We start from the raw sequence: 61,072 nt of genomic DNA on the forward strand, positions 1-61,072 counted from the left end.
ACATGTTCTCCTCATGTTTAATGTTGTTGGCTAATTTCATGGCTGTTTGCAACACAAAAATAAATGTTTCAGCCTACAAGGTGAATTTGTTATTATACAGTTAGTTGCCTAAACGATAGAAGACATTCCTCCAAATACCTCTTTTTAATGATTTTGTTGCCGTTTCGTGATTTCCGCTAAGAATTTTTTTTCTTCAGGCTAATAGAACTTTAACGTTCCAGGTGTTGCGTAGCAACCCATTACTTGCTGACTTCAAGTTAAGCGGGATTTACGATGACTTACCTCTACGTTAAATGACCGAACTTCTTGCGGAATGATATGAAAGATGTGAATTAGATGCACAAAACCCGTTGCCAATGAGAGCGGTCATTAACTTTTCACAGTGGTGAATATCAAGAAATTACAGACCTGCTAAAGTTGGGGTGCCCCATTCAAATCAACGGAACTTTTTGGAACATTCTGAAGAGCCGTATAATAAGTAAGAAATAAAGGCCTGCCCCTAATACAAGCCTGCCCCAAATACAGGCCGGTGCGCTGTGCAGCCTAAGTAAATAAAAGCCCCGGCCACAATTTGAGGATTTACGGTATGTGTGATTATTCTCATGAAGATGCGTGAGGATGGACAGAAAGAGTGTCCACAATACATTTGGAAAAAATTTCAAATTTCGTTATGTTTCAGACAATCAATGAATTAATGGGTTCAATTAATTTGTTATCTCATCAATCTACACACAAAACATCCCTACAGGATGACGCTGCCACCACTGTGTTTAACTGTGGGGATTAATGGGTATTAACAAGGTGTTTAACTGTGGGGATTAATGGGTATTAACGAGGTGTTTAACTGGGGATTAATGGGTATTAACGAGGTGTTTCACTGGGGATTAATGGGTATTAACGAGATGTTTAACTGTGGGGATTAATGGGTATTAACGAGGTGTTTGATTGATGGGATTAATGGGGATTAAAGAGGTGTTTAACTGTGGGGATTAATGGGTATTAATGAGGTGTTTAGCTGATGGGATTAATGGGTATTTACGAGGTGTTTGCCTGAGGGAATTATTGGAGCAGCATGTTTGTGTTTGTATTTATATATATCCCCCTCTCAGGTGGGGGCTGGTTGGACCCTGAGCTGGTGTGTGTGTGTGTGTGTGTGTGTGTGTGTGTGTGTGTGTGTGTGTGTATGTGTGTGTATTATATATATATAATAATATATGCCCCTCTCAGGTGGGGGCTGGTCAGACCCTGGGCTGGTGTGTGTGTGTGTGTGTGTGTGTGTGTGTGTATGTGTGTGTATTATATATATATAATAACATATCCCCCTCTCAGGTGGGGGCTGGTTGGACCCTGAGCTGGTGTGTGTGTGTGTGTGTGTGTGTGTGTGTGTGTGTGTGTGTGTCTGTGTGTGTGTGTGTGTGTGTGTGTGTGTATTATATAGCCTATATATAATAATATATGCCCCTCTCAGGTGGGGGCTGGTCAGACCCTGAGCTGGTGTGTGTGTGTGTGTGTGTGTGTGTGTGTGTGTGTGTGTGTGTGTGTGTGTGTGTATGTGTGTGTATTATATATATATATAATAATATATCCCCCTCTCAGGTGGGGGCTGGTCAGACCCTGGGTTGGCTGACTTTGAGCTGCTGGTGATGATGAGCGCCACGGTGGAGCCCACCTCGGCCACCTGTCAGGTGCGCACCTCATACCTGCCCGACGAGATCCTCTGGGGCTACGAGTTCCCGCCCGTCGTCTCGCTCTCCCCCTCAGGGAAGTACGTCGCCGACCTTGCATACTTCGACAAGGTCAACAAGACCAAGACCCCACCCCTCTTCAAGCAGACGCCGCCAACACCTAATTGCCATGGTTACTCCAGTGGCGGGGAGGGCGGGACAGAGGGGATGGACCCCGAGAAGATCCGATTGGAGCAGAGCTACCGGGAGGAGGAGGGGGCGGGGGCTGTGGCGGGGGCGGGGGCGGGGACGGGGACAGGGGCGGGGGCAGGGGCAGGGGCAGGGGCAGGGACGGGGGCAGGGGCAGGGGAGGAGCGAGCAGGGAGGGCGAGAGAGACCAGCCCACTCAGTGTCCGCATCAGCAACGTCTGAACACACACACACACACACACACACACTCACACACACACACACACACACACACACACACACACACACACACACACACACACACACACACACATCAGCCCACTCAGTGTCCGCATCAGCAACGGCGGAGCACACACACACACACACTTGTGTAAATGTGTGTGTGTGAGTATATGTGTGTGTGTGAGTATGAGTGTGTGTGTCTGTATGTGTGTGTGTGTGTTTGTGTGTGAGTGAGTGAGTGAGTGAGTGAGTGAGTGAGTAGAAATACACACACAGACACACACGCATACACTCACTTTCACAATTGCATACACATATACACACTGATGCCAACATGCACAAACGCACACATTTGGGGATGGTTTGACAGACATGCATTATGTTTGTAGAACTGTAGAAACGAGATTCAGTTAACTATAAGAAGGAGAGAATGAGAAACACACTGAGAAAGACAGAGAGAGAGATAAATAGAGAGAGATAAATAGAGAGAGATATAGTGGGGAGTAAGAGAGAGAGAGAGAGAGAGAGGGAGGAAGAGGAAGAGAGAGAGTTAGTTGGGAGAAAGAGAGAGAGAGAGAGAGAGAGAGAGAGAGAAAGAGAGAGAGAGAGAGAGAGACACGGACAAAGGATGAATCAGTAAATGAATGTCTGGAGTGATGGGGGTACCGGGTCTCACAAGAAGGACAATATTTTCATGGACGGACCTTCAACCCAACCCATGGAGGTGATATAGCAATGACCATAGATATATATATATAAAGGCTAGATGTCTCGTCCGCGTTGCCGGCCAACGGAGTCGAACGTCCGCACATGGCGGCCATCTTGCCCCAGTCAGCTCGCTCACCCATCACATTGAGTTGGTAGTGGTATGTACTTTTTAAATAACCATCACTTGCTCAATTTTCAACCGATTTTTAAACGGGTTGGTTTGTTATATAAACGTCAGAGATGTAGTTATGACACAGCATCCAAAATTATAACCACGTTAATAACGTTTGTAAGAAACCAAACCATTTGTAAATCGGTTGAAAATTGAGCAAGTTATGGTTATTTAAAAAGTACATACCACTACCAACACAATGTGATGGGTGAGCGAGCTGACTGGGGCAAGATGGCCGCTATGTGCGGACGTTCGACTCTGTTGGACGAGACATCTAGCCTTTATATATATATCTATGGCAATGACCTTTGACACAATCCACGGAGGTGACGTAGCAATGACCTTTGACCCAATCCACGGAGGTGACATATCAACGACCTTCGACCCCGATCTACGGAGGTGACGTAGCAATGACCTTTGACCCCAATCCACAGAGGTGACATGGCAATAACCCATAGGAGATGAATGTAGGCACTTTTCTTGTTGTTCCTAACAGCGCTTTAGATGGCCTCTCAGTAGAGCATCGCCTGATTGTCAACACTGAACAAACATTCAGGCCAGTAAACACACTAAAGCACTTTAAATGACTAGGACTGTAAAAAAAAGAACTAGTGGATAATGATTATGTGAATAAAAATGTAAATAAATATGTTTGAATATATTCGAACCTAACTGCTCTAAACTGTCTGATTGTCTGGACCTGGTGTTGTGCACTGTGTTCATCAGAGCCCAGACCAATTTCATTCCTTTTCATCGACTTTGGCAGCGTTTTTTGTCACAGTTTGATTAGAGTAGGTGTTTGTATTTTTTTCTAGTTCTAGTTTCAGCACAATACATTTAGCCTTTGCCCTACAATACTTTGCATTTGCGTTCATGATGACAGACAAGCAGAGGTGCCTAGGTGAAAATACACTACGCTTGCAAAAGTATTCAACCGCCATCAAAAATGTTTTACAAAAGATACTTACATGTTCTCCCTCTCAGTATTTGTATTGCAAACATTTACTGATATTCTATATTCAGCTCGAAAGGTGCTGTTGAAGTTAACAGCAGAATTACCACAGTATGAAGAAAGATGGTAATATTGTTTTACAGCAGTGCTGTTATTTCTAAAATAATTTAAATGCTTTTACTGGATAGGAGACATATTCTACTATGGTGCAATTCAGGATTAAAGATCAGATGAAAACATTCAACATGTATGCTACTGGCCTGTGGGCAGACTAGCCAGGCTTAAAGATCAGATATAAACATTCAACATGTATGCAACTGGCCTGTGGGCAGACTAGCCAGGCTTAAATATCAGATATAAACATTCAACATGTATGCTACTGGCCTGTGGGCAGACTAGCCAGGCTTAAAGATCAGATGAAAACATTCAACATGTATGCTACTGGCCTGTGGGCAGACTAGCCAGGCTTAAAGATCAGATGAAAACATTCAACATGTATGCTACTGGCCTGTGGGCAGACTAGCCAGGCTTAAAGATCAGATATAAACATTCAACATGTATGCTACTGGCCTGTGGCCAGACTAGCCAGGCTTAAAGATCAGATATAAACATTCAACATGTATGCTACTGGCCTGTGGGCAGACTAGCCAGGCTTAAAGATCAGATATAAACATTCAACATGTATGCTACTGGCCTGTGGGCAGACTAGCCAGGCTTAAAGATCAGATATAAACATTCAACATGTATGCTACTGGCCTGTGGGCAGACTAGCCAGGCTTAAAGATCAGATGAAAACATTCAACATGTATGCTACTGGCCTGTGGGCAGACTAGCCAGGCTTAAAGATCAGATATAAACATTCAACATGTATGCTACTGGCCTGTGGGCAGACTAGCCAGGCTTAAAGATCAGATATAAACATTCAACATGTATGCTACTGGCCTGTGGAGGCATACTAGCCAGGCTTCGTGGGCTGAAATCACCCCTACATGGCTGCTTTACTGTTTCCTACTTGCCCAATGATGTCATCTATTACCCAGTGCGTTAAATGGCCACATTCACACGTCCACTGGAGAAGGAAGTGCAGAGACAGATCTGTCAGCCGATGATACACTCTTGAATCCTGTGGAATTGTGTTTTTGTTCTTTTCGTCCAAGTGGGGAGAGTCTCCTCTCCATGCAGCATCAAAGCACAGTTCACCGCCCCTTCACCGCGCCCCTCTGCCCCTCCTCCGCGCCCCTCTGCCCCTTCACAAGCCCCTCTGCCCCTCCTCCGCACCCCTCTGCCCCTTCACCGTGTCTCTTTGCCCCTCCTCCGCGCCCCTCTGCCCCTCCTCCGCACCCCTCTGCCCCTTGACCGTGTCTCTTTGCCCCTCCTCCGCACCCCTCTGCCCCTCCTCCGCGCCCCTCTGCCCCTCCTCCGCGCCCCTCTGCCCCTTGACCGTGTCTCTTTGCCCCTCCTCCGCGCCCCTCTGCCCCTTGACCGTGTCTCTTTGCCCCTCCTCCGCGCCCCTCTGCCCCTTCACCGTGTCTCTTTGCCCCTCCTCCGCGCCCCTCTGCCCCTCCTCCGCGCCCCTCTGCCCCTTGACCGTGTCTCTTTGCCCCTTGACCGAGCCTCTCCACCACCCCGGAGCAGCATGTTGGATGACCCCGCGCTCTCAGACACTCTGCAATCACATCACAGCAGGCCTACGCCATCTAAAACACATCACCTAGTGTGCATAACCAGTGACCTACGCCATCTAAAACACATCACCCAGTGTGCATAACCAGTGACCTACGCCATCTAAAACACATCACCTAGTGTGCATAACCAGTGGCCTACGCCATCTAAAACACATCACCTAGTGTGCATAACCAGTGACCTACGCCATCTAAAACACATCACCTAGTGTGCATAACCAGTGGCCTACGCCATCTAAAACACATCACCTAGTGTGCATAACCAGTGGCCTACGCCATCTAAAACACATCACCCAGTGTGCATAACCAGTGGCCTACGCCATCTAAAACACATCACCCAGTGTGCATAACCAGTGACCTACGCCATCTAAAACACATCACCTAGTGTGCATAACCAGTGACCTACGCCATCTAAAACACATCACCTAGTGTGCATAACCAGTGACCTACGTAAGGATGCATAACCAGTGACCTACGTAAGGGTGCATGTAAGTGTGCATAACCAGTGACCTACGTAAGGGTGCATAACCAGTGACCTACGTAGGGGTGCATAACCAGTGACCTATGTAAGGGTGCATGTAAGTGTGCATAACCAGTGACCTACGTAAGGGTGCATAACCAGTGACCTACGTAAGGGTGCATAACCAGTGACCTACTTAAGTGTGCATAACCAGTGACCTACTTAAGTGTGCATAACCAGTGACCTACGTAAGGGTGCATAACCAGTGTACTGAGTGGACATTAGGACAGACCCCCAGGTGCAGGCATGCAGACAAAATCAGGTGCTAAAGTGGGACAATACCTCCACCTAGTGTTCATTTGGAGTATTGAGATACTTGATTTTTGAAGCAATTACAGACATGGTCAACTTATTTGCACTTTTTCATTATTTTTGTGAGAGGGAAATTAGTTTGTTAAAAACGATCTGAGAGCACTGAGAATGTGTTTATAATAACTCCAAAACAGGTACAAACTGTTTTGTAATAACTAGTCAAAGTTCCTCTCCTGGAATTGATTAAACCGCTGATAAAAACTCATCTCTGTTCCTCAAAATTACATATTTAAAAGTTAAATTTGCCAAAAAGTCAAATGTTTGCTAATGTCCATAATGAGTCCATAAGTCCTTGACACAAGCAATGTTCTTTTGAGTAAAAAAAAGCCAGTCACATCCAGTCTATCAGGCCATAACAGCTTTGGGTAAAGCCAGTCACATACATCAAGCCATGAAGCTTCTGCATACATACATTGGACAAATAAATGATGATGAAGTCTTATCACTCCCACAAAATACACAAACACTAGTTTCTATTCCAAATCACTGTCTTAACAAATCACCAGATTGACACACTCACACATTTAAAAAAAATATTTATTTGACTCTGGGATGTATTGGGAACCGTTCTTTTCAAATAAATCTGTAAGATGGAATTTCGGTAAGACATTATAGAGTATACGATGTCATTAAACACATTTCGAATTGTTTTGTTAGGGAGTTCACCTTCATTAACGACATAAAAGTTCTGGAAGTCAAGGGGTGATGGGGTAGAATATGCCAAACATCCTTTGATGAAACATATCATAGAGTTGGGGATGGCTGGAGTCATAGTGTTCAAAGTGCCGTGATTGCAGAATGAGTCATGTATAAAACAAAAATGTTCATATGACATGATACATCCACTTATATCCACCAAGTGTAACAGCGACCAAACACCTTTCTTCATCCAGTCCATGTTACACAACAATTTCTTCCTCAGTAATAAATGTATTGTTCCATATTGGTGTGTTATGAGGGGTGTAATTATGATTATATAAGAGTTTCCAATCTAACATGACCTGCTGGTGAAAAAGGAGATACTGTAATCGGCTGATTTGGAATCATGAAATCACGTCTACAATTCTAAAACACCACATTTCTTAACCATTTCTCAGGGGATATGGCACCAAAGGTTATTGCTGTCCAGAAAAGATTCTAATCTATAATCTAGCAGATCAAGCACTAGGTAAACGTTATTGTGAATGGATCTACCTTTCATACAAATGGGTTGGGAATCACTTGTAATGTATTCATTATTATTTTTAATCTGTTCACGACCAGCTGCTATGTTTAAATCCAAATTTAAACAAATCTATGAAAAATAATGAGAAGAATTACAAATATTAAAACTATAATTCAAAGTGAGCCTATGCTCAAACGTAAGAACTAATTAGACAGTGTTTTTAAACACTTCTTAAATGTACCAAGGTCAGGGGCGGCCCTAGCACATTTGGCGCTCTAGGCGAGCTTCACTCCTGGCGCCCCCCCCCCCCCCCCCCTCCAAATAAAAAATATTTTTTTCCCCCACGAAAACGGAATTGCAACTTTCAAACGCTATTTTGCCCTGTAAGACTGCATTTCTTTCACATAAACACAACAACGATCGCGACGATGAACAAACATTAATTCAAGAACAAATCACGCGAAAATGTCACGCCTGTGCTGGACTACGCTCCGGCCACGCCCCCTGTTGAACTGTTTATGGACACACACACACACCTCCACGTCATCTTCCCAATCGCCTGCAAATAATGTTTTCTTAGTCTTCTAAAAGTGAATCTAAAATGATATAACAAAAGTATGTATTATCATCATTTGTTAAATGTAGCTATTATGTAGTTATTAAGCATTTTGGTGTATTTGGACAGCCTGACATTTTTTTATTCCAAGATGCATAGCTCTTGATTAGTTGAATCATGTCTAATTAAACTGGCTAGCTCGCTCCACCAAAACTAAAGCTGTCCAAATTTGATTACTCAAATTTTTATGACGCAAAATGACGCAAAATGTGGTACAGCTGAACTTTAACTGATGTTTCGACTTAATGGCAATAACAAGGAACGTTAGCTAACTAGCAAGATTACATACAAACCATTCGCTAAAGTTGACAATACAACACTTGGATTTTTACCAGTATTCCTCACTTATTGACAAGTTGCCATGTTTGGCTTCCTTAATGGGTGTGCTATGCAACGAGTAAGATATGTGTAGTGTTGTTGCACTGGCTCTTGGCTTTATATGTGCGCCCCTATTTTAATCTTTTTTGTATAATGTAGAATAAATGGACATATCATTTTTGATATACCCGCCTCTGTAAAAATCCTTAAAGAACTATGTGACAGGGAGTAGGAAAACTTTCAATGATAAGGTACATCTTTTCTTCTTAACTCCACTAAAGTGCTGCGGGCAATTCACGCATTCGTGAACGTTTTCTTATCTGGAATTCATTATAGGCTAGAACAGGATTTCAGGATTTACCTTTCTCCTTGGCACGTTTCTTTTCTTATTCCTTTCTTTTCTTCCTAAATTGCGCCCCGGATGGCTTTTGCCTCTTCATTATTTTGTTCTTCAAAGTTTCTTGAACACACACACTCTAACCAAACGCCTCGCTGTGCTAGCATGTTCTGACAACACCAAGGACGTACGTACCCCTTCCGTTTTCGATTTTTGGCTAATTTTACCCTAATGTTAGAATTTTTTTTTATGTCAAAATATTGGTTGGAGATATAGAAGGGGGCGCAAAAAAAAACAAACACAATTCTTGTTTTTTTTTTTTTTTTGCTGGGCGCAGTTTTTTGCGCCCCCCTCTGAGTGGCGCCCTAGGCGACCGCCTATACCGCCTGTAGGAAAAACCGCCCCTGACCAAGGTTGTCACTGGCATGGACAGCGCTTGGTAGATCAAATGAGGAGTCTTCATTCTAAGCTAACGAAAACTCATCGATTTGTAGTTACAGGCGTTTATACATAAATAAAAGCATAATTATGATATATTCCATTTCTAATAGATCCCTTTAAATCAAAGTTGTATGCTTTTATCCAAAGTGACGTACAAGGGAGAGAACAATCAAGCTACGAGCAATAGGGACCTAGTGTAGCAATAAATACTATTTTACATAAGAAATATAAAAAACGTGCAGGCATGTAACTACTGTAAGTGCAAGTTAAATACTAGTAGAAGTGCAAGAAGGTGCAGGAGCGAATCTAGGTTCCCACTTGTGGGGGGGCTAAGCCCCTAGATAAAACCTATTTTTTTCCTGTGACCCAGCAAAACTAGGGGGGGGGGGGGGGTCTGGGGGCATGCTCCCCCGTAAGAATTTTTTTGAAAATATCCTTTTAAATAGTGTCCTCTACGGGGTTTTAGGAAGAGAAATTAACAAATTTAGATTTAAAATATGGCACAACAATAAACATATTGAAGACATCTGCTGACATAGGTGCTAATTTTACTGTAGCATGGTAGGGATTTGCAGCTCCAGTGAGTAGGTTAATGTTGTAGGCTAGAGTTCACTAGCTAGTTATAGCTGGCGGAGCTACTGAGTAGGGTAGCATACCCACAGGATCAATGAATCGGCATGATAAAAGAAAGCCACGACATCTATAATTAACTCGTGATGATCTTTTACTATTTTAAACTTCATGCGCTATAACTTATAGCCTATCAAGCAGCTGATTATGGCAGCTTTCACCAGCTTGTGTCAGACAGTCACTCCAAGGGCCTCATTTATAAAACGTACTTACAGACAGATTTGATCTTAGAGTGTTCGTGCGATCATATCCACGTCTAAGTACAGATTTATAAAAACCGTCTTAATCTAGCATAACGTATCTCTACGTCTGGTTCTAGTTCGCGTAAGTACTGTGGCAATACTGGAGTACTGCAGGAATTCGGAACTCTCCGAGCGCCGACACGCAGCTTCATCATCATCATCGTCACCACCACCGTCACCATTAGGGCTAATGGTAAAAGGCCAAATTAATGTTTCGCTCAATAAAATCAATTAAACAATTTGAATAATTCATACATGAATGAAATTCACGTCTAATAGGTATCATTTTAATTCCACACGTGTAAAACATTTCGCTCAATTTATAGCCTATAAAAAGCCTGATAGTGACAGTTTTCAGTAGGAGATGGCTGCATTGGCGTTGTTATAGGATATTATCCCTCTATGTCCGAAATGTATTAAATGTCCATACAGTGCCCAGGAACAGTGAAATGTCAACGAAGATTTTCTGCGTAAAACAGGGTTCCCAATGGCTTCTCACCTCGATTGCGCACACTCAGACAGCCTAGGAAGCCCACTTCAATACAGCACATGCCCGTGCGCGGTCGGTAGTGGAGCGCAGCATAGGCATGCTGAAGGGAATGTGGCGATGTTTGGATGCATCGGGAGGGAGACTGCTATATGACCCCGAAAAGGTTTGTCAGATCATCCTAGCATGTTGTGTGCTACACAACATCTGTCTAAGCCATGGCATAGAGCTAGGAGAAGACGAAATGCGCATGGACCAAGATGACCACCCTCCCATCCCAGCTGGCTGGAACACGCACATCACTGCGCTGAGAAGACGGGAGCTGATTCACCAACTATACCAACAGTATAAGAATAAATGCACACATGTTCAAATTTTCTTCAGAATGTTTTATTTAGGCACGTTTGTTATAAGAACCCTCACTAGCGACAGAGTTCGGCAACAACTTCACTAACAGAGTCATTCAAGTCCCTTTGTGAATGAGAAGAGGAAGCGAGTCTTTTATTTTGGTCTTCCAATGTCAAAAGTTTTCGTTTTTCCCTCCAGTTTCATTTCAGTCGTAGTGTTGGTGCGATCCACGAGTATTTAAAGTTGCGGCTGGGGTAGCTTCATTGCAGACAAAAGAGCAGTTTAAAGGAATAGTTGGTTTAAGTTATAAGTTTGCATTATTATTCATAAGTTAGCATTATTAGTTTCGTGCAGCTTACCACAAGTATCTAGGCTAATCACCAGGAAATCACCAATACATCGACATCGTGTTTGGACTTTTTCGTTGTTCATTATGCCATACCGGAGGCCCAGATGAAAATGAAAATTACAGATGAGTTAATAAAGAAGAAGTATTTTTGTGCTTTCAACCTGGAGGATGGAACCGACTGGACTGCCGAACTTTGGAATTGGTATGTATCTGACTGAACTGTTGGCTAGACGATCTTAACAAAATATTACAAGTCTGCCGTTATTTAAATGTATCAAAAATTAAATACATGTTTTAAATAACAACTCGGTTATTTTGAGTATAAATATTTTGAAATGGATTCCAATTAACCTTTGCAAGAACATTGAGATAACTCATATATCAGCTCTACTCACAGCCTCAATGGTACATATACATAGGCCTACAACTCAATTTTATTTATATAGTGCCAAAACAATACAATTGTCTCAAGGCACTTTACAGAGCCTGATCCCCCTATGAGCAAACACAACAGTGACAGATCAAAGAGGCTTTTTAGGCAATCACAGGCAAGCACGATGGCGACAGGGGCAAGGAAAGACTCCCTATTAATCAGGAAGAAACTTTAAGCAGAACCACGGCTGTCACGTCTCTGCTGAGTTCCGCTCCGGCCACGCACCCTTCAGCACACTCATCTACCATTCACACGGTTGCGTCGGAATGCGTTGATCCGGCAATGTTTGAATGGGGTGACGTCATCCTTTGCCGAACTGAATTGTGGCTCTGTCATGGTAAAAAGTGACCGGGTGCCAAAAAGAGCCCGGGTGATGTAATATTGGCTTTCGAACGACTCTTGAGTGACAGTTGCTATACCAACGTTAGCATTACGTCACCCGGGCTCTTTTTGGAAGTCAGACTACCTCAATAACGCGATTTACCCCAGAGCATCTTGCATTATACTTCGCTACCTGAGACCAGCTTGCCTGTATTTTACCTGCAATAAACCATGTGCTTGATGTTTGACTGTCTTAGGAAAGTTGTTGACTCACAAGTTTGTTATAGTGTCAAAGTAAGTAAATTTCAACCGGTTAAATCACAGCTAGCATCTCGTTAGCGATTAGCAATTCCTCCGTTAGCTGGGGCACATTATTTTGCTTAGTGTATAGCTAGCAAGCTAGTATGAACTCTCCCAAGTTTTTCTAAATAGGCCTATGTCAACAAATAATGGTAGATCTTAAATTATTTAAGATGTTAGCAAATGAGCTGGCTGGCTTGCTAAAAAGGTAGAAGAACAAGCACCGTATATTATTTAAGATGTTAGCAAATGAACTGGCTGGCTTGCTAAAAAGATAGATGAACAAGCACCGTATAGTATTTAGGATGTTAGCAAATTAACTTGCTGGCTTGCTTAAAAGGTAGATGAACAAACACCATATATTATTTAAGATGTTATTAAATTAACTGGCTAGCTTGCTTAAAAGGTATATGAACAAGCACCGTACCGTATATTATTTAAGATGTGAGCAAATTAACTGGCTGGCCTGCTAAAAAGGTAGATGAACAAGCACCGTATATTATTTAAGATGTTAGCAAATTAACTGGCTGGCTTGCTAAAAAGATAGATGAACAAGCACCGTATAGTATTTAGGATGTTAGCAAATTAACTTGCTGGCTTGCTTAAAAGGTAGATGAACAAACACCATATATTATTTAAGATGTTATTAAATTAACTGGCTAGCTTGCTTAAAAGGTATATGAACAAGCACCGTACCGTATATTATTTAAGATGTGAGCAAATTAACTGGCTGGCCTGCTAAAAAGGTAGATGAACAAGCACCGTATATTATTTAAGATGTTAGCAAATTAACTGGCTGGCTTGCTAAAACGGTAGATAAACAAGCACCGTATATCAGTATATTTTCTCCTTTTTATAAAAACGAATTTCTACTCTAAACAATTTCAATTGAAATGCAAATGATGATGTAAACGGCTAAAATGGAACACTTTATTTACCGGGTAAAAATGTGTTTAGCCACAATATATAGCAATTCAAAAAGTAGTATTGACTGCAAATGTTGATGTACAGGATACCGGCAGGTGTAGCTAAAACGGAATACTTAATAGTTTTAGGCACAATATTAAGTGACTAACAAGTAGCTGATGGCTTTGGAACGACTCTTGAGACTGAACCAAAAAGTGCCCGGGTTACATAGTGTCCGGGTTACGTAATGCTAAGCTTTGGTATAGCAACTGTCACTCAAGAGTCGTTTGAAAGCCAATATTACATCACCCGGGCACTTTTTGGCACCCGGTCACTTTTTGCCATGACAGCTCCTTTGGGTTCCGTTGGGTTCCGTTGCGTTGCGTTTCATGTGTTGCTTGCAGTAACAGTTGAAAAAACTTTTCGAGAGGCAATGCATGCGTCAGCCAATCAAATTGCCTTTCATGCATAACTGACAGCACAGGCGCTAGCCAATCAGATCGCGTTTATGCTCACCTCTGAAGAGCGGGAAGCTATAAAAAAAAAGAAGATAGCTGACCAAACTCCGTAGGTAGTCGTATTTGTACCTAAAAGTTGTTTGTTTGACTTTTTTTTGCTTAGATTTTTTAAAAGTTACAGAGAAATAGACACTGTACAATGTAAAAACCCCTTTATTGTAACTCAAAAATACGTCTTATAGGATTTGCGAGGTGTCTGAGTCACCTATCTAATGTTAGCATGCTACTACTCACAAGGTAAACAGCTTGCTAGTGGCATGATTGGTTTGTTGACCTGTCAATCTCACTATAACGTCTCTGGTATCAACACAACCCCATGCGCCAGACTCCTCCTCCGCCATCCGTTGGATCAACGCATTCCGACGGAACCGTGTGAATGCTCTGTCACGGCTAGCTCATTCCAAGCTCACACTATATGCGTTGGAATGCGTTGATCAACGGATGACGGATGACTGTCCCTTCCCAGGTCTATCGTGACTTTCTTGTCCGGCTTTGAGCCGTGTATTTCTGTTTGCGCGCCCTCGCGCCGATTAGCCAGAGTTCGACTCTGTTGTTTGTTAAGTTTGTGTCCATTGAAATAAACACTGTTTCACCCGAGACGCCTGTCTGAGCCTGACGTTCACTGACAGTGGCACATAAGGGTCTGGCTTCCAACCTAATGGATATGGTGATGAAGAACAATGTTTCCACAGCCACCAGCATTTGGGAGCAAAGGTCACGCAATAAGAGAGAGGAAATGTGGGTATTAAACATCAATTTGGTAAACAGATATACATTTAGGTAAGAGATACATTTAGGTAAACAATTAACAGTAGGTAATATGGCCACTTAATCAGTATCAGTATCAGGATTGGCATAATATGATATATAAGGAGAGGGAGAGGCTGCTTGGCAAGGTGTATGGGAATTTTGCTTATGTTTAGTTTTGATGAGTTATGTTTAGTTATGATTGGCTGACATGGTGCATGAAGATTTTAGTTAGGATAGCAAGGGTGGCAGGATACACAACATTGCCCAACTGGCTGGCAACAGCCGCAACACACGCCGTATGCCAGGGCTCTTCAATAGGCGGCCCGTGGGCCGGATCCGGCCCTCGAGCTGCTTTGGACTGGCCCCCGGAGTGTGCTCCCGTAGCCTCATTCAGTTCGTGACTATGGCTAATTGTACACTCTCACGTGCAGTGGGTGGCGGTATACACCCGTATAGGTAGTGGTATATTTTTTCCTACTCTGATATATATGGCCAGAAAACCTTTGCCTGTAAGTATTTTCTTAAACAGTTGATCAGTTATTACTTAGAAACATTACTTCTTGTGGAAACCACTTGTAATGAACCGAAGTTTGTTCGAATTGTTTACTTTGATGAATATGCTAATCGCTAGCGCGGTCTCTATGGAATTTCCCCTATAAGTTAGCATTAAGCTAACGTAGTTTCTATCACAGTTAAACATGCAATGCTAAGTGATTGTTTTTAAAAACGAATGTTACGAGATGAGATTACTAAGATTTATTCTGTATGTCTGCTCAGTTTTACAGTGCTTCTTAAGTAAAGGTTTGAAAAGATGTTGTAGTGAAAAACAACTGTTTCCAAATCTTAAATTAAATTTTCAATCAGAGTCAGAAGTCCAGAGTGCGATAAACTGAAGTTTTATTCCATCCTTGCAGACATTTCGTCCAAAACGAGAGTGGTGGTCCATGGAGCAGCTCTAACTAAAAAACCCAATGCATTGACTTTTTATACTCATAATTCGTCACTTTCTGCAAGTCATTATCCTCAACCTCCATCTACACTGACCCAATCAGAATATCCCCTTATATCTCCTCATATTTTATCCACACTTTTGGCCACTCAGAATATTCTCGCTCACCTGTTGCGAGGGAACTTTTGCTTTGAGGGAGGTAGACCCTCCTGCCAATTTTCTTGGTATCACTTTTTTGGAGGCCTGGTCTGACCTTGACTGCCATCATCTTGTGTGTGTGCGTATGTGCAAGTGTGTGTGTGTGTGTGTGTGTGTGTGTGTGTGTGAGTGTATGTGTGTATATGGGTGTGTGTCTGTGTGTGGGTGGGTGTGAGTGAGTGACCCCCCTCCTGACTGCTTGTAACTTTCCACTGGCCTGCACCTGCACCCTGGCCTTCATGATGCTTGACCTTACATGATACCCATCCCTGCACACAGGCCCAATGACAATTGTAGCTGCAATTCTGCTCTATGACCACCACGGCACTGTTTTACAATCATAATTTTCAACAAAGAACTTCAAGCTTCAGACTTTCTCTTGGGGAAACTGTTATCTATCTGCCAAGCCAATTTAGCAGGCTAGAGTGACCTTGCCACAAACACAGAAGCACGTTTGCCAGTTAAATTAATGAAATTCTAAACAACTGATACAGTTCACCTGAACTGAGTGATGCAATTTGAAACACTTTTCCTTGATAGAATACCATGCACTTTTAAGTTGTTGCAATTATATTCAGTTCCATGCACTTTGTTGGTGGAGATACATTTGATTCTGCCTGTCACTCAAATCAGTTTAATCTTTAATATTGAGGATAATGACCAGTAAAGTTGTGTTGGTACATCTATATACAATGAAGTGCATGTTTTTGTTAGTTAATTGCATTTCTCCAATTGTCTGTTAATATGGCTTGGTTATTGCTCACCTGGTTTGATTTTTGAATCCTTGGGCCTCTTAGGCATATGTTGTTAAACACTTACAAAATAGAATATATTGACTCCTTCAGTATGCTGTTGTAATTTCTTTATTTGTTACCGTGATTACTCATATCCTCCGGCCCCTGACTTTGCCTCAGTTTCAAAAACCGGCCCCAGCTCCAAACTAATTGAAGGGCCCTGCCGTATGCTGTACCTGGGATCTGTAAAGGCCCTCCTACACAGTACAACATGCTCTGTCCGTAGCCCAGTTTGATCTATGTTGGGGATTTGATATGTGTTTAGTTGTGATGAGTTACAGTATGTTTAGTATGTTGGCTGGCTTGGTGCATGGGGATTTTTAGTTATACATGCATAGTAAGGGTGGTAGGATACAGAAATGACACAAATTAATTACAAATGGTTTTATTAGAAATTAATGAAATACAGTTAAATAGCAATTATTAGACAAATAAATCGGCGATACACATCAAAGTACAATTACACATGATATATCATATAATGTAATACAACACAATGTAATATAACATAACGAAGGCTTTTAGTGAGCTTAAAGGTGTCGGGGAGCGACATTGTTTTTTTACCGTGTGAACTTGTAATTTCTATGTATTCTAAGTAAACATTTTTTAAAGAAGATTTTCTTGCCTCACTCGTGTTTCAAGTACTAGTTGCTAGACTGATTTCAAAACTGTGGTACAGAAGACTTGGAACTAAACGGAGTGCCACTACGGGTAAATTCCACCACTGCTGTGTTGCAGTCACTTAATGGTAGGCTATTGGCTACTTTCCCACTACGCCATGTAAGCACACACATACACACACACACACACACACACACTACGCCATGTAAGCACACAAGATTGATTGGAGTGTAGCCTCAACCGTAGATCTGAGTGGGCGGTTTTAAAATGGGGGCACGTCTTCCACGATCAGAGCAAACACGCCAAACGCCAGTAGTCTAACTTCTATGGTTGTTTCACCCTGTACCGGGGGGCAGAGAGCTACAAAGACATTCCAGGATCATTACGTAAAGGCCATTGTCTTTGACAGATGTGTTTACATCTTGTGAAGGGACACTTGTTTTGAAGAGGAAAAGGTAACTCTGAAGTTACTAATATTTAGTAGTGAAACCATAGCCTGACGATGTCATACTCATAATTCTAGTCAGAATATGAGTCTGATACCGCTCCATTGGGCTGTGATTATGGGGCGTGTTTCAACCGAACCAGGAGAAAAAATGCCTCTTCGCTCAATTGGTTACCTACAACCAATCAGAACAACGTAGTATGTGACCAGGGCCAGCTGATGAATTAAAGTTTTACCGGATCCCCTAGGAAGGAAGGCAAAAACATCTTTTCGATTGACAAATGCCTCGATCGCGTTTCTCTGTTCCTCTTTCAAAATTAATGCACTGTCAATGTCTAAATGGACTCGAATCTATACATTTCAGCGGCAGCCATGTTTGTTGAAAACAAATTCAACCCGTGTGTGTGACGTGGTTGATTACGTTACTGTTGATCATCTGTCCATCATCGTATAAAGCCCGCCTTGACAATTTGATTGGTCCGGCTATTTCTGATCGGAGATAGTTTCTCCCCAATGGAGCAACGCCAGACCGAACTTCCCGACTTCAAATGTTGTGGGCGGGGCTAAGTTCGGTCTGGTATCCAGGCTAGTGAAACCACACACACTTTCTGAATGCTAAAATTGCCTATGTATAGCTAACACCTATGTTTACAAGGTGCAGGGTTCAAAATTCTTCGCCCGATATCTTTATCTTTATCTTTTATGTTTTTAGTTAGGTTATAAAGACAAAGACATCAAGGCATGTCAGACTACCTAATAGAGTCTAACAGGCCTTGGTCTCCCAAGTGTTAAGGGCAATTGCATAGTCTGAACATTATGAATCACCAGGCTTTGACACAGATACATAAGCTAATGGGATAGTTTTAGTGACTCATTGTGCATGTTGGTTTTTCGCCAGATGAACACAGCAGTGGCTGCATCAGTGACTGCAGCAGTGAATACAGCATTGGTTCACACCAGACGGGCGATCATGCAGCGAGATCGATTGACACAGAGGAGGAGCTTGGGGCTCTCAGGTGAGCTCTGGTACCCCATGGTGGGATTGTGATAATGATGAAGGCATGTGTGTATGTGTGTGTGTGTGTGTGTATTAGTGTTGGGAGTGTGATAATGATGAAGACATGTGTGTGTGTGTATTAGTGTTGGGAGTGTAATAATGATGAAGACGTGTGTGTGTGTATTAGTGTTGGTCATGAGTGTGATGATGATGAAGGCATGTGTGTGTGTGTGTGTGTGTGTGTGTGTATTAGTGTTGGTCATGAGTGTGATAATGAAGAAGGCATGTGTGTGTGTGTGTGTGTGTGTGTGTGTATTAGTGTTGGTCATGAGTGTGATAATGATGAAGGCATGTGTGTGTGTGTGTGTGTGTGTGTGTGTGTGTGTATTAGTGTTGGTCATGAGTGTGATAATGATGAAAGCATGTGTGTGTGTGTGTGTGTATTAGTGTTGGTCATGAGTGTGATAATGATGAAGGCATGTGTGTTTGTGTGTGTGTGTGTGTGTGTGTGTGTGTGTGTGTATTAGTGTTGGTCATGAGTGTGATAATGATTAAGGCATGTGTGTGTGTGTATTAGTGTTGGTCATGAGTGTGATAATGATGAAAGCGTGTGTGTGTGTGTGTGTGTGTGTGTGTGTGTATTAGTGTTTGTCATGAGTGTGATAATGATGAAGGCATGTGTGTGTGTGTGTGTATTAGTGTTGGTCATGAGTGTGATAATGATGAAGGCATGTGTGTGTGTGTGTGTGTGTGTGTGTTTGTGTGTGTGTGTGTGTGTGTGTGTGTGTGTGTGTGTGTGTGTATTAGTGTTGGTCATGAGTGTGATAATGATGAAAGCGTGTGTGTGTGTGTGTGTATTAGTGTTGGTCATGAGTGTGATAATGATGAAGGCATGTGTGTGTGTGTGTGTGTGTGTGTGTGTGTGTGTTTGTGTGTGTGTGTGTGTGTGTGTGTGTGTGTGTGTGTGTGTGTGTGTGTGTATTAGTGTTGGTCATGAGTGTGATAATGATGAAGGCGATGCTGGATTAACTCTGGTATCTTGGTTGGCAGGGAGGAGGCGGGCCAAGGCGCCACTCTGCTTGTGGGAAACCATGGCAACATCCTCTGGTGAAGTCTTGACGTTCACAGCAGCTGCTTTTCAACATGTTTTACATGCATTGACTTCTTAGAAATAACAGAACTGTGACTTGGTACTCACTTGTGTGTGGAGATGTTAAGGATTTCATCTGTCTGCGTTTTAAGGTTGGAGGTTAAAGTTGACATGGATGTGACCCCAGAGGCGGTTCTCTCTCACGCCTCCCTCACACTGTCACACACTGCGGAGATGGACTGCATCAGAAACTTCCTCCACACATTTCACACACTCAGACGGTCAACACAAAAGTAAACGACAGGATCATTGTTTGTATTTTAAATTTTTTATGAATTAAAATATAATATAAATATGTATATATATATATACAGCTCCGGAAAAAATTAAGAGACCACTTTAAAATGATCAGTTTCTCTGGTTTTCTTATTTATTGGTATGTGTTTGAGCAAAATGGACATTTTTGTTTTATTCTATAGACTACTGACAGCATTTCTACCAAATTTCAAATAAAAATATTGTCATTTAGTGCATTTATTTGCAGAAAAATGACAACTGGTCAAAATAACACAAAAGATGCAGTGTTAACACAAAAGATCACAGCTTTCATGTGTCTTGGCATACTCTCCACCAGTCTTTCACATTGCCGTTGGGTGACTTTATGCCACTCCTGGCGCATAAATGTAAGCAGCTTGGCTTTGTATGATGGCTTGTGACCATCCATCTTCCATCTTATTCCATACAAAGACTGGTGGAGAGTATGCTAAGACACATGAAAGCTGTGATTGTAAATCAAGGTTATTCCACCAAATATTGATTTCTTCCTAAGTTAAACATTAGTATTGTGTTGTTTAAAAAGGGATATGAACTTGTTCCCTTTGCATTATTCGAGATCTGTTATTTTGAACAGTTGTTATTTTTCTGCAAATAAATGCTCTAAATGATAATATTTTTATTTGAAATTTGGTAGAAATGTTGTCAGTAGTTTATAAAATAAAACAAAAATGTCCACACAGAGAAACTGATAATTTTAAAGTGGTCTCTTAATTTTTTCCGGAGCTGTATATATATACTGTATATATATATATTAGGGCTGTCAACGTTAACGCGTTAATCTATGCGATTAATGCGGCCGCGATTAACGCAATAAAATATTTTAACGCGATTAACGCATTTTTTTTTTTTAAATGCCTTTTTTTTGGATAGGACATGAAGTTATGACAGGAAGCGAGGCGGAGAAGAGGTGGGGAGAGGATTGGGAAATTACACTAGGCCAGACTTGAACCTGTGTCCCCTCGGGCAATGTAGCCCGTAAGTAGGGGGCTTGGCCTACCATTTTATGGGAGCGATGAGGGACAGGTGGGGCTTGAATAGCCCCCCCTTGTTCAAAGTGGGGAATGACAGAAAAAGTTTGAGAACCACTGCGGTAGTTGAAGATGGAGAGAGCTGAGGGATTGTTGGGCGGAAAGTCTCTGTTTAAGAGCCAAAATGACGGAACAATCGACAAAACTAAAGTTGTATGTAGCATTTGTCAAGCTGAATTTAGCTATCACCTTAATGCAAAGCACCCGACAGAAAGCAGTCCCAGGTTAGATGATCGCCAACCCATACTCAACGACTTCTCTAGGAAAATAACTAGACCAGTCCGTGAAAAGGTTACCATTTGGGTTGCCAGTGACTGTCGGCCCATCAACATAGTTGAGGACAGTGGGCTGATTGAGGTGATTTGAATTGCTTGAGGGGAAATTCTTACGATTTACCGTCGAGGGGCGCTGTCATGGTAAAAGGTGTCCGGGCAACAGAAGGGGTCCGGGCGACGTCATAATGGCTTTCGAACGACTCTTGAGTGACAGTTGCTATACCAACTCTAGCATTACATAACCCGGACCCCTTTTGGCTATCAGTCAGTGAGTCTCAAGAGTCGTTCGAAAGCCATCAGCTACTTTTTAATCGCTTAATATTGTGCCTAAACGGACACTACGTAACCCAGACGCCTTTTGGCTATCAGTCAGTGAGTCGTTCGAAAGACATCAGCTACTTTTTAGTCGCTTAAGATTGTTGCACAACGGGGGAATTGCTAATCGCTAACGAGATGCTAGTGGCTAAACCTATGTGCTTACTTACAGTAGACTGGCAGCCAATATTAAGCGACTAAAAAGCAGCTGATGGCTTTCGAACAACTCTTGAGACTATCTGACTGATAGCCAAAAAGTGTCCGGGTTACATAGTGTCCTTTTAGGCACAATATTAAGAGACTAAGCTGTAGTTTTAGCTACACCTGCCTTGCAGGTTTCCTGTAGCAAATTTGAACAGGTTTCGCGGCTAGCATCTCGTTAGCGATTATCAATTACTCCGTTGTGCTCTACAGTTAAAGGTGCGATTAATCGCGATTAATTAATTTCAAAATGTGCGATTAATTAGTTCATTTTTTTGTATCGTTTGACAGCCCTAATATATATATATATGTGTGTGTGTGTGTGTGTCTGTGTGTGTGAGTATGTGTCTGTGTGTGTGTGTGTGTGTGTGTGTGTGTGTGTGTGAGTGTGTGTGTGTGTGTGTGTGCGTGTGCGTGTGCGTGTGCGTGTGCGTGCGCGTGCGTGTGCGTGTGCGTGTGCGTGTGCGTGTGCGTGTGTGTCTGTGAGTGTGTGTGTGTGTGTGTGTGAGTGTGTGTGTGTGTGTGTGTGTGTGTGTGTGTGTGTGTGTGTGTGTGTGTGTGTGTGTGTGTGTGTGTGTGTGTGTGTGTGTGTGTGTGTGTGTGTGTGTGTATGTTACTGTAGTCATCCTGCTGCTCTGTTCTCCTCCCTGCGCCGTCTCTCTGGCCTGGAGCACTTGGTGCTGGGCGTGAGCTGCCTGACGGTCCGCTGGGTCACTGAGGCCTTAGACTTCATCCAGAACTGTCCCTCTACGAGCAAACCTCTTAAGCTGCAGTAAGATCTCCTCCTTTATTTCTAGTTTCAGGCTTTTTGTATCCCTGTCTTCCTGACTTACAGAGCACATATGTGTTTGTGTTTACTGTGCACATATGTGTTTGTGTTTACCGTGCACATACAGTATGTGTTTGTGTGTACTGTGCACATATATGTTTGTGTTTACTGTGCACATACGTGTTTGTGTTTACTGTGCACATATGCGTTTGTTTACTGTGCACATATGTGTTTGTGTTTACTGTGCACATGTGCGTTTGTGTTTACTGTGCACATATGTGTTTGTGTTTACTGTGCACATATGTGTTTGTGTTTACTGTGCACATATGTGTTTGTGTTTACTGTGCACATATGTGTTTGTGTTTACTGTGCTCAGATGTGTTTGTGTTTACTGGTCTGCAGGATTGTTGGGTGGAGGAGTAAATCAAAGGAGAGTCTTTGTTCAGCAGTGTGTTTGACAAGAGAGGCTAGCAGCCTCAGGTAAGGCTCTGAATCAGCCTTTGACTAGCAGCCTCAGGTAAGGCTCTGAATCAGCCTTTGACTAGCAGCCTCAGGTAAGGCTTTGACTAGCAGCCTCAGGTAAGGCTCTGAATCAGCCTTTGACTAGCAGCCTCAGGTAAGGCTCTGAATCAGCCTTTGACTAGCAGCCTCAGGTAAGGCTTTGACTAGCAGCCTCAGGTAAGGCTCTGAATCAGCCTTGACTAGCAGCCTCAGGTAAGGCTTTGACTAGCAGCCTCAGGTAAGGCTTTGACTAGCAGCCTCAGGTAAGGCTCTGAATCAGCCTTTGACAACACTCCACTTACTGACCTAGCATGCATGCATACACGCCCGCAACCACTGATTAACTGACTGCCACACCTCATCGTAGCTTTGCCTGCTAGTGTTCTGATTAGTTTCTAATAAATATAACAGTGTTAGGGTTTTAACTCGGTGTGAATTAAACAAGATAAATCTAAATCTTGTGTCTTCACACTCAGGTAGTTCAAATAAATCTAAATCTAGTGTCTTCACACTCAGGTAGTTCAAATAAATCTAAATATTGTGTCTTCACACTCAGGTAGTTCAAATAAATCTTAATCTTGTGTCTTCACACTCAGGTAGTTCAAATAAATCTAAATCTTGTGTCTTCACACTCAGGTAGTTCAAATAAATCTAAATCTTGTGTCTTCACACTCAGGTAGATGGTGGTAGAATTGTTGTGTAACATTCAGATTATCCCAGCTGTGGGGATATTCTTTAGCAACCCCACTCTCACTCTCTCTCACTCTCACTCACTCTCACTCTCATTCGTGCTCTCACTCTCCCTCACTCACTCTTACTCCCACTCACTCTCTCTCACTCACTCTCTCGTGCTCTCACTCACTCTCTCGTGCTCTCACTCACTCTCTCGTGCTCTCACTCACTCTCTCGTGCTCTCACTCACTCTCTTGTGCTCTCACTCACTCTCACTCTCTCGTGCTCTCACTCACTCTCACTCTTTCCTACTCCCACTCACTCTCACTCACTCTCGTGCTCTCACTCTCTCTCTCACTCTCACTCGTGCTCTAGTGCTTAATTATGTCTCCACTCTGGTTTCTTTACAGATTGAGTCTTTTAGTTGAGCAGGATCTCAAAGCAGCGGTCTCAGACATCACGCTTACCCTGTCACAGTCACCAGAGAGCCATCCTGGCGTCAACTTTGGTTCATTTCTCCTTGGGCTTCACACATATAGACATTTTGGAGGAAGGTAAGAACTTGAATGCAATAAATTAAAAAGTTTACTCATTGATGACATGTAGTACATGAATAACTGTCTGAGCATGTTCATATGTTTGGTTGTGTGTGTGTGTGTGTGTTTGTGTGTGTGTGTGTGTGTGTGTGTGCGTGCGTCCGTGTGTGTGTTTGCGCGTGTATGTACGTGTTTGCGTGTGCGTGCGTGTGTGTGTTTGCGTGTGTGGTTTGCGTGTGTGTGTACGTGTTTGCGTGTGCGTGTGCGTGTGCGTGTGTGTGTGTGTGTGTGTGTTCATGCACATTTTTGTAGAGGTCAGGTACGTGTAGGCAATCTGCTAGCCTCTCTGCTCCACCTGCCTGGTCTGAAGACAGTTGAGCTGAGGATGAGCTGTCTGTCTGTCGGCTGGGCTGCTTGCATCCTCTGCCTCATCCACCAGTGCGCCAGTGTAGAGCAGCTAAAGTAAGATGTGTCTCACGTCTATCTGTGTTGCTTGTCTGTATATGTCTGTGTTTGCATGCACGGTCAGGTGCATATTCATTGTTTGTGTGAGTGTGTCTGTGTGTGCGCGCACATGTGAATGGATGCTTGCTTGTATATATTGGATACTTAGTATAGCGCTCTCTACTTTTGATATACATTTGACGCCATATATTGTGTGTGTGTGAGTGTGTGTGTGTGTGTTGATTTTGTTGTATCAGTTGTACTTATGCAGATATCAATTCTGGGAAATGGTGTTTCTGATGTGCTAATGGAAGCTGCCTCTGCTCTGTTCTTTCCTGCTCTGCTTGTTGTCAGAGCCACAGAGGAGGAGTGGGGGTCACATGGCAAAGAACAGAGTTTCTGCTCATCCCTCAGTGTCCAGAGAAGATCCGGCAGCCTCAGGTGACCCTCTCTGTCAAGTCCCAGTCACTGAACATCGAAACACATCCGACATCAGCAACGCACATATGCACAACAGTCACACATGCATATGTTCAATACTTTTAACACGTAAGCATTACCTTAAATATAAAAAAGTTAACAGGTTAAAAGTTAACTTAAAAGTAACAGTTAAAACATATTATTTATTTGTTATGGATAGAGGCCTTCCTTGGATGGAGTCTTTCCTTCTACAATTCACAGGTTGCCATGACGACCCTTTGATGGTAATTAGTTTTATACCATATATTGAAGATTCAGTCTTAGGTTTGATCAGTCAGGATTCAGGTTTATTCTTATACAGTGGTGGCCACCAAGGGAGACAAAGCCTGAACGTCCACTCATAGCTTCACCTCAGACTCATCTGACTTGTTCCTTGGGGAACAGTCGGTTAAATACACTGACATTAAGGGGTGTCACCGTCTATTCAAATGGGCCATGCATGCAGGGTTCTTTGTCTCGACCTGGGGGGGAGGTGAGACCAATGTCGCACCTCACTTACCCAGGTCAGAGACAAAGAATATTCACCAAGCAAAGTCCACACATGGCTAGTTAAATCCAAATAAAAGTAACAATTATGACTAGGTATAATATCATTGACTTATTGACTATGGCATATTCTTATGACCTATGCTGGTCCCTTCATTCCCCCTTTTTAAGACTGTATGTCTTAAACATCAGATCATTTAACTATTTTCTTTTTCTTGAGTGAGTGGCTTTGTTCAGTCTTTGTCTCACAAATGTGGCATTCTCTCACGAGGGAATATAACAGAAGTAATACATATATGTACATGGTACCCATTCGGAAAATGCAGTTTACAAGCGGTGAGAACACAGAACAAACTTAATTACACATGTTAACTCTAAGGTAAACTAAGCTAAAATGAAAGGTTAGGATTAAACAATAGTACAGAAGATAACGGATTATGGGAGATACATTATAGTGTCACAACATTTTAAAACATTTCCTTTCTGGTTACTGAGGGGTACATGACATGGAGCATTACTTTATTGTAATGTGGGTTGACGGTAATACGGTTAAGTGTGTGTCTCTGTGTGTGTGTGTTCGTGTGTGTGACTCCAGAATGTGTGTGTCTTTGATGGTGATGGTAATCGTTCCCGATTTTTCCGTGGTCCCTTGGAGTTGATCGTCTATGATGGTTGAAGGTGTGTGTGTCTTGACACTCTGTGTATTGTGTCTTGCCTTTGTTTAAAAGCAAGGGTTGACTTTCCTTTGGGAGGGGGTAGGACGTGTGTGTGTGTTTGTGCGTGTTAGTGTGTGTGTGTGTGTCTGTGACGCTTGGCCTGTCTCAGTTGTTCCCCTCCTGTGGTCTTTGCTCCTTATGGGGTCATTCCACCTATGCATCTCTTAGCATATCAGGAGATTGCCATTTCTTTGAGGTGTCCCCGTCATCTCTTCTTGGTGGTGGTCATCGGTTCAGGTGTTGCGGGGTCCTGTGGATTCCAGAGGTGTTGATCTGGGTTGATGGCTGTGGTCTGAGTTTGTCCTCATTTCGACGTCCTGGCCAGATGCGGCATGGCGTTTGTTTGAAGTTCAAACGATTCTGCTGTTCCTTCATCTGTTGATTTTCTGGAATGGTCCCCCTTTCGACACCTTGGTGAGAAGCTGCTTCCTTTTTTGTCATCGCTATTCTCCATATTCCTAAAAACTGTCTGTAACGAGATCTCAGAAAAAGATAATACCGGCCAACACCTCCATGAGGCAGGAAGCCTGTTAGCATACTCAACACATCAGACAATAGACATTTGGTATTGGGTGTGAAAGACTGCAGACAGCCTAATCTCAGACAAAAGCAGGTTTGCTTAAATCACATCATCCTGTTACCTGCAAGGTCTGGGCATTTGCATCTAGAAGAAAAGGCCACAGACCCATACTAACCCAATAAACAACTGAGAGTTGGGATTTGAAAGAAGCTGAATGTTTGAAAGAAATGGAATGATTGAAAGAAAGAAAACGTTTTTAAATCTCCTTCAATTCAAACAATTTCACTTAAAGACAAAGTCAGTGGTCAAATGTAGGTTAAACAGTCCTGTAAGTTCATTCATTCATTCATACGACGGCTGGCCAGCCTACAGGCATACACACACATTCATTCGCTTGTTCAGGAGACAGGTGTGTCCATCCCTAAGAGAAAGGAATCAATCTGTTAACAGAGTTACAGTTAGTTAGTTAGTTACAAAAGTATCTCATAAAATCCATTTTTATCCAGATTCCAATGGCACTTGAATGCCAAACCATTTAAGGCATTCCTTAATTCATTAATTGCTCCTGGATCATTTGATGAAGTCAGAAATTCAGCAGCTAAACCTGTTTTGAGAAAAAAAACACATTTTGCAGTTATCATCTTATTAAGGTCAATTCTCTCTGAAGCTCAACACCTCCCCCTTTTGATCTAACAGCAGTCGTCTGCTGCTGTGAGATCACGTACGGTTTCCGAAAAAAAAAAAAAAACATCTTATTTTCCATGTACCTTAAACCCATACACTAAGGATGCACTTTGTTCTGTTAAAAATATGCTTACAATTATTCATAATTGTAACACTTCATACAATGATTTTAGCATGGGTTAAGAAAATCAATGTGTAGGCAAAACAAAAAATGTTTAAAGTCTCCACTCCTGCTATGTGGCTTTGGTGTGGTTCACTTCAGCTTAATGGGCCATCAAGGTCACAGGCGCGGCTGTGCCTGAAGTGTGAATTAAGTGGTATGCGTGAGAGCTTTCTGTAACTATTGTGTGAACAGACACAGTTTAACATTTAGCAGTCTAACATCTGACTTTATCAAAAGCATTGTGAAATCTGGACTTAAAAGAATCTTATGTCTTGAATCATGACTGGTCAAATCCAAGAACTGAATCTCCACAATCTAATGTAAATAATTTACAAATTGACTTAGAACAATTTCTAAATTCAAATATTAAAATAAACCACTGTAGATCCTTTTTCCAAACACCCGTTATGACCACAAAACACTTCTATTCTCTTGGGAATAATAGCGGCAAAACTAGATTTGTGGAACAAATGTACAACCCCAGCTCAGACTGTGTTGCACCAGATGCCCGTGAAGACTTTTTTTTTAGCCTGAATGGAACTTTTAGTAAGTCCGTGGAGTGTCTTTCAGGACAGCTCGTGGAGTCTCTTTATAGAGCTCGAATGGAACTTTGGTAAGTCCGTGGAGTGTCTTTCAGAACAGGGGAGAATTACTCCAATTTCTGGCAGAACACTCGAATATGGAGCTTCAAGGAAGCTCGAATTTGTCTATCTCCACACAGGGGGTTGCCTGTTGGAAATGACTAAAATCTATCGTACGTATTTTCCCAAGATTAGGTAAGTTTACTCACCAAAGCGTTGTGTCAAACCGGGGGTGAAAAGGCATCTTACAGCAAACTCGAATCAGCAAATACAAGAGCGTATCTTTCGGTGAGGACCTCCATCTGATGGTAATTAGTTTTATACCATATATTGAAGATTCAGTCTTAGGTTTGATCAGTCAGGATTCAGGTTTATTCTTATACAGTGGTGGCCACCAAGGGAGACAAAGCCTGAACGTCCACTCATAGCTTCACCTCAGACTCATCTGACTTGTTCCTTGGGGAACAGTCGGTTAAATACACTGACATTAAGGGGTGTCACCGTCTATTCAAATGGGCCATGCATGCAGGGTTCTTTGTCTCGACCTGGGGGGGAGGTGAGACCAATGTCGCACCTCACTTACCCAGGTCAGAGACAAAGAATATTCACCAAGCAAAGTCCACACATGGCTAGTTAAATCCAAATAAAAGTAACAATTATGACTAGGTATAATATCATTGACTTATTGACTATGGCATATTCTTATGACCTATGCTGGTCCCTTCACCTTTTTGTTTTCTGTTTGAAGCTGCAATGCTACATGGAGGCACTGAAACCGTTTAGATGTGTGTGTGTGTGTGTATGTGTCCCTCCTCTGAACGCATTGAATCCGTTTAGAAGTTCAGAAACATTTCTTAACCCCCAAATGATACTATAGTCCATGTTGGCTCCGTGAGATTATGTCAAGAGTACAAAGAGATAACAAATGTTTTATTCTTGTTTCATCTTTTCTCAGGCTCGATGTTAATGTTCCCAGACCCACCGCCTCTGATGCAGCAGTGTCAAACATCTCACTCACACTGTCACATTTCTCAGACGTGGCCTCAAGCAGCACTGATTTATGCAACTTTCTTAATGAGTATTACACTATCAGACGACGTACAGAAATGTAAGTGTACCTAAAACCCTTTTTCCAAGCTAGTTATAGCAGTCAGTACTGCTACACCGTATTTGCGCTCTACTCTTAATCTCTAATCAGTTTGTAAACACCATTATCCAGCAGTAGTCAATATTTAATCTAGTAATGCTATGTACCCAATCGCTTTGGTACATTTCTCAAATCAGAAATACAATTCTCGAAACTGTTTGGTCAACCTCCACATGTGCGTGTCTGTGTGTGTGTGTGTGTGTGTGTGTGTGTGTGTGTGTGTGTGTGTGTGTGTGTGTGTGTGTGTGTGTGTGTGTGTGTGTGTGTGTGTGTGTGTGTGTGTGTGTGTGTGTGTGTACGTGTGAGTTTATTTGTTTATGTGTATGTTATATTTTTGTGTATGTTATTGTAGAAGTCCAGAGTGTGCTGCTCTCCTCTCCTCTCTGGCCTCCCTGTCTGGTCTGGAGATCATAGAGATGGAGATGAGCTGCCTGACTGTGAATTGGGCGGCCAGGATCCTGTGCCTTCTCACCAGCTGCCCCAGTCTAAAGGAAGTACAGTAAGAGCTATTTACCTGTCTGTCTGTCCCAGTCTGAAGGAAGTACAGTAAGAGCTATTTACCTGTCTGTCTGTCCCAGTCTGAAGGAAGTACAGTAAGAGCTATTTACCTGTCTGTCTGCCCCAGTCTGAAGGAAGTACACTAAGAGCTATTTACCTGTCTGTCTGCCCCAGTCTAAAGGAAGTACAGTAAGAGCTATTTACCTGTCTGTCTATCTCCAAGGGCTGGATATGTACCATTGAAGCTGTGTGTAGTGCTGATATATGAGTGCTGATATATGAGTGCTGATATGGATGATAAAGCACACCAGTGCTCCAGTACTGTGGCATGTATGGATTATGGTGGTCTTACTGATTGGCTAACTCCAGATGACGTTATGCTCTGATTGGCAGGCTTGTGGAGCTTGAGTGTGAGTGGATGAAATACAGACAGTGGGCGCCTAAAGAGACAGGAAGTAGAGTGGAGAGTCTCTGTTCATCTCTTTCTGTTAAAAAACATGACAGCAGGTGGGGCTCATTATGTGAGCAGTCTCTTGATATTATTGTTGTTATTATTAACTGTTTATAAACACTAAACCATTACAGATAAATTAAAACATAAATAAAGATAAAATGTCCGCTCCACTTTTCAACAATAATGCACTGTTGTTGTGGAAATCAGTTTTTCATTTGGTACCTTGAAATACCTTGTCTGTTTGTTTTACAGTCTGGATATCACACTTGACACAGCACTAAACGCAGTGGGTCTGGATATCACACTTGACACAGACACAGCACGAAACGCAGTGCAGTCACACATCTCGTTCACCCTCTCAACTTCCTCAGAGGTGGAATACACGGACTTAAGAGATTTTCTTCAGAAACTGCTCAACCTGAAGTATTCAACACAGCAGTAAGAGTATTAACATCTATACCAGTCATGCATGTCTTTATGAGTCTTAGCAGTAAGGATATAATGACTAGGATAGTGCACAAATATGCACCTGTAAGATTCGTTGTTAGATATGGACTAAAAGAGCATTTATATGCTACAAAATTATAATCCACATTAATAAGGATGATGTAATTTGATATTTACAGCAATTTACAACTTGATATATTTTTCTCTCCCACATAACAATTTAATTAATACCAGGTTTTTCTTCCAATAAGAAAATGATATAGGATAAATACCAGGATGTCTTTCTGTCTTGCTCTATAGAAGTGAAGAACATCTTGAAAGTCTACGTTCTTTCTTGCACTCTTCACCTGGTGTGGGGGAGGTGGACTTGGATTTCAGATACATCCCTGACCCCTGGGCCACAGCCATCCTCTCCCTCCTCCACACCTCCTCCACTCCAGATGAAACGCAGTAAGACCTTAAGTGTTTGTGTGTCTCTACATCCCTTTGGACTGCTATTTGTTAGATGATGGGAAGCCACGTCCAGCAAAGTAGTAAATTACTAAAACTGACTAGCAAAGTAGAGGAAGTGGGTATTATTACACCTGTCGTGCTATATATGAACTGAAGCTTATATCAAAATGAAGTCACTTTATCTATTTAGCACATTTAAAAAGAACAGGAGTTGTAAATCTAATGCCTAGTAACTCCAGCCCTGTAACTGCAAGATTGTTGTTGCTTAACAACATACTGCCTCTGCAAAGCACACAATAAAAGCAGAGGAAGGTTGGTCAGCACTCAGTAAATGCGTTGTGTCCAGTCAAATTACCCATTTTATTAGTTAGTCAAACTCGATATTCTGTGAGGGACTCTTTTATTTCTGAATTTATTATCATCCCTCAAATGTCACCTAGTATTGGAGCATTCTCAGTATTGTTACTCGCTGACAAATTGCTTGTGTGTTGTAAACTACAACTTAGAGGTGCTATATGCAGGACCTGCTAGATGTCAGCTAGCAAGCTAAATTATTTTTATACTCCACACTCCAAACAGATGTTTGGCAGCATATCACCAGGTTTGTCCTCCCCTAGCTCTTCTCCCTCGTGGGAGTAAAACGTTTGGCCCAGATGGCGGAGGCTAAAGATTACATGTAGAATCCTACAAAAGAGGATATGCTGCAGCTAACTGGTTAGCATGCTAACTTCAGAAGATATCTTAGTCATACATTTAATTTCCATGACATTAGATCAAAAATGTTTATCTTGATTTCTCAATGTTATTCTATTGATATTTTCAGTCATTTATGTTTTAAACTAAAATTGCTACTTATAGCTCCTTTAATATTTTCTTAAAAACAAATATTGCTTCAGAGGATTGATTATAACGACGTCAGTGTTCAACGAGGATGTTTATGCATCTCAGACATCACTCACTGTGTTTCATTGAGTATTGGTGTAAGACTCCTGAGCTGTGCTTTCTCTTCTCTACAGACAGGATCCCCCAGCTGAGCGTCAGAGAAGTTTGAGGAGGAGCTGCCAATCATGTTCAAACATCCCAGACTCCACCCACTGGGATCTGATGGAGCCCTACATCTCCATGGAGACAGGGGTGTCGGTGTACAACCTCAGCTCTCAGGCAGGGAGTTATGAGTGTACAGTGTCGGGTTTGCGCTGGGTGTGTGGTGGTGACGTCACCCTGCAATATCACTTCAGCACTGAGGAGCTGTTCTCTGCCCAGCTGGAGATGTTACAGTACAGACCCATCAGTCCTTTGATGGACATCAAGGTTCTCTCAGGTGAACTGGACGAGATCCATCTGCCCCACTCCCTCTGTGTTGGAGTTTCTGAATATTTTAGGTTAAGTGATGCAGTGAGAGTTCTGCATGGGGATGACAGCGGGGTTTCCCTGGAGAAGTGCGAGCTGATGCGCTTCCATGCCAAGCTTGTCAAGCCCAGCTTCTCTCTGATGGAGGTCCTTGTGAGTCTGGGTGTCCCTGTAAAGACCCACTGCGAGGTGTTGATCTATCAGTCCTACGCAACACCCCTCATTCTAAACACATTTGTTGTGCCGAACGCATCCACAGCGAAGAAAGCCATAGAGGAGAAATGGAAAAGCCTCGGCTTACACATCGAGAAGTCTCCACCCAAGGAATCTTTCTGGATAAATACAAACCTCCACTTATCCACTTCCTGCCTGTCTAGAATCATACCAGAGGAGATCAGTCTAACTTATAACACTTCTCCAGCCTACTTTGAAGTGTGCATTAAAAAGCCAGACGACGAATTTGAAATGGAGCTGATGGTTGCAGAGGTTAGACCGATATGGAAAGCTGCTATTCGAAAGGGAGCCGACTACAAGACGGCCATGCCAACACACTCTGCTGACCAGGGTGGAGCTGTGAGCCTTCCCACAGGTACTGATGTTTTCTCATTGGATGATTTCGTTTTTTTGCTTTTTATTCTGGCAACTTGAACAGACATGTCTGCTTTATTAGTTATGACAAATGTCTGACTAACAGTGCTAATAGATATGTGCTATCTGAGATATGAGGTCAGGCATGGGTGTCATGGGGTCAGGCATGGGTACACGTGTAGAGGTATTTATTTGGGATTAGGCCTGCTTGTGTGGGGACAGCTAGTTTAGTTGGCATATTTGAAACCAAGCCAGCATCTCCAAAGGTCGTGTTCAAGTAGTGGAAGTGCTTCCGAGGGATAGCTTGTGAGCATGGAATCACCGGCAGTGGATTTGGCCACCATTCACAACTAGAATTTGAGCTACAAACATAAATACTCCTGGTCTGAAGTAACCAAGTCACATGTGAGCCTGTGTGTGTGTGTGTGTGTGTGTGTGTGTGTGTGTGTGTGTGTGTGTGTGTGTGTGTGTGTGTGTGTGTGTGTGTGAACTTGTGTGTGTGTGTGTGTGTGTGTGAGCCTGTGTGTGTGTGTGTGTGTGTGTGTGAGCCTGTGTGTGTGTGTGTGTAGGCTATACCATGTAGCCGGTGTTGTCTTCAGTCCTGTAAAGCAGACCCATCTATAATTGGCTAATCTGTCAGAGGGCAAAGTCTCCTATTTGGGACCCCTAGTGGTAGACTGCAGCAGTACATGGTTGTATGAAGGTCTTTGTTTTTCTTGTTCAGTCTTTCTGTTTCTGTCATTAATACAATAAACAAAGAGCCTTGGCCTATGTTTATCTCCACACTTTGGTAGATGCTGAGGTCCTTCCAGTGGCATCCTCAATAATGGGTAAGTGACTGAAATACATTATGAAAAAAAACATCATGTGTCAGTGGTTGTCTTAGAAACCCATCATGTGTCAGTGGTTGTCTTAGAAACCCATCATGTGACAGTTGTTGTCTGAGAAAAACATTTTCTGTTTGTTCTTTAGCACCGTAAACTCACAGAAGTGAGAACTTTTCCATTTATTTAACATAATACATTTTTGAATATTGTACAAATGCACAAATACACACACTATTTCAGCATGGACAATATCGGAGAATCAACTGTAGGCTAAAGAATGTTTGAGAATACAATGAGAGAATTACTCGTTTAGGGATTGAAGGATTGGTCTTTTTATGTGTCGCTTCTAATGTTTCAGCTGAAGGAGCAAGCCTGATGTCTGCACCAGCACTTTCACGTAACCAGGTTCAGGGGGACCTGATTGTAACTAATAATTTTCTAGGTAAGTAGCCTGCCGTTTCCATTCCAATAACCCCTGAAATAATGCAATGTGATTAAATGTATGAGACAAATAGACTTCAGTTATAAATGTAGTAATAGACCCACATTTTTTCTTTCTCTTCTTGTTCATGAAGCACAACCACCTTGAGCAGCATCTTCTAAGGACAATTGAATGGTAAGATATGATTTCAACTGAAAGTGAAAGTTTCTATCTTTATATATATTGTACCTGAAATAATATAATGGAGCTTAAAGCAGCAGTGAGCAGTTTTGGTCTAAAGCTAGCAAGCTGACTACCTAGAAGGTATGCAAAAACCTTGCAAGCTCCACCAACAGCCCAGTTGGGACTGATAATAGCTTGCTAACATGCTAACTGGGGTCTTTTGGGGATCCAGCAGAGGAACAGATGCATTTGCCTATTCCATTGTAGCCTGGCTTTGCCCAAGTTCCTCTGCAGTTCAGCTTGCCTGAAGCTGACACTACTTTGAAGCCAACCAGAGTAACCCTCTCCTTCTCACACATGCAGGTTCCTGCAGGCACCATTGCTACGACTGCTGGCCTCTCGCTCCCAGGGAGCGGCATTCTGGGATTGATCTCGACCACATGAGGGTTTGCTCCCCTTCAGTGCCAGATGCCATGTGGCAAAACACATAGGACATTTAAAGCACTCAAAAGTCAGGTAAAACCCGTAAAACACAAATACTTGCTTATTTGTATATATTTGTATATCTATGATATACAAAGATAGTGACTTGGACCGAGTCATAAACTATTTTAGCTAATCAACCAGTTGCGTCAGGACCATGCAAAGGTAGGGGTGTCATTTCTTTGGCTGCTGAGCCCAAATATCAATAACCATTGAATCGTGGATTGTATGTTTAAATACTGACAATGGAGAGGTTTGGGTTTGTTATTTATGTAACATTGAATGTGTAGGGTACAGTAAGAGTGTTGAATGTGTAGAGTAAGAGTGTTGAATGTGTAGGGTACAGTAAGAGTGTTGAATGTGTAGAGTAAGAGTGTTGAATGTGTAGGGTTCAGTTAGAGTGTTGAATGTGTAGAGTAAGAGTTTTGAATGTGTAGGGTACAGTTAGAGTGTTGAATGTGTAGGGTTCAGTAAGAGTGTTGAATGTGTAGGGTACAGTTAGAGTGTTGAATGTGTAGAGTAAGAGTGTTGAATGTGTAGGGTACAGTAAGAGTGTTGAATGTGTAGAGTAAGAGTGTTGAATGTGTAGGGTTCAGTTAGAGTGTTGAATGTGTAGAGTAAGAGTTTTGAATGTGTAGGGTACAGTTAGAGTGTTGAATGTGTAGGGTTCAGTAAGAGTGTTGAATGTGTAGGGTACAGTTAGAGTGTTGAATGTGTAGAGTAAGAGTGTTGAATGTGTAGGGTACAGTAAGAGTGTTGAATGTGTAGAGTAAGAGTATTGAATGTGTAGGGTTCAGTTAGAGTGTTGAATGTGTAGAGTAAGAGTTTTGAATGTGTAGGGTACAGTAAGAGTGTTGAATGTGTAGAGTAAGAGTGTTGAATGTGTAGGGTTAGGTTAGAGTGTTGAATGTGTAGGGTTCAGTAAGAGTGTTGAATGTGTAGGGTACAGTTAGAGTGTTGAATGTGTAGAGTAAGAGTGTTGAATGTGTAGGGTTCAGTTAGAGTGTTGAATGTGTAGGGTTCAGTTAGAGTGTTGAATGTGTAGGGTACAGTTAGAGTGTTGAATGTGTAGAGTAAGAGTGTTGAATGTGTAGGGTACAGTAAGAGTGTTGAATGTGTAGAGTAAGAGTGTTGAATGTGTAGGGTTCAGTTAGAGTGTTGAATGTGTAGAGTAAGAGTTTTGAATGTGTAGGGTACAGTTAGAGTGTTGAATGTGTAGGGTTCAGTAAGAGTGTTGAATGTGTAGGGTACAGTTAGAGTGTTGAATGTGTAGAGTAAGAGTGTTGAATGTGTAGGGTTCAGTTAGAGTGTTGAATGTGTAGGGTTCAGTTAGAGTGTTGAATGTGTAGGGTTCAGTAAGAGTGTTGAATGTGTAGGGTTCAGTAAGGTATTCTGCCTTCCAGAATTGAAGGGCCTTTTTACACCATGACACCGATAACTGAATCAACAACCTTTCACCAGAATCAGAGACTAATGCTGTCCATTCTCACTTTAATGTCTGTTATTACCTTTCATAAACAAAACAAAACAAAGATGAAAACAGTTATGATCAGGTAACGTAAATAACTTATAGTAAATAACTGAGGCATGTTATGTTGCTGGGCAGCAGACAGATCTGATTTAGATTAAAATGCTCCATTAAGACTGTATTTTCTATAATTCCATGAATGAAAATAAACTTAATTCTCATTTTCCGTTTTCAATAATGTTATTTTGACATGGCAAACAACAAGTCAGACAAAACGGCAGTTATTTCAAATAGTGATCTCGATGATATGACCGTAATTGTAAAATGTTATTACTAGTGGGCCAGTCCAATATTTGCTCAGGAAACTGAAGCTGTTGGCTATAAGATTGAATCATTTGAGCTCGTGCTAGTGTGCATTTGCATCTTTTGCACAACCAGTGTTGCTATGACAACATTATAAAGCATTCCATTCCTTCAGGCATGTTCTCCTTGGTTTGTGGATGAGATATAGTGGGCAGGTGCAAAAGGGCACCTTGTATAAATATATTTACAGAATTTATGAGCATGTTCCACACAAACTGGGTAATAAGGAGTGTCACATGACTCTAGAGTAAGATGTTATTGTTCTGAATCAAATTATAATCAGACCAAACGACACTTCCATTTCTAAAATAAAGTTTCTGTTTCAGTCAGTACCATTTTTGGTGACACAATATTAAGTGTCTCAGTGACAAAATGTTCACTGAAACTTCAAAACGAGATATATCTGATAATGTTCTTCTATACCTGCATGTTGTCAGCGAGAGCACGCACACACTTTTAGCCAACAGAGGGCGGTGCTGCTACGGAAGAGGTGAGAACAGGCAGAGAGAAGGTGCTGTCTCCACTTAGCTCTGCTTTCTGTGCGAGAGGTGCTTTATAAATATATAAACTGAACTGAGGCGATGGAGCATGAGGCTGCAGCTAATCAACTAATCCCAATCAGGCCGAAAGGGTCCTTTGGTCTGGGTCGAGGCCATGTAAATCTGTGAACATGTGTACAATTCAGATGCCACACTGGGGAAAAGTTGATAAAGTATCATACACATCTCTGAGGCATTTCTCTGATAACACTGAATAACCAACTGAGGGGACAGGAAAGACTGAAATCCAAAAAGATCTGTGCAGGAAAGCCGTGTTTCATGGAAGGAAGAGAGAGAGAGATGAGATGCGAATGTCTGCTGCCAAATATGGACAAGGGTCGACCAGTGAACATTTCCTGTTTGTATGATCACAGTTCTTTAAATGGTCAGAGCTGTTAGTTTCATAGAGGAAGTAAGAAAGGTGTGAAACAGTCAAGGCATTATAAAAGTGAGTAAATAAGCCAAGCAGTAGACACCAAAAGCAATCGCCAGTTTTACGTACCAGTATTTTCCAAAAGATGTTGTGGTAAAGTCCTACATTACACCAAACTCCCAAGATCCACTCAATGGCTATGGAAGTGAAAATGGAGCCTTCTCAGGAACGCCACAAACAAACTCATATTGGACCATCATGTTACAAATGTCTTTAATATTTGATCCCATTTGGATCCCACTTAGGCTTAACTACGGGGAAACTCCACATCACATCAAAATCAGAATCAGGATTGTATTTATTGCCAAGTAGGTTTACACCTACCTGGAATTTGCTCTGGTGTATAGGTGCATACAGTAAACATAAAACATAAAAACACAATAAGTACTACACATAAGAAAAAGTACTACACATAAGAAAAAACCCACCATATATAAGATAAAAATTAGTGCTGTCAAACGATTAAAATATTTAATCGCGATTAATCGCATTTATGTCATAGTTAACTCAAAATGAATCGCAAATAATCGCAAATTTTTATCTATTCTAAATGTCCCTTAATTTATTTATTTTTTCCATCATTTTATTTTTATTTTAATGCCCTTATCAAGATGGAAAAGTGGATTGGCTTGCTTTATGCAAATGTTTTATTTTATTGAAAACCAATATTGCCAAACAGGGCGGTACAAAATAAAATTATAAAGTGCACATTTCAGGTAAACAAGGACTCAGCCTATAGTGCAGTTAAACCATGGCTTAATATTTTCTTTTTTTCAAGTTTGCTGGGAACATAGCAGTCAGGCCTCTTATTTCAGAAACAATGAACCGTAACAGTTAGGTTGCCAATAAAAGGTAAGCCTACTACTTCTTTGCTTTCAGCCAGCTGCCTGTTGACATTTTCAGACAACAGTGAAGCTTGCTTCTTTTGCACAACACAACTTTTAAAAGTAAACTTTCCATTCAGAAGCTTTTTATGATCCATTTCGCCGTATCGCGCTCACCATTCACTCAAACCGTAATGTTAGCCTACTACACAGTTTGCGAGGCCAAAAAGAACGTTAATCTAAAAAAATAAATAAAAAATAATCGTGTTAATGTCGCGATAAATAAAATGACGGTGTTAAAATGGGTTTGCGTTAACGCCGTTAATAACGCGTTAAACTGACAGCACGAATAAAAATATATAAAATATATATTAGGGATGCACCGATACCAATACCAGTATCGGGTATCCGGCCGATACTTCGTTAAAATACTCGTACTCGTACTCGTTTTTGAATTGCCGATACCAAGCACCGATACCACTCAACAGTATTTCACTGCATCAAACTGGTCGGGCTATGCGGACACAAAATGTGATTTATTGTCCTACCTGACCTACCACTCTCTGCCGGACTAGTAAGTAGCTTATTTGCTGTCTTGTTTTGCACTTGCTTGATGTTTGACTGTGTTAGGAAAGTTTGTCATAGTGTCAAAGTATTTCAGTATACAGGTTTCGCTAAATTTAGCCGCTATCATCTCGTTAGCGATTAGCAATTCCGTTGTGCTGCCTTAACGGCGATTTAGGCTCATTTTTAGATAAATGACGACGACAGGAGTAAGGCACAGTGTAAGATCTGCACTGCTACGGTGTCGAGGGGCGAAAAGGAAAGTACTTTGTTTAACACAAGCAATTTGATTAAACATCTGAAGACGCACCATAGTGCTAAGTACACAGAGTTCACTGATGCTAGTGGCGCAAGACCAAAGCAACCAATCTTAACTGACGTCTTGCAAAAGAAAAAAACGCGCACGCACACACACAGAGAGAGAGGTAGAGAGAAAGACCTATAGTGCCACATAGGTTAAGTGATTGTTTGTGTACTTGAGCAGGAGACTCTTTTGATCCTTTTGTAACTAAAATGTGCTCTTGTGCTAATCCAGTAATAGTTCTGTTCACTTTTTGTGAAGCAGACGGTGTTGTTAACCATGCAGCAAATTTAATTGCCTTTATCTGGTTATATTTGCATTTTGTCTAATGTGATGATATTGTCTGTTTGAAGGCTTTTTTTTGTTAAAACCAGAAAGCTCTGTTTATTTTTGGCTTGGGATAGCCTTCTGTTAATTTTGTACTATAGGCTTGACATAATCTGCAGAGGATAAAATAAAATCTGCCTCCAAATTAATTGCACTTTCATGGAGACCAAATCTAAGAAGTATCGGTATCGGTACTCGGTATCGGCAAGTACAAAAATAAAAATACTCGTACTCGTATCGGTTTGTAAAGAAGTGGTATCGGTGCATCCCTAATATATATATATAAAGAAGTAAAGTAAAGAGTAAAATGCTAAATGCAAGACAGGAGTGCAATGTGAATGTGCAATGTGCAATGTAGTGTGTTTTAATACAGACTTGAGGCATGGGGGCGGGATAAGAGTCCAAGTCACGTGGGGGTCCCGGGCCTTGTTAATAAGGTCAACTGTCGCTACCGGACGGTAGTCCTTTAGCGGATGGTAGTCCCTCACATTGCGCATGCGTCACTTTGCGACACTGTCGACAGCTGTCGACAGCGAAGCCGTGCATGCGTCACAACGACAGATCCATTTTCAATCATGGAGGAAAAAAGCAACGAAAGCCTGTTTTATCAAAACATGACCATTTATATAAAAACGAGGAAGATGTTGTCACAGTGGACAAAACATGAGGTGGAGGATCAAAAGTCTCTCCCCAGTTTATGCGTTAAGACAAGCCCCATATGTTGACGTAGAGCCTTATGCTGTTAGCCATTTCGTCATAATTAAATATAACATTAAATATACCCACATTATGCGTTAAGACAAGCCCCATATGTTGACGATTAAACCGTTTACAACATTATTAAATATTACGTTAAATAAACCTACATTATGCGTTAATTCAAGCCAGATATGTTGATGTTGAGCCTTATGCTGTAAACCGTTTTGTTGTCTGAGCATGCGCGATTATGTTGAGCCTTATGCCGTAAACCGTTTTGTTGTCTGAGCATGCGCGATTATGTTGAGCCTTATGCCGTAAACCGTTTTGTTGTCTGAGCATGCGCGATTATGTTGAGCCTTATGCCGTAAACCGTTTGTGTCTGAGCATGCGCGATGTGAGGGACTACCATCCGCTAAAGGACTACCGTCCGGTAGCGACACCAACTGCAGCCGGGAAGAAGCTGGTCTTGTGGCGTGAGGTTTTGGTCCTGTGGCTCAACAAGGGGGGACCCATGTGAGGCTTGCCCAAATAGGAACTGTGAAGAGGCAGAAAAGGAACCAGAGCAGACAAACCTCTGTGAGCAGCTCTCGTGTGAACACCATGTGATGTGGGGGGGAGGAGAGTGGGCTCTGATTAAGGTTTCTTCCTGTTAAAATTTTTTTTTTCTTTGCCACTGTCACATATATATTGCTTTCTCTATGGGGGTTCAGGGCTTGTTATAAATGAATACATTTGAAGAATTTCAGCTGGTTTCAGGGCTGTGACATGCTGGGAAATAGAGTCTTTAGGTCCTGAGAGGCCCAGAGAAGACTGGGTCTGCTGTGGCCTGCAGGTCGAACACACAGGCCTAGAAGTAGAAGTCCTCCAGGCTGTGCTGGCTACATCTGACACACTAACCACAGACCCTCTCAAAGCTGCAGCTACATACTGCCTCAACCAAGTGTGAATCTTAACTTACCCTTAAGACTTTCAGAGACATACAGAGACATCAGGCAGTAGCCATGCAACTGAATATAGAATAAAGACACATCAAACTAAATAATCTAATATAAACAGTAAGTCACACAGCACAGACAAATCTCCATCTTACATGAGTAGGGTGAAGTTTGAATAAAATACTGTGAGAGCAACAGACAGGAAGCTTGTTTACCATTGGCTAAAACAGCAAACAGGAAGCTTGTTTACCATTGGCTGAAACTGACACTGCACCAGTATGAGGGAAACAGATTAGAGATTCCTGGTAACTATGAAACATGCACCACATCTACATTCAAATCACCATGACTGTGAATTACTGTATAACAATCCATTTTGAAATCACCCTTTGAATCTAAACTTGCTGCAAGCCAGACTAACGTATTCACAGTTGACCTCTCTAAGAGATTCAGTTCAGACAGTAATGACTTGAGATCTGTGGTTCCCCAGTGTGATTTAAAATAAAAACTTTTATTTTCAGAATTCTAAATTCTTTACATATCACCTAAAGTGTATCACTGCAAGTACTACCAGTGGATCATGAGATGTACAATTGAAAATTGTTATCCAAAGAAAACGTCAAATATAATGCAATCTGCACAATAACTGTCACCATACCACTGTTCTAAACACATCACTAAGCTAAAAGCACATATCTTATGTATCTATCTGAATTAATTTTATAGACAAAAGTCTATGGCCATACAAAATATGTGCGAATTACTAGATCAATAAGATGATTCGTTTTTATTGTATTACTAGTCATTGAAGAGCACATGATGAAATCCTGTCTGGTCCCCTAAGAACAGCACATTTCCTTCAGTAGGTAATCACATCAAGTAGCCTCATAGCAAAGCCATATGCAAAATAAGCATTGGAACAGTGGTGTGTAAAAAGATGGATTTAGTTCTTCTACTTCAGCACAGAGTGAATACAGTTAAGGAGAGTGGGAGGTGTCTCATGTGTCAAGGAGGAGAGTGGGAGGGGTCTCCTGTGTCAAGGAGGGGAGGAGAGTGGGAGGTGTCTAATGTGTCAAGGAGGGGAGGAGAGTGGGAGGTGTCTCATGTGGAGAAGCTGGGCTGGACACCTGGGGACTGTTCCAAGAACGTGGTTTAGTGACAAGGAGGTGTAACACTTTCTCTGCCAGGTTTGTCACTAAACCACGTTCTCGCAACAGTGGCTTCATTCTCCAGTGGTGTTGTCAGGTCTTCCTCACGCTGGCATAAAGGCCTGAGTCCGGCTGATGCAGAGTGCTGTAGACTGAGGTGACCGATGGCCCTGGGGCTGGAGTAGTACCCTGTAGTTCACACATTGGTAAGACAAAAACATCTCAAGCATTGTGTTGCTAGACTTACTATACACCACATGTACTGGAGCAATAGCTAACGTTAGCTTATGTTTGATCATGCTTAGCCTTTAACAGATCTAACATTAAACTAGTTAAACACCGTATAGTGCTGTCCTGATGTAAAGCCTATTTTCAACGTGTCATGTCAGTCCTAATCAATCGCTGAGATTCTCAAGATTGACATTCAATTCTCAGTATGGTACAAGAGCTTCTCTAGCCATTTCTGGCTAAGGTCAATAGTGACTGATGCCCGTCTATTTAGTGTTTGATTAACAGGTGGTCTAGTTACACCAAAAACAGATGGAACAGTGGATTTCCCCCTCATGATGAACACTTGCTTTTTAAAACCAGGCCTGTTATATTGTAAAATATAAGCCTATTAGCTGTCTAATCTGTCTTTCTGTCTGACTTTTTTTTATGTCTAGGCTACCTGTAATTTAATATTATCCTAGATATTCGAGGCAACATTAGCATATAAATTGAGCTGAGACTTTCATCATAATTTAGTGAAAATGTTTTGTTTGTATAGACAAAGTATTGTGTTTTAACATGAACTACCACATGGTTTGAAGTTATTGGGTGAAATAAACCCAGCAGTTTAACCCTGCTTCGGGAAAGCAACCTGCTTGAGATGGCAGGTCGGATGACTGGCCATTCTTTAGAATATTCCTAGTTCAAGCATGTTTAATCACGTATGACAAGGGGTTTCAAAAGCTAAACACGTTATATTCCAACTTGGTGAGCAGCTACCAGACGCCATTGAAACACGGATTCCTCTCTGTGTAATCAGTTGTATACAGATGTCTGTTATGGTGTGATAGTCCACATAAATGGACACTGCGCAGATATAACGCAGTGACGTTACATTTAATCATACTGTCATACCCTCAATTAACGTTTCTGTGATTGGCTGAAATTGGCTGTGATTGGCTGAAAAAGAGACATCTGATAGGCGGCAAAGAATGTTCTTTTGAAGAAGAATTCAATTCAATTTGTGAATCAACCCCCGTCAGGAAAGTGTCAAAAATCCACAAATAAATGCAGGGATGTTGACAAATGGGGAGCGGTTTGTAAACGCACTTTCATTAGACTGCGCATAACATTTATATATGAATCAGGAAATACATTTGTAAATAAATGTAACAGCCTTTACATTTGTCAATCGCATGGCATTTATGTGTGAATCAGGAAATAGAATAAATCCATAGTATTGTGTGTAAATGATCCATCAATCAAAGTCCTAACCTCTGTCTTCCAATCAAACGTTGCTCCTTCTCCATTGTTGCTGGGGCCTCTTGGTGCACTCAGGGTTTTGTCTTCACTGGATGCCTCCAGGGGGATCTACAGGTGCAAGGAGAGAGAGTGTGAGGAAGGGGCTGTTATATTTGATTATTGATTATTTCTCTGTGTGTAGGAAGGGGTGGCTCGTTTATTTAAGCAGATAAAGCAATGCTCAATAAGAAACTCAAGAGCATGGATTCACACTGCGTGTGTCTGTTAGGCTATATTGAAGTGCACATCATTGGCATAAAGTGCATAAATGTATTTCAATAGGTGTAATCTGATTTTGTTGTTGGTCAACTGACCTTTTGTACCAGATTTTGAGGCGCCGCCCGGCCATTTTGAATCGATTGTAAAGATGATTGACAGTAGGTCTGACAAATGACAGTGTTTGATCACTATCACAACATTCTGTGGGTCTCTGTAAGAGCTTCAGTAATGCTAGCATTCAAACAACAGCAGAGAAAGAGACAACACTTGGAGTCTACTACATATTTTGCATGGTTTTGTTACCCTATGGAACACTAGAAAGCACAGGAGAGAACAGCAGCAGCACCTTTTAAGGCAGTGGCCTGTGAACGGGTTAGCTAGCTAGCGTAAGCTAACAATGTAAGAGAACAGGTTTCCTCCAGTCGCTGGCTACCACGAGCCAATGCTATCTTCTTATTGTTGTTAGTATAGAACTGCCTTTGAATAAAGTCCCACTAGATAGTGTTTGGGGAGATGCTCATTATTTGGAACTTGGGGCTCTAGAAAATCTTGCTCTTTGCCAGAAGTAAAACCAGCTGGCTAGAGAGGAAGGAGCGGTGAGTTCAGTTTGTTTGTTGGACATTAGGCCTTCTTATAATAACAGAACACATGTCCATCCCTGACCAAAGATGGACAGTTCACTTCACTTGGTCCCCGGGCGCTACAAGCTGCCCACTGCTCCTGGGTGGTCCTTGAGGTGGGACGGTCCAGGATGGGAAAAAAGCAGAAAATAAATTCACCGCGACCTCAGGCCTACCTGCGTGTGTTTGTGTGTGTGTGTCCTGTGTCGCCTCCATATATGCACGTGTGTGTTCCAGTGTGTCATGTGTGCCATTAAAAACCTGACAAAGGTCTTAATTAATTAGTTAAAAACCTGACAAAGGTCTTAATTAGTTAGTGCATTATTGGTCATCAGGCCTTCTTAGCGCATTATTGGTCATTAGGCCTTCTTAGTGCATTATTGGTCATTGAAATGTACTTCTCTCTGGATGTTACACTTGCTAATGAGGTGTATCCAATTGTAGTTGTTTTAAAGGTGTTGGTGATGTTTCACCTTACAGCAATAATATACCTAATTATTTTACTTGATTAATGGTAAATAGTTTGTAAATATCTAAATTAAGTTTGCATATCAAAAATGTTATACTTTTAGTTGTCAACACAATCGATCACATTCATTGAGTCCTGTACTTCATAATGTCTTCATATTCACTGCATGTGGAAAAGAGTATGTGGAAGTTAACCTCATCATAAGGGTTCTCCTCAGGTAGAGGTGGCTGATGGGGACCCACAGCGCTGTAAGTGGAGCCAGCTGAATCAGGGGGCCCTGGAGCTGAAGACATCTGTATACAGACACAGAGATACACCAGCACTATGGGTGATAGACCATTACTGAGATCAAGAGATTGACAACAGTGGACAATGGGTCTCACTTTTAAATCAGTTGTCATTTAGTTATCATAGAAATATCTTTTCATGTGTATGGTTTTGAGCAGATGGGAAAGAATCGTATTACTGTGACTTCAGCGTATTCTGTTTGTGGTTGGCCTACACCTGTAAGTACATGGGAACCATCATCAGTTCTCTTTCAAAGCTGTGATGAAGGTCATGTGATGTTAATATAATAAAGACTCTGGACCTGCTGTCAGTTGTCTCCTTTTGCTCCAGATAAGCAGGGCAATACCAGCACAAACAGGAACAACAACCAGGATAAACCAAATCCTCTTTCTCTGGGCAGTCACTTTCTGCTCTGTGAATGTGAAGAATTTCAAGCAGCTTCATCAGACACGGACAAAGAGCCACACGCAGTCCCTGCCCAGTCTGAGGACAGATTTCCATTCTGTTCACAGACTCTAACACGACTTAAGATATTCACTGTTACATGTGGCTAGTGGCAGAGGTACCATGACTATATTATCTTTAAAGGCATCCATTCTTGTGTGAAGAACACAATAAGTAATTATTGATATAAATGTAATACAGTGGATGAGGGTGGTGTGAGGGCATATTAGAGTGCAAGTGGCTGATGGTGCATCCATCTCTTTCTTACCTGAACACAACTGATTGATCTCCATGGTAACATTTATCCAGCTGACTAGGTTGCTATGGTTACAGATAATTCTACCACCTCTAACAGAGAGGGTAAGGGTGGAGTCAGTGGAATGTTCTTTGTCTGGAGTGCAGGTGCTGCACTCACAGGTGGAGGTCAGAGAAAGGTCACGACCTCTACAGGTCACATTACAGGAGTCACAGCTGGACCAGTTAGAGACAACGGACAGGACAGGGGACTCCACTGGATCTGAAACACACACACACAAATAAAACTCAAAAGACACATTTTGCACCTTATGATATATCTGGAAACGGCAACTTGAAACTTACTTGAGGAACCAAATGTCACACTCATTATTATAACTATAAGAAACTATTTAGTCAGCATCAGTTACCCACTCACCCAGAACAGAGAGCCTGTATTCAGCCTTAACCTCAGTTTTTCCAGCACTGATCTTTCCTCTGTAGATTCCACTGTCATTCTTCTGCAGGTTCTTCAGATCCAGAGAAATGGTCTCTTTATTAAACTCCACTCTGTCTTTATGGGTGAATATGATAACAGTGTCTCTAAAGGGTACATATTTCATTATTGTTTCTTGACCATACTCCCACTGTATGATATCTATACTCTTCCTCTCCAGCTGCTGGTGTCCCTGGAACTCCAGAGTGACAGATCCTCCAGTGGGTCTGAACACAGACACAGGTGACCCAGCTGTGAAAAGACCGCGAGGATGTTACGCGGGTAATATGCAAGTAATCTAATAAAGATTGTGTTAATCTTTTTAGATCTATTACAGTAGATTTCATGTATTTTGGTATCTGAATGATTAAATATCCCCATTTAAGCATTTTCCCACGGTGTCTAAGTATACCTTGTGAATGGTGTGAATGGCCTCACTTTAGAAAGAGAATTGAAATTAACTACATACAACCCAAACTATATAGTTCTTCCAGACTAGAAAAAGATAAAGGTAAACTAATGACTGGAGGTACAGTCATTTTCTACAGTTTCTTTACAGTTATTGAGGTAGGTAGGTCTTAAGAGTTATCCATAAAACTGGACTGGAGGCAAAAAGAAGCCATTCTTTCAGAAGATCCATATTAAGACATGATTGGAGGTTGCTTAAGATATGGGGAAATGTTTTTATGGTCACATGAGACCAACATAGAGCTTTTTGGCAAACCCTCAAAGCGCTACATGAAGCGTAAATCGAACACTGCCAATGCCTCAAGAAACACCATCGTGAAATATGTCAATGTTAACATCATGCTGTGGGGATATTTCTCTTCTGCAAGAATTGAAAACCTCTCAGAATTGAATAGAGCATAAATGGAAATAAATTCTACACAATAGCTCAAGAAAACCTGCTGCAGTCTGTTTAAAACAGCAGAGAGGTATTACCTACCAGTAGGACAGTAACCCAAGGCACAAGGCTAAAGCAACACTGGAGTTGCTCAGTAACAGTAAAGTGAACACTCACCTGTGGCAAGGAGGAATGGTGGAAGCAGGGGGGAAAGCAAGCAGACCAGGTCTAAGTACAGCATCATAGATGTATGGAAAGTCCAAACTCTTAAGAAATGACTCTAAGCTGTTTGGATACCTACCAGAAGAAGTATCACAGCAGAGACACATCTCCATTTTGCTGAGTGAGAATCAACCACAATGCAGCCACAGGAACAAAAACCAGGAAACAGTGAATGGGCCCCTCAATGACACCTTATGAGTCAGGGATACCGGACATCACCACCCCTGTAGCCTAGGTATTTGTAAGTGTTGACCACCTCCACACTGACCCCCTCGATGGAGACTGGTAGCAGAGGAGGCTGAGACCTCCTAAAGTTGTGTAGTAAGCTCCTTTAGCCAACAGAGGGCGGTGCTGCTACGGAAGAGGTGAGAACAGGCAGAGAGAAGGTGCTGTCTCCACTTAACTCTGCCTTCTGTGCGAGAGGTGCTTTATAAATATATAAACTGAACTGAGGTGATGGAGCATGAGGCTCCAGCTAATCAACTAATCCCAAGCAGGCCAAAAGGGTCCTCTGGTCTGGGTCGAGACCATTTAAATCTGTGAACATGTGTTAAATTAAGATGCCACACTGGGGAAAAGTTGATAAAGTATCATACACATCTCTGAGGTATTTCTCCGATAACACTGAATAACCAATTGAGGGGACAGGAAAGACCGAAATCCAAAAAGATCCGTGGAGCAAATCAGTGTTTAAAGGAAGGAAGAGAGAGAGATGAGATGCTAACGTCTGCTGCCAAATATGGACATGGGTCGACCAGTGAACATTTCCTGTTTGTCTGATCACAGTTCTTTCAAAGGTCAGAGCTGTTAATTTCACAGAGGAAGTAGGAAAGGTGTGAAACAGTCAAGGCATTTACATTTACATTTACATTTACATTTAGTCATTTAGCAGACGCTTTTATCCAAAGCGACTTACATATGTGCGACTTACAATGTATACACATTTTACATTTTACATTTACACTGATGGCACACTGCACATCAGGAGCAATTAGGGGTTCAGTGTCTTGCTCAAGGACGCTTCGACAGGGAATCGAACTAGCAACCTTCTGATTACTAAACGACTTCTCTACCACTGTACCACTGTCGCCCCAGGCATCACAAAAGTGAGCAAATAAGCCAAGCAGTAGACACCAAAAGCAATCGCCAGTTTTACATAACAGTATTTTCCAAAAGATTATGCCCATTGGCTGTTGTGGTAAAGTCCTTCATTACACCAAGGCCACCAACTCCCAAGATCAACTCAAGGGCTATGGAAGTGGAAATGGAGCCTTGTCAGGAATGCCGTAAACAAACTTATATTGGACCATCATGTTACAAATGTCTACTTTGTCTATTTTATCCCATTTGGATCCCACTTAACTATGGGGAAACCGAAGTCTCCACATCACATGGTGTTCAGACAAGAGCTGCTCACAGAGGTTTGTCTGCTCTGGTTCCTTTTCGGCATCTTCACAGTTATTATTAGGGCAAGCCTCAGGCACATGGGTCCCCTCTTGTTGAGCTGGGTTCTTCCTGTTAAAACATTATTTTTCTTTGCCACTGTCACCTACGCGCTTTCTCTATGTTATAAATTAATACATTTGAAGAATTTCAGCTGGTTTCAGGGCTGTGGCATGCTGGGAAATAGAGTCTTTAGGTCCTGAGAGGCCCAGAGTGCAGCCCTGGAGAAGCCTGGGTCTGCTGTGGCCTGCAGGTCAAACACACAGGCCTAGAAGTAGAAGTCCTCCAGGCTGTGCTGGCTACATCTGACACAGTAATGTTAGAGTAAAATCACTCTTTCGTGTTGTTTTGGAGAGGAACCACCATACGAAGCAATTTCTTGTAATAAGGATACGTTTTACTGGTAGATACTGACACAATACAACTCGCCCAACAGACAGTCAAGTACAGTCAGGCAAGCTGGAGAATGCATTCTGATCTGATACAGAGGATGCTCAAACTTTTAAGGCCTAATTCTGTGATGTCACTCTGGCCCCCTGCGCCGCCCATCTACACTGTCTCGTCCACTCCGCTCATAGTAAATAACACATGATTCTTGTGCTATTCTCCACTTACAGAACTTCTGTTTTTAATCTGCTGACACATCTATGTCTGGAAACTTTCCCTTATCTGCGCCACAGACTGACCACTTATGATGTCTCCTTTCGCTGCCCTTTCTCACAGCCCTCTGTCCCAGTTTTAACTTGCTCTCTCGTCTGGCTTTACATTTCCCACGTGAATGTTACTTGCTGTTTTCTGACTGACTTTTTCATGTGATTATACTTCATTTGATACATTTGATTTGATATGATTAGATACATTTGATTCATTTATGAGGTCAACAATTTCTCCAAGCAAAAGCCACTAAGAAGCCAGGTTACATGTTGGGGTGGGTTCTCGTTTTACTTTACACAATTCTATCAACAACCCTCCTTTAGCATTCTAGCACAGCATAAGCAATATTTTACACCTCCAGGCTCTACTGGGATGCCTGCCCCCTCACAGGTCATCCGTCCCCCATGGCTTGGTGAGACTGCCAGGGCTTTTCTCTTTGAGGTCACCCTCAGAGCGAAACCTTTCAGCGTCTAAACAACTTAGGTGTTATAAAAGTAAGAACTACAAAAGGTTAGTCCTATACTAAAATTAACTATTGGGTTACAGTCTTATACTAAAATTAACTATTGTAAAACTAAAAAATACAAAATGCAAAAGTATATAATTTTATACTAAAATCCTAGCACAATAGCATTAGCATGCACATTTAATTTTCATCTAATCCCTTTCTATCACATCCTGCTCTCCTGCTGCCTACTCTCCCCCTCTGCCTTTGCATCTTCTGGCTGGCGCCAATGCTCATCTTCCATGTAGTCAAACCAATCTGCTTGAGCGTCCAAAACCACCTCACTCGGTTCACCACTCTTCCACCACACTCCATCCTGTAACAGATTCTCAACAACCACATCCTCCCCTCCTTGGTTAAACATTTCATTCAACGTCACTTTGTGGTGACTCAGCATCTGAGCCACCACAGCTGCAGCTGGTGTTATAGGGCCAGGGGGTACCCCATCATCATCATCAACCTCATCCTCCGGGTCCCAGCCACCAATTGCCCAATCCTCATTTATTAACACCGCTAACTTCTGCAATTTGGCCATCTCTTTGTTGTAAATTTCTGCCCACTTCCAGCACATCCAGCCGGCTCCCGGGCCATATCCATACAGTAGGGGTTGCCTATTGGGCAATCAGGTGTGTACGCGCCTTCAGGTTTTGTCCATACTATGTTTCCCCAATCACTCTCCGTGGATCTATCTGTCTCCAATTGTCCATCTCCATCCGCCTTCTCTGTAGGGGAAATCAAAAGCCTCGCCTCGCCTCGCCTGTCCTAATCTGTGCTGCCTTAGGTGGTGCTTCTACTGTGGAAAACTCCTCGCTGCTATTGTATGCCTTCATCTTTACTGCCCCTCTATACCGTGTTTTTTCTTTTAATCTCTCTTGTTCATATCTGTCGTCCTCACTAAGCTAAGCACTCTCCTTGAACCAGTTCCCCTTTTGACCACTACTTCCCCTTGCTCTCAAAACTCTCCCTTTCAATCCTACCCCTGTTATGGTCATTCTGTCCTTAAAATCATCTTTCCCCTTTTGGTTGAACAGTGACAAATTTGCATGTCTGCCTGTGTTTTTCTGTCTTGGTTCTTCTCTTTTCTTACTTTCATCCTCCTTCTCTCTACACTCCTTCACTCCCCCCTTTGTTGCTGGCGGAGTTCAGCCTCGGACAGTGGCTCTGGTGTATCCAAGTCGCTCGTTCAGCTGTTTTTAGGGCAGAAGGAGTAGTTAGTGTGATGTCGATATGAACTGAATACCTGATACAATTGAATACAATTTGAATGTTGTTAAAGTGTAGAAAAACATACAATCTTTTATTTTCATAAATATAGACACGTCAGCTCACAAACAGGACAAAACAAAACTCAATACAGGCATCCGCCCACTCTCACGTCAGCCCTAGGTTGCTGGTACAATGTATAAGCTACTGTGTAGCATCCACCTGACCCATTGGACACTCTTAACCCCGTTAAAACAACCAGGGTCGATTGTAATAGAGAGGCGGTGGTGTGCTGAAAAATGAATCGAAACACATTTAACACTAACTTGCCTCAATGTTCTCTCTACACTTGTATTGTTCACACACTAATACACTTCCCGTGGCACTGCTCGTATGATTATTTGTGGGTTTAGAATCTTACCTCCCCTCTCACCTATGCCCTCACAACGTATTCCTCAATTCACCTTCCCTTTGCTTACTGGTATCAGTGACCCGTTCCAAAATGTGCCTCTTCTCCCCCGCTTTCGCCCCTGTTAACTTCTAAAGCCCTCAAAGTCTGCAACTTTCCCTCTTTTCACTGGTTTCTTTATGCTTATAATCATGTATTAATAACTAAATAACTTAATAACTTGGGATCCCATGACCTGTGTTTAGGCCGCAGGTTTGAATAATTTTTTCCAGTTCAGTCCACTTTTTGCAATTATGCAGTATCAAATTTGCTTATGACTAATACAATTCAACTACCTCCTTTAACAGCGTAGTTGGTTCCATATCTACCAAAGGCATTTCTGAATCCAAATAATATCACACTAATATATATATATAATCTGACTATTCTTCTCACCTCCTTTCCTTCTTATAACAAACGTGTGTGTGTGTGTGTGGGAATGCACAAATGAGCAAACGGCCTCCACCTTTGGTGCTCTGCCCCAACTGAACTAACAGCCCCCACCCTTGGGGTCTCCCTCTGTCTCTGAAGTTTGTTATCAACCAAGTTTTCTTAACACTCAATCACAATGTTTTTTTTAGTTTTTTTTTTTAAATCAAAGTTTGCTGTTAGCAATATCACGTCTTATAATCAAACACTTCGGGCAATGTTCACTCAGTATTTTTGTGAATAAGGTTCTCCAGTCCCTTTTACCACATATGAGTCAGCCCTAGTTGATTCTAACCTATTTTTTCTTGGAACCATTCCTATTCCCAGCGCAGCCATTAAATCTCTACCCATTTAATTTACTGGACATGTACTTCACACTATAACCTACGCTATGGTGTGTTTTTCCACTAACTTTATCAGTGAACATTGTTGCCACTGTTACAGTTTTTTGTTCGATGTGTCCTGAAGCTGACCTCGTTTTAACTACTTCTTGTGACAATTTTGTTCCCTTTTGCATACAGGCTCTCATTGCTCTTTCAACTTCGACTAAGTTTATGTACCGTAATAACTTTGCACTAATAATCTAAATTCCCTAGTGCACCTCTCCGCTCCCTTTGAGGGATGCGGCACCCCTTATACTACCTTTATCATTTCTGCATGTGTCCAGTGTCGGTAAACATACATCATGGGCTCCGCACCCTCTACCCCTGCGGCTGGATTAGGCAATTCGATCATTGGATAGAGACTTTTCGGTTGGCCAGACCGAAAACTCCTTTTTCATCCATTCTAACACTATTTTTTCTAAGTTCCTGATTTTGTGTTTTGCAACTGCTTTCGCATTATTTTTCTCAAAATGCTCTTTAATGTCTAGTATCAATTGACCTGCTGTTTTTTGTTTTGGGTTTATTTGTTCTGCCATGACTTAACCTGTGCGTGCTGTACTTGTTTTCGTCTCATGCCTTTCTGCCAGGAGACGTTTTAACGCAAGGTTAGATGTAGGTTTCACCAGTTCCAATCCTATTATAAGTCCCCCTAGTATTCTCCGTTTGATTTCCCTCTCTTTGGGTTCTGCACTGTTTGCCAATCGGGGTCGCAAATCTGTATCTATTCCACTGAACAATATATTGTTCAACTCCCCCAAACACACAATCTTTTTCATGTCTGTGCTCTCTGGTAGCGTGAACCTAAATTCACTTTCTTTCCACGTTTTTTGTTCCCAAAATGGTGTTATAGTCACCTCAATTATATCCGGTTATATCAGGTATGTTGGGTCATTAAGGCGGCGCTCTAAAACACCATATCTCCACGCTAAGATTTCTTCCGCCTGATCTGGACAGAGGCACTGCAGATACCCCTTGCCCAATCCAGTCACTACTACGTATTTTCTCACTATTTTAACTCCTGTTTCGTTTGGGTACAGTCTCAGCGTGTCACCCCACCATCTGTGTAAAGGCCTAATTTTTCTACGGTCACCACGGTTTGCTGGTGGTATCTCTGCTGTATTCATTCACAGGCTACTAAACATATATGTTTACCCTGTGCCCCACAGTTGTGTTGTTTATCAGAACTAGGCCTTTATAACCAATTAGACCTTTTACAGACTTTTGATCAGAGCTAGGCCTTAATAATCAATTAGGCCTTTTACAGACGTTTGATCAGAACTAGGCCTTAATAATCAATTAGACCTTTTCCCTTCCCCCTTTCTCTTTTTTAAAAAATTGTTTTCTCAACCTTGTTTGCTTGTCTCACACTTCACCAATCCGGTGCCTTATTATGTACAGTCACCTATACGGCCTGGGGGTTCTTGCGCCCACCGAAGGGATTTGCAGATACACAAACAAGGTTTTACTAGACACACTGAGTTTGTCTGAATGATCCACTAACCCGGTTTTGTTATCGGAGTCTTGCGTCCACCGTGAGCTTTCCCATTCAGACGTAACAAAGGTGTGTTATATCAGTATCAGGTGTCACTGATTTATTTCATCAGCTGTGTACTTCTGATCTCAATTTGATATTCTTGCTGAACACAACAGTTGTGGGTGTTTCTTCTATTGTTCATTTACAAGTCATTCACAATTTTCTTTTTAAAGACTATCTCTCACAAACGTTCACTTCTGTCCCACAGTTCTGTATAAAGACAGGAACCGAGTGTCTGAGAACTCGAACTTCCTCCTGCTTCAAAACACAGAACTGTACTCCTGGGTGCGTGGCGCAGTGCCAGCTGTATGTCTCTTGCACACAATTATATCCCCTTTTATCCTATTTCACACATAAAATACTCATTAAACACTCAATCCTTCTAAAAAATTTGCATTACTCGCTTTACACGCACTACCCGTGCTTGGTCGCGTTACACGCTTATCCTTTACCTCTAACCCAGAGGGTGAGCACATCCGGGATGTAGGCTAAATTGTAGGTCAAGAGTAGGCTAACGAGCTCAGGTACTACTTCGATTATCTACATTAGTTGCTACGCGGAAGGGTCAACCATGCTCACCCCCTGTTTAGGAACTCTGGTCTGTTACGCAGACGTACTAATGCTCTCCCTCCTCCCTCTAAACCTAATGTTTAGGTAGTCTGGTCTGTTACGCAGACGTACTAACACTCTTCTTTTTAAAACAGAAATCCACAAAGGCCTTGTATCACTATCCACCATCCACTCACTTGCTGCTTCCTTCAAGATCCGAGTTGACAGACAAAAACGAACTAATCAATACTCTAATCTATGGACAATTCAATGAAATAGGTTTGTCCTTACCTTATTTTTGCAGGCCTGCTTTTTGTCTGTCGCCAAGGATCTCGAAGCCCCACTCTGAGCCTCGTGCTCCAGGTGAGGGTCGGCGGGTTTCCCCTCCTCAGCGTCGGAGTCACCAATTGTTAGAGTTAATTTCACTCTTGCGTGTTGTTTTGGAGAGGAACCACCATACGAAGCAATTTGTTGTAACAAGATAAGTTTTACTGGTAGATACTGACACAATACAACTCGCCCAATAGACAATCAAGTACAGTCAAGCAAGCTGGAGAATGCATTCTGATCTGATACAGGCGATGCTCAAACTTTTAAGGCCTAATCCTGTGATGTCATTCAGGGCCCCTGTGCCGCCTACTACTACTAATGCCGCCATCTACACTGTCTCGTCCACTCTGCACATGATTCTTGTGCTATTTTCCACTTACAGAACTTCTGTTTTTAATCTGCTGACACGTCTACCGTCTGGAAACTTTCCCTTATCTGCGCCACAGCCTTGACCATTTATGATTTCTCTTTTGCTGCCCTTTGTCATAGCACCTCTGTCCCAGTTTTAACTTGCTCTCTCGTCTGGCTTTACATTTCCCACGTGAATTTTACTTGCTGTTTTATGACTGACTTTTTCATTTGATTATACTTCATTTGATTCGATACATTTGATTTGATATGATTTGATAAATTTGATAATTCAAATTTATCTTACATAACGGAATGCGATGTGTCAGATGAAGGGTTAAGCTCGAGTAGCATCTGAATGAACACTGTTATGGAGATGCATTGGCTGAGAGATGCTGAAGGTCAAGCTAAGGGTCATCCATTTTGCTTTTAATTGATTTCTGTGCCATTGCACCCAGAACTCACTGTGATATGATAGTGTTATAGGTTGTGTATTTAATAATATCAATGTATATCTAAGGCAGGGTGTGCAGAGAAAGTGCACATGCAAACCCCTTGAATCCTCACATGACATGAGCAGAGCTTTTCACCCTGTTTTGATGAACATTTACTAATTAATTATAAAACAATCCAATGACATTGGCTGTTCCATAAAGATGACCCATACAAAATTGTTGATTTGATCTGACTCCATTGGCTGTTCCATACAGATGACCCATACAAAATGGTTGATTTGATCTGACTCCATTGCCTGTTCCATACAGATGACCCATACAAAATGGTTGATTTGATCTGACTCCATTTGCTGTAAGGTGAGGCGTGGTGGGGCAGGGGTTGGCGTCACCACTTTGCAAGCATTTGACCATATATATCTAGCCCCGCCCACTCTGCCTATAGCTCCAGTGCATATATATCTAGTCCCGCCCACTCTGCCTATAGCTCCAGTGCATATATATTATAACCCCGCCCACTCTGCGTATAGCTCCAGTGCATATATATTATAGCCCCGCCCACTCTGCCTATAGCTCCAGTGCATATATTTCTAGCTCCGCCCACTCTGCATATAGCTTCAATGCATATATATCTAGCCCCGCCCCCTCTGACTAGAGTTGTGCTCCAGTGTTTTTTTTTATGAGTTTAAACCATTACGTTTCACTAAACGAAAAAAAGACTTCTGAGTTCAACGGACAAATCTTTAATAATTGGAACAAACAATGTTGGTTCATTGTACTTTTTGCCATGTGATTGATTACGCTGAGGACACTCAGTGATCTTGTTTTCTTGTAAAGCACAAATAACTTTTACCAAATGCACTCTCAGTGAAAGGACAAGGCTCATCTGGGATTTGATCCCGTTCAGGAGATGAAACAGAAAGACAACCATGAATGATCAAAGATGACCGTTATAACAAAACATGAAAAAGCCACACCCAGGCCCTAAGGATCCTTTAACTTTAACTTTTATATATATATTGATGTCTCAAGGTGGCCTAAACCACAAACCAAATATTTTTAATGAAGAAGTTATTGGTTTCTCCATATGAAGTGATAATCTGAAAAAAGTATATATATATGTAAATATATTTATTTCCATAATTTAAAAATGAAAATTAATTATTCATTCTATATGTGGGATCAGTGTGTCGTGAATTCCCTTCATGAACCGACCTTTATTTGTACCCATATTGCAGCCAGAAAGCAGTTACCTAGTTGTGAGAGGCTCTGCTGTCTACAGAAACAAAGAGAAAGACTGGATAGTGACAGACATTTCTGCCTTCACTATTCATTTATGGCACAAGCAATCAGAAGCCAAAAAGCAAGAGTAAATGCTCATCACAAAAAAAATCCATGAAAGCAATAACATTTCTAAAATAAAATGACATGTTCCAGCGTCAGTCATTACCTTAACATTACAAATAATAAATAATTTTGCTTTTCCCATTACTCCACATTTTCCCCTGTGAGTTAAAGGTCATCTATTAAACTACTCTAACACACCACTCGGGTTAAGGGTCGTCTATTAAACTACTCTAACACACCACTGGGGTGTTTACAAACCAAGCTCCTTGTAGAGGGTCGGGTCATGTTCACTCAGAAGAGAGAGAAATCTCTCACAGTCCTGTTCACCCTTCTTCCCCACCATGTCTAGGAGGCAGGTCATCTGGTCCCCGGTCACTCTGCAGTTCTCTAGAACTTGATTTATCTCCTGGCTAATCACAGAGTCGTCCTGAAGATAATCCAGCAGATCTTTCACAAAGTCCTCTCCAATTCGTTGAATTCTCACTTTGTCTGAAAAAGGACAGTTCATAAAACTTCAGTTTTGCTGGCCATGACACCCACAACCACTTAACAGTACTGCCGGGTCATCCTTTAACATAGATTCATCAGCTGAAATCTTAAAGTTCTGAATAACCAGACCCTCCACGATTTTGCGACGTTGCGATCGCGCCAATTCATGCAAATTCAACGATTCCCCGCAAATTCAGCGCGACGTTGCAATTTTAACACATCACCGCAACTTTCCCGCAAATTTGACAAATCATTGTCGTCTCCCACAACTTTCTCCCTTCCGCTACTCCAAGGGCGGAAATTCTGCCCTCCGGACACGGTGCAGACACTAGCAGAGTTCTAATCCGTTGTAAACAATGAGAATGGCTACACAGAATGGAAATTGAACACAGCCCATGTCCGCACTGAAGATTCAGAAATAGATCTGGCTTCAATTTTTTATAATTCTCGCAAGGTGTGCGTGGCCCTTTTTACATAGAGTCTGGTAATAGATCTATGAAATGTAATGAACATTATTTATTTTGCTGTGAATAATGAAGGAAGCAATAAATCGGTTTTTTTGGTTGGTTGAATGTTGGTTGGTCCCCTCTAGCAGTCAGGAAGGAAAAACACTGTCTTTTATTTGTTTATAAAGCCTTAGTGGGAGAACTGCCTAATTATCTTATGTCACTTTTAAAATTAAAATCCATCTGTCATAACACATGGTCACAGAGCCTCATCTCCCTTGAAATCCCCCTTACAAAAACTAATATAGGTAAAATAGCTTTTAAGTTCTTTGCTTCCCATAAATGGAACACTGTTCAATTGGATTTGAAACTAACCAAGTATTTGTCTGTCAACCAATTTAAGCTCTCATTATCAATATAAAATCTAACCTCTCGAAAAAAAACTGTAACCCTATCGAAAAAGGACAGTAGTGCACATGACTACGTAACATGCTTCTTGTGCATTATTATTCCTCATAGTCATTTTGCAGATTTTGTTCCATTTATTCTCAATGATGGTCAAATATTAGTAGTTAAAAATGCACCATTTCGATAGTTTAGATTTATTTTCAGTATTTCCAAGTGAATGAAAAACAGTGAGCGTCTAGCAGCGATTATCATAGACATACATGTATGTATATACAGTATCCATGGCGATTATAGCTTACTACCGAGATTCTAAGTAACATGGAGACAAAACTTTTTCTGCTACTTCACGTAGGCCAGTGGTTCCCAAACTTTTTACAGTCCCGTACCCCGTTTCGTGGACGCCGTAGCCGTCCCTCTAACGTCACTGCTTAAAGTCCCTATTAAATCTCCAGCTGCGTAGCCCCCCCCCCCGTTGAAAAAAAAAAGTTTTCCTTTTCACCTATTACTTTAATTCCGTTTTAATCCGTTTTGGCTCATTTTGTTCACCCAGAGGTAGATTGATGGCTTAAAATGAGTGAATAATATGTGCCACAAGTGACCCAAACCTTTTAAGGTTGTTGTTTGCCAGCCATCAACAGAACAGAAGACTAAAAAAACATTATTTGCAGGCGATTGGGAAGATGAGCGAATTCATTTGACAGGCTACGGAGGTCTGTGTTGAATAGGGGGGCGTGGCCGGAGCGGAGTTCAGCACAGACGTGACATTTTCTCAGTGGTTTTGTTTTCTAATTAATGCTTGTTCATCGTTGCGATCGTTGTTGTGTTTATAAGAAAGGAATACAGCCTTGCAGGATAAAATACAGGGGAATTTGGGCGATTTTGATGCACAAAATGATGTTTCCGTCTGAAAGTTGCAATTCTGTTTCAAACGGTACATTTTGCGAATTCCGTCCGTTTTCTGTTATCGCGGAAATTTTCTCCCCGCATACCCCCTGAACCACTTCGCGTACTCCTGGGGGTACGCGTACCCCAGTTTGGGAACCGATGACGTAGACCATAAACCTCTGAATATAAAAAGGACTCAGTGAAATCGGGTGAGAAATGTAAACGCTATAGTGCTTTTTATTCAGAAAACACACAGCTCCTCCATTTACTTGTTACAGGTCAGTCTTCACCTGTCCAAAATGGCGACGACGCTTGCACGTCGCAGCAAGTCAATGGGGCGTCTGTCTATGGCGGTGACGGAAACGTTTATAGTGAGATTGACAGGTCAAAAACTAATCACGCAGCTAACATTATATCGCTGGCCCGTACACCTCGCAAATCCCCTCAGACGTATTCTTTAGTTACAATAACGAGATTTATCGTGTGTGCAGTGTCTACTTCTCGGTAAGTTAAAAAAAAATCTAAGCAAAAAAAGGTCGAACAAACCACTGATGACGTCACCCCATTCATAGTGAATGGTGATCTTAAACATACTTCGTGAAGTCTAACGATTATGATTGCATTTTTAACGAGAAATCAATGTTAAATTGTAGGAATATAACAGAAAAACTGTATTTCATGACGCAGAACACAAGTTATTACACACATTTTGGTACAATGGAAGTGAATGGGAGCTAAAAAAATCCAAATATGGCGGAATATGGCGGAGACAGACGTTGACTCACGTTGTATTATGCGCGTGGTTAATAATGCCATACCAAAATTTCACTTGATTTAGTAAGTATTGTTACGAATTTGTATGTTCAAGACTTTTGTATACATATGTACGACGGCTGATTGAGACCAGGCTGTACTTGTGGTCCTTTTGTAATACCAACAGGCAGGCCCGGGGTGGATAATCGGGAGAGTTCCCGGTGGGCCGCTTCACTTCTGGGCCGTCGAGAATTATATTTTT

At 41.8% G+C, this 61,072-nt stretch overlaps 2 protein-coding genes across 2 annotated transcripts in view; both read left to right on the plus strand.

Annotated features, from left to right (window-relative positions):
• LOC105903815 (ATP-sensitive inward rectifier potassium channel 10-like) overlaps positions 1–2,156 on the plus strand; it is a 15,371-nt gene extending 13,215 nt beyond the window's left edge. The window contains exons 7-8 of the mRNA XM_031563252.1: positions 1,597–1,952; positions 2,037–2,156. Of these exons, the coding sequence (XP_031419112.1) occupies positions 1,597–1,952; positions 2,037–2,096 (416 nt within the window). The 3' untranslated portion in view covers positions 2,097–2,156. The remainder of the gene's footprint in view (positions 1–1,596; positions 1,953–2,036) is intronic.
• An 8,948-nt stretch (positions 2,157–11,104) lies between these two features.
• Positions 11,105–35,777, plus strand: LOC116219642. Its single transcript, XM_031563303.2, has 19 exons — positions 11,105–11,577; positions 18,509–18,626; positions 19,658–19,714; positions 19,850–19,990; positions 22,475–22,624; positions 23,024–23,101; positions 24,205–24,348; positions 24,643–24,792; positions 25,129–25,215; positions 29,360–29,512; positions 29,904–30,050; positions 30,443–30,556; positions 30,756–30,941; positions 31,251–31,400; positions 32,420–33,342; positions 34,136–34,171; positions 34,527–34,610; positions 34,744–34,784; positions 35,136–35,777. Exons 1-18 carry the CDS (start codon positions 11,544–11,546, stop codon positions 34,755–34,757), a joined length of 2,766 nt encoding a protein of 921 aa, XP_031419163.1. The 5' UTR covers positions 11,105–11,543; the 3' UTR covers positions 34,758–34,784; positions 35,136–35,777.
• Positions 35,778–61,072: the final 25,295 nt, after the last annotated feature.

Source organism: Clupea harengus, chromosome 25, assembly GCF_900700415.2.
Source record: "Clupea harengus chromosome 25, Ch_v2.0.2, whole genome shotgun sequence".
In the NCBI taxonomy this organism is placed as follows: domain Eukaryota; kingdom Metazoa; phylum Chordata; class Actinopteri; order Clupeiformes; family Clupeidae; genus Clupea; species Clupea harengus.

Coding starts and splice junctions, on each gene's coding strand:
- LOC116219642 (XM_031563303.2), top strand. CDS start 11,544: ATGGAACCGACTGGACTGCCGAACTTTGGAATTG. Junction 29,513..29,903: donor ATCAGACGACGTACAGAAAT/GTAAGTGTACCT, acceptor ATGTTATTGTAG/AAGTCCAGAGTGTGCTGCTC. Junction 34,172..34,526: donor AGTGGCATCCTCAATAATGG/GTAAGTGACTGA, acceptor CTAATGTTTCAG/CTGAAGGAGCAAGCCTGATG.